Genomic DNA, 72089 nt, shown 5'->3' on the forward strand with positions numbered 1-72089 from the left:
GTATAAATTACTTCCTCGATGGCGTCCGCCTTCTTGAGTTTAAATCTCTTCCTCAATCACCTTCTGTCTCTCAAGACCATGATTTCTTCGTTTTTGTGCTATCGGGACCGCGTCCTTGGCGATATTAAGTTTATGAGTAATCACATCCGGACTAATCCCTGGGAGGATCTCATCCTTCCATGCAAAGACATCTTCCGAATCAAGGAGAACCTTTGTAATATCTTCCTTAATCTCATCTTTTAGCCCTCTAGCGATTCGTACCTGCTTTCCATTTGCCATAAGAAACATCTCTGTATCTCCCAGGGCCATTGTGACAAGTTCCTCCTCTTCATCATCCTTAGACCGAGGGCGAATCGTCAAGGATGTCGAATATGTCTCCTGAGCAACTCTTTGGTTCCCTTTGACCATTACTCCTCCCTTGGCAGTAGGGATATACATGGTTAAATGGCGAATGGATATGAGAGCCACCGCCTCTGAGATGAAAGGCCGTCCCAAGATGACATTATAAGCCAACTGACCATTTATAATGGAGAACTCCAGATCTCCCTTCCAGACTTGATCTTCATATGCCAACTCGCATTCCAACATTACCTGCCCTTTTGTCTGGATTGTGTGTCCTGTTACTCACAGGATGTCTACAATGGTGGTCTCCACCTTGATAGGATCGATCTTGAGCTTGGCGAATGCCCCTCTCGTAATGACGTTGCATGAACTGCCAGTGTCAATCATTACTCTTTTCATTTCCCATCCTTCCACCATCATGGTGATGACCAGAGCATCTGCGTGAGGGGGAACCTCTGGGCCTACATCCGCGAAAGGGCGGTTGAGTGAAGTCCTGTCAAGAGCAGTGGTTTTTGTCTTCTTTAGCGTATGTTGATACCCTGGTCCGCCCGCTATGACATTAATGACCCCTTTCGCCTTATTTTTCGGATCATATCTTGGTTTATCACCATCTCCTTTCCTGTTATCATTTTGGACGAACCTGTCCAACTTTCCCCTTTCGATAAGACTTTCTATCTCTCTGGCTAATTCCCAGCACACATCCATCTCATGACCATTCCTCCTGTGGTACTTGCAATAATTTTTGGGATTTTTCCCCGTGTTGGTGTACTCCCCCCTTTTTGGTTCCGGGTATGAAATGCTCCGCTTGTGCTGGTTGTTCTCTATCCACATTAGTACTTCACTTTTGGAGGCATTTAATGGTGTAAACGACGGCGTGTATGCTGATTTGTTCCTAGAGCCTCTTCGCCTACCTCGGGATGACGAATCAGGGAGCTTTTCCTTTTCCTTGTCCCGTCTACGAGATTCGCCTTTGTCTCTCTTGGGTGGGGATACAGATTCTCTACGGATGAAGTCAACCTCCATGAAATCCTTGCATCTTTCTATCAGCTCTGCCATATTTTTCGGTTTGTTTCTGATTAGATCTTCCTGTAAGCTTTTACATGTTGTGTTCTTCACTAGCGCTTCCACTGCCATAGAGACATCCACATCAACAATGCGGATACACAACTTGTTGAAATTGTCGACATACTCCCGAAGGGGTTCATTCTATTTCTGTTTCAACTCAAAGAGTTTTCGTGATTTAACGACTAGAGGAATGCATCCGGCAAATTTCGCACAAAATTCTCGACTTAACTGATCCCGACTGTCTATCGATCCTGGGGGAAGAGACTGGAACCAGTCGTAAGCAGGACCTTTTAGCGTAGTGATGAACATCCGACACAGCACTGCCTCACTCGCCCGATTAAGGCTAAGCAACATGTGATACTTCCTTGCATGGGCTTCAGGATTATCCTCACCTGAGTAGACTTGGATGTTGGGAATCTTAAAGTGCCTCTCAGTTTCCTCAGCATCGATCCACGCAGTGAAGGGCGAATCACGGTTGGCGAATGGATTATGCCTGACATTCTCTTTGTTCTGACGGCGTATCTCGGCTCTGATTTGCTCCACGATAGAACCTTACTTCTCCCTGGGATGCCTCCTACTTGGAGGTCTACTTTGAGAAGACGAAGAGCTGGAGTCGGATGACGGATTTGATGGTGACCTTCTACCACCTCCGCCACGTCCTCTTGGAGGAGCTCGCCTATTTTCTCCCTGGTTCGGTGGCAGCTATTGCCTAACCTGTCGAGGTGACCCAGCTTGCCGCTCACTTCTCCTTCGGTCAGATGATGGAGGAGATCTACCTCGCCGGGGTGATCAACGCCTGGGGTGGGAAGGGGATCGAGATCTCTCTCTTCCACGCGTCTTCTTACGCTTCTTATGCCTCCGACCCTCCTGTCCGCCGATGGTGATCCCAGGGTTTATGGTGCCCCTACGAAGAGTTTGATCATTCCTTTGACTCCCTTCCGGTATATCAGAAAATAGCCTTCGATTTAACGGTTGGCTACTGGCGAGCGCTGGATTAACAACTGTGGAGTCCGCAGGTTGAGAAAGAAAAAACGACGAGTCACGAGCATTGGGTCCTATAAGAGTATTTTGCCATTGTGATGGCGTAGGAACTGGTGGAGGACGACGGAGGTTGAATGGGGAAACTATCATGTAAGACCTCAGTCGACTCTCCATGGCGGGTCCATGCTCCCTTCCGACGGACCCCGCGCAAATTTCAATGAAAGAGTCAGGTGACATGCTCCCCTCTCCGTGTACGGTTGGTGCATCAGGATCAATGCGACCAGCGTTCGTAACAGGATTAGTTGATGGTGTTATAGGTGGTATTTCAGTTCCTGTTGAGGGATTGGACCCTCCACTTGCCATGTTTAAAACGTGAATGAAATCCTTATTGGGTTAGGATTCCACGATCACCACACCAATTGATAACTAGTGGTGAATTTTCGATCAGCTGCCTTCCCTGTGGAGGCGTCGTTGGGTTCGACGGGGGGAAGCTCTGATGCCAAAGTTGTTGAAACACCGTTCCACATGATTTTGATTTGACAAAATTATTTAAGTATATGATTAAAGAATATTCTAAACACACTAAGTTTAAATGCTTTGATTTATTACACTAATGTGTTTGTTCAATATTGAGTTAAATTGTTTATAAGACATAAAGACTAAAAGGCTAAAGGCCCAAAGGAAAGTCAAAGGCCCAAGACAACTCGGCCCGTGTAAACAAAACGCTGTCGTTATGAACAAAACGCAGCTCAGCATGAAGAAGGATCTGGAAGACTTTCTTTATCTACTTCGGAACGAAGCTGCTGAGTTGGACGACAAAGAGTACAAGACAGCAGCTGAGCAAGGAACAACTTCAAGACAAAGTATTTCTACTTTGGGTAAAGTTCAGAAGACACAGAAAGCTGTCTGGAAGACTTTGCCATAAAAGGCGAAACATTCTGTCCTTCTGTCTAAAAGCTGCTCAACACTGACCAAAGACAGAAGATACAATAATCTGATTGGCCAACGGCACTGAGCGTGTACTGAGTGACAACGACATCAAGCCGTTTCCCTCCAACGGTTATTTTGAAATTTGAAATAACCGATACCTCAAGTGTCACTATAAATAGGCCTTTCAGTTGCTTCATTCGATGAAGATCTTCACCAAGCCATTACGCTGACCAAATTTCTACTTGAAGAATCTATGTGAAAAGGCAAAGCAAATACTTACACCAATTTCCATATTACTGTGTAAAAGTCTAGAGTGATTATCCAATCATCTAAAGTGTCTTAGCAATTGTTGTTTAGGACAAACTTATTATCATTTCTAGAAATAGAAAGGAGAGGCTGAGTACTCGGTTATAGTACTCAACAATAGAATAGGGGTGAGTAGAGGTATAGAGGAAGGTACTCTTGTTATACTCATCTTCTTGTTGTAAAAGGTTTGATGCTCTACCGTTAAAGAGCTCAGTAGAGAATTCGAAAGCTCGGAACGTGTTCTGGGGATAGGACGTAGGCATAAAGGCCGAACCTGGATAAATCTGCTGAGTAACATCATTCTAACCTTAAACTCCTTTAATATATATATTGCTTGCTTAAACAAAACTGACCAAGTAAAGAGGTCAAACTGAGTTGTGTGCATTGAGTATCTGAGTTCAAGAATAGACTCAAGTGCTATCTCCTGACTCAAAGAAAGAAGCTGACTTAGTCACCAGTTGATTAAGCCAGTGTCTTACTTCACTCAGCGTGCTGTGTAATTCCTTTTCAAAATAAAAGAAGTTAGCCTTAACGTACTAAAATTTTAAATAGTTCCTATCCCCCCCTTGGAACTAACTTGTTACGTTATAAGGGACCAACAAGTGGTATTAGAGCTTAAAAGCTCACTGTGAAAGGTTTAACTACCTTGAGCTGATCCCCACTATGGCTGAAAATAGCACTCGGTTTCTCCCAGGAAACCAGACAACTCAGATCTTACCTGAGGGGCTGTCCATTACTCGGCCTCCCCTATTCTTCGGGTCTAACTACACCTTCTGGAAGAATAGGATGAAAAACTTTATTCAGGCAACAAATATGAGTGCATGGCTTTCAATAGTCCAAGGCCCATTTGTTCCTGTTGAAGTTGTGGCTAGCCAAACAGTTGTCAAAGCTGAGGCCAAATGGACAGAAGATGATCTCAAGAAGCTACAAAACCACGCTTCAGCTATAAACATGCTTCACTGTGCGCTTGATGCTGCAGAATATAACAAGATTTCAGGTTGTGAGTCAGCGCAAGAGATCTGGAAGAAGCTGGAGGTCACCTACGAAGGAACCAACAAAGTGAAGGAGTCCAAGGAGAACCAGCAGATGAGACTATACGAGCTGTTCGAAATGAACGATGATGAAGGAATCTCTGACATGAATGCAAGGTTTACAAACATCATCAACGAGCTCAAGAGACTTGGGAAGATCTTCACTGAGGAAGAACAAGTCAAGAAGATTCTTAGGAGTCTTCTTAAAAACTGGCAAGCAAAGAAGACCGTTGTTGAGGAAGCTCAAGACTTAACCACCTATAAGTATGATGAACTCATCGGCTCACTGCTGACCCATGAGATCTCGATGAAGAATTTCGAGGTGAAGGAAAAGTCTGAAGACAAGAAGCAAAAGTCTCTTGTCATGAAAGCTGACTCCACTGATGGAAGCTCAACAGACGATGAAGAGATGGCTATGTTTACCAGAAAGATGAAAAGGCTGTTCAAAAAGAATGACAGATATTCTAAGAAGCCTTATAAAAAGTTTGATAAGTACAAAGCTGACTCCAGCGACAGCAAGTACAAGAAGGACAGCTCAAAGCCCATTACTTGCTTTGAATGTCATCAAACTGGCCATATCAAGTCAAGCTGTCCCTCGCTAAGGAAAGAAAGAAAGAACGGCGAGAAGGCAATGGTGGCAACCTGGAGTGATAGTGATGATTCATCATCATCTGAAGCTGATGCCACTGAGTCAGCAAAAATTTGTTTCATGGTTGACGAACTTGCTGAGCCATGTGCTTCTGAGCATGCTGACCCCTCCATTGCATCTGATGATGAGGAACATTCAACTGAGGTAATATCACTACCCTTGCTCAGAAATGAAATGGTTAATGCCCTGAGTGATCTTTACACACTTGTCAAAAAGTGTAATAAAAAGGCTAGAGCACTCAGCAGGCGATGTGACGAGGTTGAGGAGGTCAAACTGAGTGACCTTTGATATCTTCTTCAGGACAACTCAGATTTGCATAGTAACATTGGAATTATGCAAAAGTTTATCTCTGAGGTCCAATCAGATTCTAAGAAACTGAGAAAGGACGTCACATCCATTCAGAACCAACTAAAGGTTCCAAACAAAAGAAATATTCATCTAAATACTCAGTACCGAAGTACTGGTCAACAGAGATGGAATCCTCAGCGGAATGTCCAGTGTGACTTCTGTGGGAAGAAAGGACACACCACAAAGGTGTGCTGGCACGCTCAGCACTGGGGTGCTGACCAGTCAGTGAGACATCCTAAACGGAAGGTCAGCTGTGACTTCTGTGGAAAGAATGGCCATACTGTCCAAGTATGCCGTCATAAAATAAAACATGATGCTTTACCTGTTGAACCTAACAAGCAAGGACCCAAAAAGAATTGGGTACCTAAAAGTAACTAGTCACATTGCAGGTAAGCCTGAGGTGTGCTGAGAAGTCAAAGATGTGGTATATTGACAGCGCATGCTCGAGGCATATGACTGGTGATGAAACTCAATTCATCACATTTGAGCGTAAACGAGGAGGAAGCGTAAGTTTTGGAGACAACAAAAAGGGTAAGATAGTAGGGTCAGGAACCATTGGAGGTAATCCTACTATTGAGTCTGTCTCCCTAGTCAGCGGATTCAAATATAACTTACTCAGCGTAGCTCAACTATGTGACAATAGGAGAAAAGTTATATTTGATGACACTGGATGTAAAATATTTGAGGGTAAAACTAATGAGTTAATTTTAATTGCCCCTCGCATTGATAATGTCTTCATGCTAAACTTAGAGAAAAGGTTTTAAAAAACTGTATGCTTAGTTTCAAAGGAAGAAAATTCCTGGCTATGGCATAGGAGACTTGGTCATGTAAGCATGGACCTCCTGGAGTCCTGGCCAAATTAGCAAGAAAGCAATTGGTTGAGGGACTGCTAGAACTTAAATTTGAAAAAGATCAACTATGTCACGCTTGCCAAGCTGGAAAACAAACCAAACAATCTTTTCATAGCAAAAATATTGTCTCAACTAAGCATCCGTTAGAGTTACTACACTTGGATCTCTTCGGTCCAGTCCAGCCGCTGAGTCTGGGTGGAAGAAGATTTTCCTTGGTCATTGTAGATGACTTTTCTCGGTACACTTGGATCATCTTACTGATTAGCAAGGATGAGACCTTTGAGACATTTTCAAATTTGGTTAGAAAACTTGAAAATGATAAAGACCTAAAGCTAGCTCACATCCGAAGTGATAATGGTGGAGAATTCAAGAACCAACAGTTTGTTGAATTCTGTGAAACCAACGGCATTGACCATAATTTTTCTGCTCCTAGAACGCCTCAACAAAATGGGGTTGTAGAAAGGAAGAACAGAACCTTGGTTGAAATAGCCAGGACAATGCTGAGTGAGCATAGGCTTCCGAAGTACTTTTGGGGAGAAGCTGTCAACACAGCGTGCTATATTCTTAATAGGGCTCTTGTTAGACCTATACTAAAGAAAACTCCCTACGAACTTTGGAAAGGATGAAAGCCCAATATTGGATACTTTCGTGCCTTTGGCTGTAAATGTTTTATTTTATATACCAAAGATAGCTTAGCTAAGTTTGACTCAAAAGCTGATGAAGCTATCTTTTTAGGCTACTCAACAAACAGCAAAGCATACAGAGTTTTCAATAAACGAACTCAAGTTTTAGAAGAGTCAGTACATGTTGAGTTCGACGAAACTAACCCTGCAGGAAGATATCAGCCGCTGACCGAGGATGATCCACACTCAGTACCCGCTGATCAAGATGCAGCCACTGAGTCATTCCCTCAAGGTCTGACCAAAGGTAAAAGTGAACCTCAAATTGTTTTCACTGACCAATCTACACCTGCAGAGATTGTTGAAACACAAACAGCACAAGACATCAATCTACCAAAGGAGATAAGGATACCAAGAGGACACTCAGAGAGTGCTATTCTTGATGCTGCTGAGAATACCCTGATGACAAGAAATCAGCTCAGGAGATACCTTAGCAACGTAGCCTTCGTCTCAGTTGAGGAACCAAAGAACTTCGCTGATGCTGAGCACGATGAATTCTGGATGAGCGCAATGCAAGAGGAACTTGATCAATTCAGAAGAAACGATGTATGGGAGTTAGTGCCACATCCAAGGAGTCAAAAGACCATTGGAACAAGATGGGTCTTCCGCAACAAGCTGGATGAACAAGGAAATGTAGTCAGGAACAAAGCAAGACTTGTAGCTTAGGGCTACAGTCAGCAAGAAGGTATTGACTACGGTGAGACCTTTGCCCCAGTGGCAAGGCAAGAGGCTATTAGAATCTTATGCGCTTATGCAAGTTATATGAACTTCAAACTGTTTCAAATGGATGTTAAGAGTGCATTCCTTAATGGAGTTATAAACAAGGAAGTTTATGCTAATCAGCCTCCAGGGTTTGAGGATCCTAAATTCCCAAACCACATTTATAAACTCAAAAAGGCTTTGTACGGCCTCAAGCAAGCACCACGTGCTTGGTATGAGAGGCTGACCAGTTTCCTGCTGACTAGAAATTATGTCAGAGGCAAAGCTGATACAACCTTATTCATTAAGAGAAAGGGTAAAGACACCCTGCTGGCTCAAATATATGTTGATGATATTATATTCGGTGCTACTAATGAGTCAATGTGCAAGGAATTTAGCAAGCAAATATAGACTGAGTTTGAAATGTCAATGATGGGAGAACTCAACTTCTTCCTTGGACTTCAAATCAAACAAGGGAAAAATGGCATCTTCATCAGTCAAGCCAAATATGCCAAGGAGATATTGAAGAAATATGATCTTGAAAATTGCAAGCCAATATCTACTCCTATGGGCACTGACACTGTCCTTTGTGCTGACGAGAATGGTAAGTCGGTAGACAGCAAATTGTATCGAGGTATGATAGGCTCTCTACTTTACTTAACATCGAGTAGACCGGACATTCAGTTCTCAGTATGCTACTGTGCTAGATATCAATCTAACCCTAAGGAATCTCATTACATAGCTGTAAAAAGAATCCTTAGATATTTGCAAAGCTCAGTGAACGCAGGTTTATGGTATCCCAACACTCATGATTTTACACTCGTTGGATACACTGACGCTGACTATGGACGAGACAAGCTTGAACGAAAAAGCACCTCTAGAGGATGCCACTTCCTAGGGAGCTGTCTTGTATCTTGGTTCAACAAGAAGCAGGCGTCAGTAGCCTTGTCTACCACTGAAGCTGAGTACATTGCTGCTGGACACTGTGTTGCTCAAGTCCTATGGATTAAGCAACAGCTTGAAGACTATGGTGTTCAAACAAAGACAATTGAGGTCAAATGTGACAACAAAAGTGCAATTGATCTATCAAAGAACCCAATTCAGCATAGCAGGATGAAGCATGTCAACATCAGACATCACTTCATTAGAGACCATGTACTCAAGGGTGAGATAAAGCTGACCTATGTCCCAACGGATGAGCAGCTTGCGGATATCTTCACAAAGCCACTGGCTCGTGAGCAGTTCAGCATATTGAGAGAAGCCATTGGTATGTTTAATCCTCTTCAGTAAATTCCAGTTCTAAATATAGATTCATGCTGAGTGAATTGACATGCTGAATGATCTATGCTATTATTTGCTGAGTGAATAGATGTATGCTGAGTGTTTAATGCTAAATGAATGAATATCACATACTGAGCAAATATGCGCACTGAGTAGTTATCTCAAACTGAGCAACCAATTACTTAAACCATCCGTTTGTATAAAACTGACTACTCAGAATATAGAACGTCTAGGATTCTCACACTGAGTAAATCGATCCGTTGCACTTAACGCTAAAGCACGCGAATAGCCACCTAGGATGACGTATGCGCCGAATGTGTCATAAATGCAAGTATCCTTGTCGGTTGACAATCCTAAGGACAAACTGACATATGGATACGATAAGATCCACCACTCACCTCTATAAATAATGGGCAAATCCCCATTTTTATCTCTTTACGCTTACAGAATTCTCTGGCATAAATATTTTCTCTCTCAAAATCTTTAAATCCTTCAAATCTTCTCTGCGAAAATGACAAATGACTCTGTAAACATCTCTGATGCTGGTCACCAAACTGCTGGAAACCCTAAGTCTCCTACCCAGCATGATCAAACCAAAGCTACCACACCGAGCAAGAAAACCCAAACTGAGCAAGGAAACTCTTCCAAGACGAAGCAACCTAAGCAATGAACCTACACTAAGGTCTATGAGAACGTCAGGGAGTACAAGATGGACTACTCAAGGTGGTTCTCGAAAGAGTTTGTGGAAACTGAAAAACCATTCTGTGAGTGGATCTCTAAGAATGGGTGGACCGAGCTGTTTTCGATCAGCTACAATACCTACCCTGACTTGGTAAGGGAATTCTACCACAACCTTCGTGTTGCTGATGATAACCAGGACTATTTAGCCACCAAGGTGAAGGACAAAACCATCTTCATAAATCCCAAATACTTAGCCAACCTTCTAAAACTCAAGAATGAAGGAGCCATTCTTAGGAAGTCTGGAGATCAGGACATCACTGGGTATTCCACTACGTTCTGTAAACCAACTGGACATGCTGGTGAAATTTCTAGCACTTCGATGGGGCAACACCAAAAGATGGCGCACTACTTGCTAACCAATTACATCTACCCTAAGATAAATTGCACCAGCTCAGCGATAAAGTTCGAGCAATGCTTCATATGGCATATGCTGACCTACAAGCCCAAGTCAGCTGAGAAAAGACCTAGGCAAGATGAGCCTGAGGCAGATGAAAGGGAAAACGTTGATGAAGAACCTCTGAGTAAGAAGCAGAAGAACTCTTCAGAGTTAAGTCCACTCGATGCCATTCCTGCTGGCTTCTTTGTTCCAGACGACTCTCACTATGCTCAGAGTCAAGATATTGCCGCTGAGCAACAGAACGATGAAGTTGAATTGGATGATCAGTTCATTGAACAGTTGGAAGAAGAAATAGATGAGGAAGATCGGGATGATGAGCAAGAAGAAGAAGGAGAAGAGAGTGGCCAGGATGACACTGAGGGGACAGCTAGTGAAGAAGATGCTGAGACAACTCACACTAAGTTGACTGCAGAAGAAGAAGCTGAGCAAACTGAACAGCAGGATGCTGATCAAGGAGTAAATTCTCCATCTCATTCAATTCAATCAATTCACGCTGATCCCACTCCTCCAAGGACCCAGGGAAAAAGAAGAAGACTTGTCAAGGCACACCCAACAACTGTGCTTGATGTCATGGATAACTTAACGCAGAAAAGATCATCCACCGATCCATCGACTATAAAGCTAAAATTCTTCAAGAAATCTTCTACTACTCTACCAGAGCACACTGAAAAGCAAGCCTATGTTTCTCTTCCACAGGAACAAGCCGACTTAGATGCTTCTGAGAACCCAACTCACACCGAGCCAATTCTCAATGCAGATGCTAAACCTAGCCCTCTGCCAGCTAAGGAAATTCTTGCTCTAGTCAGCACTGAACCTATCCAACCTTCAACAGAAAGTCAGCTTCAGCCTGACTCTGAACCTGCATCCGATGCTGCTGTACAATCACCTCTCCATTCTACAGAACAAGTGTAGGTTAATACACTAAGACCAGTCACTGACCCCACTGGCACTACAAATGATGCATTGAATCTCACTCCTCCACCAGTTGGTCAAAATAATGAAGACTCATTCAATCACCTCACTGCCACTGAGTCTGGTCGAAGGATAATTAACTCGGCTCAGGCCTTGATCCAAGACCTTCATCAAATTTCAGACACTGCTGCTGGGTCTGCCGATAATGAATCCACCCAGCTTCCACAAGTCACTCAACTTCTCAATGAGGTTCGAGGTCTAAAAGACTTGCTGGGTGTAATGATCAATACCCAAGCCCAACAACCAAAGTAGGCGTCCATAACAAAGTTGGTTGAACTCCAGCTGACTATGGTTCAACATATCAACTCCCTATAGGGACAATTTCAAGCCTTGTCAGCTGTGAACTCAGGGTATGCAACTTCTGCCGAAGTTCATCAGTTATTCACCCAGCTTCGAACTGAGCAAGAGAAGACAAACCATCAGCTTTCCTCCTACTCCCAATGCTCAGTAGAACAGATCGGCGAAGCTGTTCGTCTTCTGAATCTAAACAAGGCAGAGATGGACACTGACCAGATGAAGTAGAATGAGATTCTTCAGTATACCCATCAAATCTTTACCCATGTCCGTCATTCCAACATTCAGCGTCAGTTCTATGACTGATCTTTGCTCAAGATGTTCCATCAAGCTTATGCTGCACTGACTGATACACTCACTTGGATGGGTAAATCTCAAGCCTACGCACTAAGCATCCTTAGCGCTGCTGAAATTGGTGTGCCTCAAGAGGTATTCGACGATGGTGTTGCTATCTTTGATGGCATAAATGAAAGCACTTTCAAGCTTAAGGAATTATCAGCTCAAATATCTGAAGCTGCTCAAAACAGCACCTTCAGGCCTCCTCCTCCTCCCGATGCTACCAAAACGGGGGAAAAAGAACAAACAGAAAGAACTCAGCAAGAGGCTGCTGGAAGTAGTCAGCTTAAGGGAAAGGGCAAACTGAACTTTAAGAAGAAATAGCTTTAGTTAAGATAGCTAGTTTCTAAGTCTTAAGTATCCCTGTTTGTTTTATACAATGCTGACTACTTATTAATACTATGCTTGCATCAAATTGTTCAACTTGATTAAAATCTTATGTGATGCTGAGCTATTATGTTTTGCATACATCAACTGTGTTTATCATTCTTAATGACTTCTGATTGTATGCTGTTAACACTGTCTTGTATGATTAAAACATTGTCTTATAAAACTCATTGAACAACAAAATACTCAGCGCTCTCTGATAGCAAAATCTTCCGCTTAAAACTGAGTTAGTAGAATATGTTTCATGAGCTGACCTTATTTGAAAACTGACCTAGGACTTACTCGATTAAAACTTAAAATGTTTAGAGTAAAACTGTGTCAGTAGCTCAACCCTTATGGGGGAGTTTATTAAGTTATAAAAGGTCAACTATCATGGGGGAGCTCAAAACTGAGTTCTTCACTGAATAGTTTTGCCAACATCAAAATGGGGGAGTTTGTTGAAACACCGTTCCACATGATTTTGATTTGATAAAATTATTTAAGTATATGATTAAAGAATATTCTAAACACACTAAGTTTAAATGCTTTGATTTATTACACTAATGTGTTTGTTCAATGTTGAGTTAAATTGTTTATAAGACATAAAGACTAAAAGGCTAAAGGCCCAAAGGAAAGTCAAAGGCCCAAGACAACTCGGCCCGTGTAAACAAAACGATGTCGTTGTGAACAAAACGCAGCTCAGCATGAAGAAGGATCTGGAAGACTTTCTTTATCTACTTCGGAACGAAGCTACTGAGTTGGACGATAAAGAGTACAAGACAGCAGCTGAGCAAGGAACAACTTCAAGACAAAGTATTTCTACTTTGGGTAAAGTTCAGAAGACACAGAAAGCTGTCTGGAAGACTTTGCCATAAAAGGCGAAACATTCTGTCCTTCTGTCTAAAAGCTGCTCAGCACTGACCAAAGACAGAAGATACAATAATCTGATTGGCCAACGGCACTGAGCGTGTACTGAGTGACAACGACATCAAGCCGTTTCCCTCCAACGGTTATTTTGAAATTTGAAATAACCGATACCTCAAGTGTCACTATAAATAGGCCTTTCAGTTGCTTCATTCGATGAAGATCTTCACCAAGCCATTACGCTGACCAAATTTCTACTTGAAGAATCTGTGTGAAAAAGCAAAGCAAATACTTACACCAATTTCCATATTACTGTGTAAAAGTCTAGAGTGATTATCCAATCATCTAAAGTGTCTTAGCAATTGTTGTTTAGGACAAACTTATTATCATTTCTAGAAATAGAAAGGAGAGGCTGAGTACTCGGTTATAGTACTCAGCAATAGAATAGGAGTGAGTAGAGGTATAGAGGAAGGTACTTTTGTTATACTCAGCTTCTTATTGTAAAAGGTTTGATGCTCTACCGTTAAAGAGCTCAGTAGAGAATTCGAAAGCTCGGAACGTGTTCCGGGGACAGGACGTAGGCATAGAGGCCGAACCTGGATAAATCTGTTGAGTAACATCGTTATAACCTTAAACTCCTTTAATATATATTGCTTGCTTAAACAAAACTGACCAAGTAAAGAGGTCAAGCTGAGTTGTGTGCATTGAGTATCTGAGTTCAAGAATAGACTCAAGTGCTATCTCCTGACTCAAAGAAAGAAGCTGACTTAGTCACCAGTTGATTAAGCCAGTGTCTTACTTCACTCAGCGCGCTGTGTAATTCCTTTTCAAAATAAAAGAAGTCAGCCTTAACGTACTAAAATTTTAAATAGTTCATATCCCCCCCTTGGAACTAACTTGTTACGTTATAAGGGACCAACAAAAGTCAGTATGAAAATGGAGAATAAACTATATTGACAAGGTAGGGTCTGAGAGAGAGAAATGAGCGTGTACCTCGATAGCTTGGGATGCAAGCTATTTATAGTCGTGTGATCGTAACTCTCAGTAACCAGAAAGTCTCCATTAGCGCCTCATTAATGGCGATTACGGATCTCCTTTAAGCTTGGCCGTTTGCTCATTAAAGGACCATTAATTGCCTTTATTGGGAATCGGCTCAACCGTTCAGTGGGCGGATCGAGGCATGATGGCGGGTCTCCCATAGGGTTGACTACGGACCTCGCGTGGCGGAGTCCAGGTGATACGCCATTCGGATGACTTCCTTGATACGCCATCGCTTCTTAGACCGCCCCAATACACGGCCGTTTTGGCAAATATCCTCTTTGATCCCTTGGATAATATCTCGATGTTATCACTTTTGATATAATATTTATTTTATCTTATAATTGTAATTTATATATTATTAAGTTCTTATATACATATATAAATTAATAATTAATTCTTCACAAATAACTTGATTTTATTTAAGAGGTATCTCCAGAGCAAATGTTAGTTATTAAAAAGGGTATTGGTTGCTTCTTTCCATGTTATTATTTAGCTTTTCACTCCAAAATAGAGAGTTTTATGTGTTTGGTTAGTCATCTTCTCTTTACCTTTTACATCTGAAAAGTACCTTTTTACAAAAGTGATTTTTTTCCAACAGCAAACAGTAGATAAAACAAACGGATCCTAAGGTTTGATGCTTTTTGCAGGAGCTCGGGTCAAAGAGTAAATTTTACTAAATCTGCAATTTTCTTTAGTAAAAATTTGGATCTGGACCAAACTAAAGACATTAGTCTTCTCATTGACATTCCTATTACACTCGATCTTATGATGTATCTTGATATACCTGTTATTCATGGTTGGATGACTAAAGCTTCCTTCCAACATATCTTAGATAGGGTGAATAAGGCTCTGTTCTTTTTTACTGAAATTAAGTAAACTGAACTGAATGGTATTAAACTTATTGAATTCTACTGAAACTGAAATAATAATATAATCTTTTTAAAACAGCAATAATTAAAATAAAAAGCTTATAAAAATAATAATGGTTCTATTAATAATAATGATAATAAAAAAAACAATTATAATTATAATAAGTAATGATAAATTACTGAACTGGATGCTACTGAACTGAAATTACTGATATTGAAATTAAGTGACAAAGAACAGAGCATAAGTGTCGGGGTGGAAAGCTAAAACCTTAAACTTTACTGGGTGTTCCATTTTGGTGAAATCTGTCCTTACAAGTATTCATTTTTACTCTATGCAAACCTTGTCCATGCTAGAAGGTATCATCAGTGAGATTGAAAAAATATCTAGGATATTTTTATAGGGATTAATGGGGATTCTCCTAAGCAGAGCCTCCTTGATTGGAAAATAGTGATTAAGCCTGATCTCAAGGTAGTTTGGGGGTACTTGATCTTAGAAAGATGAATATAGCTTTTTTTGCCAAATTGGGTTGGAGATGTTTCAAAGAAACCGATCAATTATGGAGTAGAATTCTTCGTGTAAAGTATTTTCGTACTACATATTCCTTTAACTCTATCGAGAAAAAACATTTAACTTTAAACCTATAGAGATGAATTGTTAAAGCAAAGTCAGTAATGGTTGTTGATATGAGATATAAAATTGGTAACGACTAAGATATTTTGTTTTGGACAAATCCTTGGCTACTCGACTAACTTATCTTCTTTATTATCAATTTTTCCATCCCTTTGATGGAGAAATTCAATTCGGTGGCTATTGGAGTCTGACCGGTTGGCGATGAGATTTATTAGAAGGCTATTTAATAGAGGATATCACCAACAAACTCAACAACATTTTTATTAATGATAACATTGATAATCACGACAGTTTTTGCTGGGCTTAGTCTCCTAATGGCTCTTTCGCTATTAAGTCTACATATATTGTGCAATTGGGTGGTAATGAGAATCTGCAAAAATGTTAATTGGAAGAGCATTTGGCATATTCAAGTTCTATATAAAATCTGCACATTTTTGTGGATTGTGATTTATGGAAAAGTAATGGGGAACTATAAGCGTCTTCGATGAGGCTTTACCGAATCAGATGTTTGCTCCAATTGTAATTTATATTCGGTGACTACACTACACATTTTGAGGGATCGCCTAAAAGCAAAACAAATTTGAGATATTTTTATTCCATACAGTTTGCGGAAGTTTTGGAACTCGATGAACCTGCAATATTAGGTAATGTTTAATCTTATTATTTTTCTCATCCGGAGTTCGATAGAAATTGGAAATTTTTATTCTCTATCACTAATTGATGGGTCTGGAAATGGTAGGGTTGTAAATGAACAGAGTCGCTTATGAGCGGCTCGGTGATCGGCTCGATAAAAGCTCGGCTCGACTCGGCTCGATTTGTAAACGAGCCGCTCGTGAACACGATTTACGGGCTCGGTTCGTAAACGAGCCAAGCTTGAGCAGACCAAAGGTCGGCTCGAAAGCTCACGAGCAGGCTCGATTAGAACATTTATGAACAAATTTTAGTTTTGTAGAAAACTATATAGTTTTGTGTTAGTTCACAAATATCTAAACTTAATATTATTTCATTTGCTATTAGATGAGGCCGTTCACAAACATAATAAATGAGTAATAGACGAACTATTTGTAAGCATCTTGTTTATTTATTCACGAACTTTGCTTGTGAGCTTGTTTATGTACACAATTAAAGAGTTATTTGCGAGCAAACTTCACAAATATAATTAACAATTTACTCACAAACAATTCATGGTTAGATAATTTTCTTAATGAACCAAGTCCAACAAAGGATTTTAGGCTCGAAGCTCGACTCAAGCTCGTTGAGCAAGCCAAAACTCGGCTCGGGTTCGGCTCGTTAATTTTATAGCAAGCTCGGCTCGAGCTCGAGCTCGTTAATTTTATAGCGAGCCGAGCTTGAACAGGCCAAAGCTCGGCTCGGGTCGGCTCGATTACAGCCCTAGAAAATGGCATTGCATTAGAGTGTTTGAATGGAAGGATCAACAACTTCAGATGATGATCGACTTCTTTAGAACCAGTTTTGAAGTAAATGCAATTGCCTATAGGATGGACAGGGAGAGGAACATAAACACTAGTTTTAGACGAGAGATTTAGGTGCAATGGCATCCTTCGACTATTAACGTGTTCAAGCCGAATACCGATGCTTGTAGCAAAGGCAACCCCGGGCCAGCAAGGGGTGGGGGAGTTATCAAAAATCGATAAGGAAATCAGATTTTAGGTTTTGCGCTCAACATTGGTATTTGTTCAGCTATTCAAGCGGAGTTATGGGTTATCTATAAAGGATTGGAGCTTGCATAGAGTTTAGGTAATGCCATCTTATTATGGAGAGTGATTCTAATTTAGCAGTTTCTTGAATCAACAATAGAGATGGTAACTCGAGTACATGTAATTAACAACCTTATTTGTGCATGTTTTGAGCTCATAAATAGAAGTTGGGATGTCAGAATTCTTCATGTCTTTAGAGAAAGTAACAAAATGGCGGATAATCTGCCTTGCATTTTCTCTGACGAGCACGACCAAAGTCCCTCAGGGCAAAATCACCAGGAGCAATGGAAGCTAACTTCATTAATTGCTCCCGTGAAGAATCCCCAGACATACTAAAGCACACCCAAAGCACCCCGAAATACACAAACTCACAAAGACAAGCAGGAAAACCAGAAGATGACTCGGGATATAGAAGACTGACCTCGTCTTTGCAAGTGACGCTGAAAAAGTAACTCAAGCACGTAGCAAGCAAACTCCTCGTTTCCAAACGAAGACCGAAGCACAAACAACAATGGAGAGTGGAGAGAAAATGCTTTTCCCCAAGAAATTTCACAATATGAAGGAAGAAATTAGGAATGAAGAAAACCGATAAAAATACAACACAACGACTTTTTATAGCCCGTAGAAAAATCAAACGACGTCTCGAACAAGCACAACCATACCAAAACCGACATATGGCACTCACGCGCCGCAACTACAGTCATGCCTCATCAATGCTCTTGGCAGATTGAACCACTCGTGAAAGAATAAGCGTTTTCTCACCCATTGCGGTACACGGCTTCCACGAAGCGTGTGGCGTGAACTGCGCCACTAAGGTGCTATCCGATTAGCGTCATCGAGCACCTAACATCAGGGAAAAAAATCTGAATCAATAAACCGACCATACAAGTAAGACACTCACATGTAATGGTTCGACAGACGGTTCAGTTCGGGGGGCTACTTGATAAGGGATATGAGCCAGTCTAACCCAACTTAACCCCCTCTTTAGACTCATAGCCCACCAAGAAGGTGCCCCTCATCTATAAAAGGAGCTCTCAAGCGACCAATAAAAGATCTGATTACTTTCTCTCTCTTACTTAATACACTATCTCTCTATCTTTTGCAGAACTAACTTGGGCGTCGGAGTGCTCCTAGGGACCGCTCCCCACATAGAAAAGTCATTTGATCCTGAAGGTCAATTGATGTCCCACATCTACATTATATGTAGATCATTGGATCTAAGTGGTTGCAAAATAAATAACTTTGATTTCAAGGTTCAGAATGGTTCAGATGATGAAAATTGGATTACAGTTATTCCTCTTCGAATTTAGAATTACGAGAAATATATGTTCCATTCATTGTTTAGGTTAGTCATACCTTTAATGGTTTTTTCTGCTTTTCATAATCTTTTTTCTTACCTTAATAGATCCTGTAATAGATATAACTTATACGTATGCGAAGTTTTATTCTTAGTGCTTTCGTATCTTATTTGTGATTTTCTTATTTAATGGATTATTAGCATTTTTATAATAAAAAAACATAGTTTGAATCGAGTTCACACCAAATTGTTTAATCAGGTTGAATGCTCAATATGTGTAACTACGGTTCACTAATTTTTATTTTTATTTTAAGAAACGGTTCACTTGAATCAAGATAAATAATAAAAATAATGCTTCAAAATGCTTTAGTCCAAAAATCAGCACATTTGATTATTTTATTTCAATTGATCAAAATCCATCATAAATTGAACTATCATGTAGAAAACACTTCAATTAAATAAAAAAAACAAGAGTTCACGTTCAGTATCAGTTAAATAAAAGTAATTGTTTTCTTTTTGGTAGGAAAAAGTAGATGTTTTTTGAAAGGAAATAAAAATAAAATTTTAAAAACTCAATTAAATAAAAAAATACAACTTTAGGAAATTTATTTAACACAAATAACAGTACAAGGACTGAATAGAATAATTGTATGAAGTTTAGGGTTTAAATATGATTTTTGCTTACTCTCGCGTGTCCAGAACGAGGCTATAAAAGAGCTCACAAAAACCCTAATCTCCCTTCAACAAGCCGCCGGATTCAGCTACTCCACATTTCTAGAGGTAACTCTTCCCTCTTCGTCTTCAATTTTTCTTTCGGTGTTGATTATCTCTTTTTCTATGGAATCAAGCTTCTCCTTCATGTAATATATAATATCTCCTTCATGTAATATATAATATAGAAGTGAAATTTTATGTGTAAGCAGTCGTATATTTGGTCGATTGACTGAGACTATCTATTATGCCTGTAGTTTTATTAGCATAAAAGATTCGAAAAAACCAAAATCTGTTTCCAGATTTCTTTCTGTGCAATGCAGTTTTTGTTTCTATTGTTTAGTTTCATTTATCTGTTGCAATGGGAAATTTTTGTGTTCTTTTTCTTAAGTAATATAGACTCATCGGTTGTTGTTATGAGTTTCAGTCTGGATTGCTTATTTTTGTGTTGTGAATGTTCCTAGAAGGATAGGAGCTTCTTACATCAATTTTGTTTGTGTATATAGATATAGGGTTTTGGGCCATTATCTGCTTAGGTTATGTATTTTAAATGCTTCAGTAATCGCTTTTGGATTATCTGTAGCAGTAGACTCACTTGGAAGTTTACCGACTAATGAATGGGTTTAATAGTTAGTGTAAATAGTGCTGTTAATCTTCTGATAAATGATTCATTTTGAATGATTTGAATTACTGTAGGTGATGGCTCCCAAAACAGGCCTCTTGGTTGGACTGAACAAAGGTCATATTGTAACCAAGAAAGAATTAGCTCCACGACCTGCAGATCGCAAAGGAGTAAGTTGATCCTTTTTAGCAAATTTCAATAGTCTATTACTCTATTTTATATTTTTGTATATTTTCTCTAAAAATTTAATTCTAATTTTCATAGTGTATTTTACACTTTGCTATCTTGTTTGTTTAATAGTGATATATTTTAGATTGAACTTCAAGAGGTATACTAGCAAGAAATAAATTTGTATGTTATGTGCACATTGGAGATGCTACATGCAGTTGGATTTTGTGTTCTAGGAAATAAATTGCTGTCATTCATGGCATTTGCTTGGGGACTTGCTATCACACATTTTCTTTATCCTGCTATTTGTATGTTGGCGGTCTGCATAAAATTAGATGGGCTTTTTATGCTATTGCATAATGGACTGCTTATTTTGTAATGGTTGATGTGTGCAGAAAACCAGTAAAAGGGTGCACTTCGTGAAGAGTTTGATAAGGGAAGTTGCTGGATTTGCTCCATATGAAAAAAGAATCACTGAGCTTCTGAAAGTTGGCAAGGACAAGCGTGCTTTGAAGGTGGCCAAACGAAAATTGGGCACCCACAAGAGAGCTAAGAGGAAGAGAGAGGAGATGTCTAGTGTTCTCCGAAAGATGAGGTACTTTTCTAGGACATAATGTTTTTATATGAAATATTTTTCAAGTGCAATTTCCTTGTTTTGGGTAGTCTTAGAGGATGAATATAGTCTTAAAGGTTGAGTTTTGTTTTCTCTGTTACAGGGCCACTGGAGGTGGTGAGAAGAAGAAGTGAGGATGCTCTAATTCGATTGGGTTCCATCTTTGAGCTAAAAATGTCAACTAGAGTATTTTATTTTTGTTTAGAGACAGCGGATTCTATTCTGAAACTTCATTTTTGATTTGTAATGGAAATGATGTCTGTTTAATTTCCTAACTAGCTTATAATCTAAATTCCTTTTTTTGTGTGCCATTTACTGTTGGATATGAAATGGGTTTCAGGTTTACTTGCATCCTATTTAAATGAGTTGAATTTTCTTATTTTCTGGAAACCTGAGGTCTACTTTGATAACATCACAGCCTATGCCTGGAAAATCCTGTAAAGTGTTCACCTTCCTGTTTTCACATGTATTCATTGATAAATATCATTGTCAATGGGTTTATCCTATCATGATAAATATCTGTGTAGCTCTTTGAAGTCTTGCATAGTGTATGTTAAGGTCTTCATTCATTGCAATGTTTCTAGTCACAGCCAATTTCCTTTCATGGCATATGTTTTGCACTCCTATGGATGTCATGAATTTTATGTTGACATTCCCTGGTGAATATTATCGTTAAGTAGCAATCTCGTAAAATGGCAATGTAATCACTCTACTTATTCAATTTTATTTTGCAATGTCATCACTCTACTTATTCGATTTTATTTCGGGGGTCTCAAAAAACTTTGCAAGAGATGAATGGGAGCTTAGTTCTGCTCTGAAAATTTGCTTTATCTTTTGTTGAAGATCTCTGGGTTGGCTATGTATCATGTCGACGATGTCCCATTTGAATCCATTTCTTGAGCTTTACAGCGTATCACGTTTATTTCTACACCATTGTTGTTCCTTAAAGCTGGTTCTTGCTCTTAAGATCGGTTAATTACATAAATCATATATTAAAATAGCACGTTTGATTCTAAATCCTTGAGGTTGGTCCTTGCTCTTAAAGTAGTTGCATAAATTGTCCAAGCTTGTTGCTTTGAATTAATTGACTTTCCTTACAAGAATTGATGATTTAGCCTTTGATCGTGTAAAAATAAAATAAAATTAAAAATAAAATTAAAATCTGACACAATAAACTCCTAACTATTCAATTCGGCTTCTACTATGAGCTCAAAGAACAAATTCATGTGCCTGAAGTCTACAACCACAGATTCTTACATTCTGATTTGAAGCTCTAGGAATAAAGTTGCATTTTGCAGTTAATATTTCAAATCTCCAGGCAAGATTGGTTTTATCAAGATCTTTGACACAAAAGTCAAAATTGCAATTTTCTGTCTATATAAACTGTTACATCATATCATATGGATATTTCTTGAAAAAAAGAGGCGAGAAACAGAAAAAATAATACAAGGTATTTCAATCTTGTCAACAACAATTTGCTGGCAAACTTTATTGTTTTGTGCTATAAATAAGAACAAGAACAACATTCATGATTTGAACTTCTGAGTAAATTTCTCTACATTTTCCCTGCAATCTCCTGCAGCCCGCTTTGCGCCTTCCATCAAAGTTGAACTAAGTTCTGCAGTACTTTGTTGTACCCCTTGGATTGACTCTCTTGCTTTCTCCTTAACGGCCGAACTAAATTCCGATGAGTTTTGCCTCAACTCCTGCATTGATCCCTTTGCCTTCAAGATAGTAGCATCTTTAACTTCTTTGGCTTCTCTACTAGTCTTTGAGGCCCACTCCTTCAACATTGAGATTAAGGCCAGTATCTTCTCTATAACCTTGTGAATAACCTCCTTTGATTTACCTTTTACATTATCTGCCATTAGCTTTAGCTTATCCACCACATTTTCAGCCCTGCTAACTGTTGCTTCTGTTGAGAACTGCTTTCCAGCCGTAACCCATGTAACTCCAGCTGAGCTCTCCTCTCGGAGATCATTGTCTACTACAACCTTGATGCCATGCCTCTCCCAACGATCTCTAGCCTCTTCGATGACTCTTGCGTGCTCTCTTGCTCTTTTTGCTTCGTCTTCAGCCCAAGCCCTGAAGAATTACAAGGTATGAAATGCATAAAGTTGGGAAAATGGATGATATTAAAAAATTTGAGCACCAATACATATTAAATTAAGAGAGACTGAAATGAACATAATTTGTCAAATCCTAGGTACTTGGTTAACTAGGACACAATAAACTGTTATCTCCATTAATACTACTGTAGTAGGGAATATATGGTTCCCATATACAACATAATACACACTACACAATATAAGGGCATGGGATGAATCATAAAGAGGGTTGCTTATCCTTTAGGAGAAAAAAACTGCAACAAATTGAGACAGCCTTGAATAGGCCAAAAAAGTAGAAGGAAATAAAATAATATTTATTTCCAGCCCCTTCATTTCCACAGAACCAAAAGACTAGCTCCACTGTTTTCTCTAATCTCTAGATGCATGAGAGGTTTGCTGTTTCTCTTATATATATATATATAAATATATTCTCTTCAAGAACAAAATTGCGAATGTCCACTATATATGGTTTACATTGATAGATTTCCATAAAGAAATGGTCATTGTTCTAAAGAAGTCGTAGTCATTTTGAGGCTCAAAACAAAAGCTAAATCAGTATACGATGGTTTATATAGATGTATTGAAGCTTTGCATCCGCTAAGCCACAGACAAGAACTAAGCATAATATTTTCAAACCAATCATACTATCATCTTATATTTGTTTGTGAATTATGCAGATTTTTTTGGCAATGCTGGTTATAGCATAACTAGAAATGAAGATGAGAATATTATTGTTTCCTTTTTTACCTGGCCATGGACAAGGCCTTCCGTTCAACCTCTAGGTCATATTGTAACCGGGAAATCTGCTGCTTTTCATTTTCTGCTTCTTTCTGCAGTTTGCTAATTCTTTCTTTTTCATAAGATATCTCCACCTTGCTACTCAGAAGGCTTTGCAACTGCTCTTCCACTTCGCTTCTTAATCTAGAAAACATTTCCATTTCAGCTTCAATGGCAGCTCGCTCCTTCATCAGAGCAATATTATCTGCTTCCCTTTCAGTTCTCAACCTTTCTAATTCCAGTCTTGCCTCTTCAGCCATCTTCTCCACAGCATTGATCTTTTCCCTTTCTATGAAAAGCTCCTTCTCAAAACTTGCATTGATATCCTGCTCAACTTGGGCTACTAAAGCATTATGTGCAGACACTGCATTTTCTGCAATAGATTCTGCTACGATACGTGCAAGCTCCTCATTGACAATATCAGCACCCTCACCTGTTGCGAGAGCTATAGCAGCTTGGGCCTTTGTAACAGGTTTATCAGGCTGGAATAATCTTGTGCAACCTGAAAGGAAAATTGAGGCAAGAGTACACAATAATCAAAGTCCTAAAAATCAAACGAAATCCAGATAGCCCAGTGAAAAAATGACTCACCAAATGCAAGTGATATTATTCCCTGATCTGCTGCAGACAAATCAGCTATAAGTGCAGGCCAAGCATCTGGATTTATTTTATCAACATCTCTAAAACCAGAAAGTTGGTACAATATCTACACAGCCAAATAAGGAAAATAATGTGCACAATCAGTGACCTTCAACAGCATGAATTTAAGTAGCAAATAAAGAAGCTTTTAACTCAAGTGACCTTTCTATCGGCTTCTGGGAGTTGTCTTTTCTCAAGGGCCATCTTCCAGCTGACAAGATCCTGCCGGGATAAAGGACTGGATTGAAACACTAGATAAGTAAAATGTAAAAAGAAACAAATCATGGTAGAATAAAGTTAAAGTGCATTTCAGACCACACAATATTACATTACGCAACTCCACCATATTATATAATTAGAAAGGTATAATAGAACAATCAGAGGATGAGTCTGAGTCCATTATAGCAGGCCATTAATGCTCTAGGTCCTAGGCTATATGGGCATCTTTGATTATCATGTATGATGCATTTATATCAAAGAATGATAGTAAATAAAATGCTCAAGGTCATAAAGCCATTCAATTTTATATTCCAAACAGCTCGTGAAGAGTTAGAATCAGAAGATGAAAACTAACAAATAACAGAATGAGACAGTCAATATTGCAGTATCTCATCTGTTTACCTTTCAGGAGAGAAGTAAAATGGACCATGGCTTCCATCAGAGGAAGAAACCAAATCATAACTTGAAAGCTTGCTTGAGATAAGTCCTGCTTCAGCCAAACCTAAAAGTTCCATTTCAGGTGGTTATTAATAAGCAACAAAACATTGCTGTCTCTTGAATTATAAACAGCGAAAGATACCATCTTTACCTTGAATTGATGAAAAATCTGGGTCATCAGGTGTAATGTCATCAAATGCTAGTTCAGTAGCATTCTCTATATACATTGCAGGATAAACTTTTGACAAAGTGTTCCTTCAATCAATAAAAAAACCAGTCATAAGTGCAATCATATGCTTCTGTTATTCACTTTTGTGTTGCTGATTGGTTACCAACTATTTAGAATACAATTCTAGCAGTCACAGTCATACAAACAAGAAACACATATACCTTGAAAGAGCACTGCTCGCAGCAACCAACCAACGAGCATACTCTCGGCGTGTACAAAGATCACCAGGTTGGACATCAGCCTCAATAACCTGAATAGAGATCCATCAATAACTGCAAATCAACTTATCTATACAGTGATAAACACTAGTGCTCTACCAACACTCAAAAGGAAAGTGATACACATGAGGTTACACACACCTTTAAAACTTGCAGTGCAGATAATGCTTGTCCCTGTGCCTGGTCAACAACCGCAGGAACCAACACTTTTCCAGGAGAGATCTGCAGAGCTTCGAAAACTGCAGATGGAGCAGGTATACCGGCAGAAGAGAAGGAACCACTGAAAGGCTCAGACTCAAAAATTGCCCTGCTTCTGTTTGTATCATTATTAGCAACCATGTCCTGTTCATTTACAATTGGATAGGCTGGTTCTGTCATGGAAGTTGTTTCATAAGAATTACTTTCACTCGAGTAATTTACTTCCAGGAATGGATTATTTATTTCAGTAGATGCATTTGTTACTTCACTTCTGTCAAGGTTTTCTTTTGTTGGAGTCTCATTGTCATCTTTAAGTGCAACACCAGGTTCTGAAACAATCTCAGCCGCGTGCTCACTAGATATGTGAACAGGGTCATTAGAAGAATCAAGTAAAAGATTTTCTTTTGCATATGAGCCAGTGAATTCCTCCTGTAGATCAGTGGTATGGTCTTTTATATTTGACAAATCAGTAGGTTCACCATTGATCAGGTTTATCTCAGATTCTGGGATTGATTGAAGAAGACTAAAAGCTAGGCTATAATCAGCAATTTCAGAATCAGACAAGTTCATAGATTTGGGAGTCATTTCTGGAGTTTCTAACTTGGCATCAAAAGTGGATTTATATTGTAAATCTTCTTGAGCAGGAGCATCATCAGTGGCAATACTAGAAGTAATTGTGTAGTTTGCAATATCTACTGCTGAGGTTTGGTGACTATTATCAAGTTCATTCTCCCTAGGTGCTTCATTAAGTTCTGGAGTTGTAGAGAGATCTTGATGCAAAGATGCCTTATTATCCAAAGCACTATCATCTAGCTTCACACTGCTCTCTTCACTCTTATTATTCCCATCTTCAGCATCCTCACTAGTGGAGACCAATTCAACTTCTTGCTGAGCAGTCAAGGGCTCCATATATTGTTTTGGTCCTGTGTGTAGCAATGAATTTAAGCAATTGCGGAGCTAAATAGTAACAGAACATTAACAAATGCTTAATTATGAATAGTTGCAAGGACTGAAATCCAGAAAAGCTTCCTCCATCCTCAAATAACATCAAATCAGCACTACCTAGCACATTTTTTTTTTTATAGAAGTAAACCACTTACTTGAATTGCTTCGCTTGCTTAGAGATAATGCTGCAAAAGTAAGCCCAGCAACAAGAATCACTCCAGCTACTCCAGCTCCCACAATCCCTGAAAGCAAACTACTCCAAAAATGTTATTAGTCCATTAATTAGAACATAGAAGAAGACCAGAGATATCTCTTGTTAAAATGGAGCAACCTGCAAGTTTAATTAAACATTAAGTTGATAACTAGATAGACAAAGCAATCTCGCTGTATCTATCAAATCAAACTCGTCAAGAGAAGTAACAAGAACAAGCTCGTTATTCAATCTCAACATCGAGCAAATCATTCAAAACATGACCAACAATTCTTATTGAATAACTACATTTTCTAATTTCACTGCTACTTCAATTGTCTATGGAAAGTTTCGAATTTGCCCAATACACCAAATTTTAGAAACCAGTAGCCATACGAAGTCTAATTTTCATACCTTGTAGCCATTTCTTCTCATCGGATTCAACATTTTGATCACCATCTTCAGAATCAGTCCAGCCAGCAAAATTATCCGCGGCAGAGCAAGAAACAACCCATGGACTCCCAACACGACGTCGTTCCACTCCATTCCTACACTGAACCGCACAAATCGTATGGGCATAACGATCCAACTTGCTCAGCCGACCTCGTAGCAGAGCTGCCGGTGGTAATACCTTGTAATTCTTGGAATTCAGGGAAAATCGGAGCTGGAGAGAATTAGGAGAGAAAGTGGAAGCCATGGATGTCATGACAGGAATAAATTACGTGAGGAAAAACCTCAGTAATTAAAAAGAGGGAGAGGAAGTGGAAGGAGAATTCTAGGGTTGTGAATGTTTGTTTATTGGAGAGACAAAGAAAGATTGATGGTATTTTAAATTGATAATCCTTTCTTTCTCTATCTATCTATCTCTGGTTTTGTCTGTATTAGGAGAGAGAGAGTGATCTTACAGTGTTTGTTTTTTTGAGAAGATCTTACAGTGTTTGTTATGCAAAATGTTTCAATTCAACCAACTGTTAAATGGTCGCTGCTATTTCAATATCAGGCAGATAACCATTTTCTGACCGTAATTTTGCCATCCATACTGCTACGGCGTCGTATTGTTTGTGAGGATGGCTTCGTTTCCCCTGCGTGTTTTTATAGATTATTTCTTCTTTTTTAACTCAATAAATCATTTACACACCCAACTTGAACTTATCCAAAAAGTTTGATTGGCTCTCTGAACTTTTAAAGTATTTTGATAGCTTTCTAAACTTACATAAAATGTTCAGTTAGACCTCTAAACTTGCGTAAAATGTAATCAATTGATAACTCGATCGTAAAAAAGTAAGTTAAATGCGGAAGATATATTCCACACATCTTAAAATGTTATTACATAATTAAAAATAGATTAAAAATGAAGTTATTGCTTGCTCAACTACACAATTTGTCTTCTCTAATATTAGAATCGTATACTTCGATTTTAGTCGTTTTACTTTTTTTTAAGACTCGTGGAATACATCTTCCGCATTTAACTTACTTTTTTAAGACCGAGTGATTAATTGATTATATTTTACGCAAGTTCAATGGCTAACTGAACATTCTATGTACGTTCTGGGGGCTATCGGAACATTTTGAAAGTTAAGAGCAAATGATGTATTTATTTTTTTATAATATATTTTTATAGATTATTAGTGGTGGTATCGGAAACGTTAAACGTTGTTGTCGTGGGACCAAAAGGTCACACGTAGTGCGACTATTGAACTACAAACTTTTACACTATTGAATAAAATTTTGTATTCTTTTTATTGAATAAATATCGTGATATTACTCGATTGTGCGTGGCCTCTTGATGGATCTCAAGTTATTAGGCTTAAAGTATTATTTGTGGTCCTAACCTATTTAAAATGGGTCTTTTTCTTTTTCCTTTGAAGTATTTATTTGATTAGTTTCATGATCTATATTTTAATGAAATCTTTAGTTATTTCATAATCTACTATTTGTTTCTTCTAAATTATTAATAGTTCCGGTAAATAATTAAATTGTTAATGGTAAGTTAATAGTTATGTGTTAAAATTTTAGGGATCATGTTCGGTTAAGTAAGTTAAGTTTTTAACATTGATTAAAATTTCACCAATTTAGATAGATGATGAGGTAAATGTTACTAAATATTAGGTGAGAGGGTAAAGACCAAATATTAGATCAGAAGGTAAAAACCAATATTTTGAATAGATGAGAGGGCAAAAGATTAACATTTGAGATAGATAAAGGGATGAGTACTATTTTAAGCCTAAGTTAATATGGGATAATGTAAATTTAGTTCTATGGTTATTAGGAAAGAGATGCAATATTAAATTTAACATTTATCAGACGGTGCGATTTCAAACCACGTTAATAGAAAATTATTATTTTTCATTAATAGAAGATGTATAAATAGGAAGAACAGAAGATGAGTGCAACTAAATTGGAATAAATACAAGAATAACATATTACTTCACTTAAAATACGTATGTTTGAATTGTTTTTAGTGTAAATCTGTTAGGAAGTTATAAACCATTTTTGCTTATGTGACAGATGTAGTTGATATCATTTTGTATTCTATTAACAATATATATATAGAGAGATGTAGTTGTTGTAATAATCATCGATGCATTAATGGAAGTTTCTTGATTCTTTAATATATTATGGTATGAGAGACTTATTGAAGAATTTTTTCCTTTGATTTTATTTTCTTTTTATATAACATGTTTTTTATGATCTTTCTCTAATCAATTCTAAAATGAGGATAATGAATTATTTGGAGGCAAATCTTCAAACTGAAGAAGAAGCAAATGTAGAATTAGATGCAGAATCAGATGCATCTAGAGTGAATACTTCATCTAGTAGAAATCGGAATAGGAATCTGGGATCTCACGAGGAGAATCCCCATGAAGGAATTAAAACTACTTATTCAAACACAATTACAACAAGGACATGAGAATCCAAGCTTAATCCTTGTAAGTAATTTGTTGAATGGCAAGAATTATATTGTTCGGAAGAGGTTAATTGATACAGATCGGGTAACAAGCGATAGTTTTCAATCGTAAACTACCAAAGATATTCTCAAGCTAAACTTGAAGGAGCCGTGAAACCTCCAGATTTACAAGCTAAACTTGAAGGAATTAGAAATCCCCATTGTTAAGAGGGATGAACCCTAAAAACACTCTCAAAGAGAAGATATAATTTTGATTGATAAAAAGTTGTATATCCTTACAAAGATGGGGTTTAAATACCTCCCCTAAAGAAAACTAAAGACGTAATTACCCCTACTAGGGTTACAACTAAAGAAAGAAAATAAAGGATAAAATAGGTAAGTGTATATTCTTCCTTGTGAAGGAAAGAAAACTTAAATAGGCAGAATGTATATCCTTCCTTGTTTAAGGAAGGAAAGCTTGCAACTATCCTTCCTTAAACAAGGAAGGAAAGTTCACTCCTTGTAAAGGAAGTAATCTCTAGGACCCGCCTCAGTTATTCATCCGGTATACGCCATTAGGTGCACATGTTGTTCGTATTGCCCATATCTGAATATGATCTGCTAGGATTCAATGTAGAGTGAGATCCGCCAATCTGGGTCGAAGTAGATACAATAGGTAGATCCGTCGGAGTAGATATACATCAACAGAAATAAAATGAATAGATAGGCCAAGGTAGATCCACTCAGGTAGATAATGGAAGTAGATACGTCGATGAGTAGATGCGCCAATGTAGATATGTCGAAGTAGGTCCGCTCAACTAGATACCTGAAGGGGATACATCAACGTAGACACATCGAAGTAGATCCGCCCAAGTAGACACCTGGAGGAGATACATCAACGTAGACACATCGAAGTAGATCCGTCTAAGTAGATACCTAAAGAGATACATCAACGTAGACACATCGAAGTAGATCCATCCAAGTAGATACCTGAAGGAGATAGGTTGAAGTAGATCTGCCTAAGAAGATACTTGAGTAGATCCATCGAAGAGATCCGTAGAGTAGATCCGTCGAAGAGATCCGTCAAAGGAGATCCGTCAAAGGAGATCCATCGGAGAGATCCATCAAAGGAGATCCGTCGAAGAGATCCGTCGAAGAGATCCGTCGAAGAGATCCGTCGAAGAGATCCATCGAAGAGATCCTTCAAAGGAGACCCACCGAAGAGATCCATCAAAGGAGATCCGTCAAAGGAGATCCGTCAAAGGAGATCCGTCAATGTAGATCCATCGAAGAGATCCATCGAAGAGATCCTTCAAAGGAGGTCCGCCGAAGAGATCCGTCAAAGGAGATCCGTTAAAGGAGATCCGTCTAAGAGATCCGCCCAGGTAGATACACTTAAAAGAAAAAGATATACTAGAATTTTAAGTGTGTCTTCCTCCTCTTCTGAATCACTTTCCCCACATACCTGATGAAATTTGTTACCTTGCTACTTCCCTAACCTGGACTTGGAATTTGTTGAAAAGATGTCCGCATCATACTCTCTTTCTTAAAAAAAAAGAAATAGGATCACACTTGCCTTTAAACACCAGCAGACCATGTGCTCTTTATCACTCGAACTGCCCTTCCCATGCGTCAAGTGTTCCATGAAGCTTTTGGTCGTCGTCATCATATGTGTACTCATTTTGGCTCCCTCCAACATCCTCCAACTCATCATCACAGTAGAACCTATCTTCATTATCTTCATAATTAGGAGTTCCGCTTTGGTTCCACTCAATGTTCCTTGACTCATCTTCATAAAACCTACCTTCATCAGCTTCATAAGTATATTCATTTTGGTTCCACTCACCATCCTCCAACTCATCATCACAATGAAATTTGTTCTCCTCATCTTCATATGTGGCCTCACTTTGGTTCCACTCAGTGATTTGATGTTCATCTTCATCATAATAGGTTTCATCATCCTCATCATAATCAAGTTCATTCTCATGATGACGAAATATACCTTCATCATATTGAAGGAAATTAGGTTAAGGTATAACAACGGAAATATAAAATTTTTAGCCTACTTCCTTTTAACCATAGGATCCGTTAATCGTTATTTCATATAAAGAGGGATAAGAAGAAATACCTTTTGAAGAACAATCTACCGTTGTTAATGAAGTGCCCACAACTCTTCTCCGAGTTCCCAAGCACGAAGTAAAACACGGTGAGGTTAAGTTAGAATCAACCGTATGAGATGCAACCAAAATAGATTGCCTCTAATTAACCAACACAAGATCAAAGAAAAAGGAGATAGATGAAATTAATCGATCGATAGAAGCCGTAAGAATTCTTGTCCTCGAACTTGGGGGGGTCGAATTCTTTCTTTTTCTCTAAGGTAGGGATTTCGAAAATCACTTGTGCTAGTTAGAGAGGGTTAGTCGAAATTCGTGTATAGAGGGGGTATATATAATCACTTGTACCTAAACCCTAGTTAGATAGGAATAGGTTACTTAATAGGAATTCAATTCGGAATAGAATTCCCAATTATTATCTCATTATATATCTAATATATCTAGGATAATAATAAATAACCTAATTGGATAATAATAGGAGTATATTAATTTAATTAAAACTCCTAACTTAATTATCTCTTAATTAATTTAATTCATATTCCTAATCAAATTAGGATTAATAGAATTAAAATAATTCCTTATTTATTATATATAAATTTCGGCCCTCTCTAATTAAATGGGCCTTACTGGGCTCAATTGGGCTTCCATCAATTAATAACATCCATCTCTCTTTTGGTTCCAAGTCTTATGTGTGATCCATTAGGTTCTTACTACTTCTGGCCGTATGCAACTATTAAATTAATTTCTTCAAGAATTATATTTAATCTTTGCATAACGGAATGATGTACTGAGTATGTTATTGGCAAGTCTGTAATCATTCCCCCAGAGTCCGTTAAGAAGACAGGTTGATTCTGTCGTTAACCTTTCCGTATTAGTTACAGTATAATTCGATCCTTTATCAACTACATCCTTGAACTGAATCTTATGACTATGGGTGATGTCAAGTCACATATAGCGAGACGTTTGTTTTACTTGTACAGGCCGAGTCAACTCAAATAGATAGGTTAAGTGAAATCTGTATTTCTTACTCTTAAGCTATCACCTTGCAAGGATTTAGAGTCGAGTCTTCCATAAGCGATCCTTGGATGTATTTCCCATTAATCGGGAGTGATAAATGCTCAATCCAATGTATAACTACCCTGCCATTACCTCCTGTGACACCCAACCTTTGCCGTTCACACCCCAGAGTCATCTCTGTTAAGGATCGTGGGACATCAGGATCAAAGTCTCACATTCAGTAATTCAGGATGACCAATTAACATTCCTTTGAGTCTGAGGATTAGCTATACCTATTAATACCAATGAGATGAACAGGTGAAAAGGATGAATCTACCCATCCTGTTATCTCAAATCGGATCCCCAATCCTAATGAACAACGTTTCATCGGATCTATGTAACTGTCCAGATATCTGTATATATGAAGCTTGTGAGATCAGCTTTCTGTCGGACAGAAGACATTGTTACATACAAGTCTCAACAGTGATATATCAATCCTAAACATATCACTTGACTTGGGGTGGTTTTAAGTTTATTAGTTTATTATAAAGTTTTGTCTCACTTCATGCTTGTATGAACACTTTATAATCACTTTAAACAAACTTACGAATTTCCTTTTATTAGACTTTATTTAGTGCTTAAAAGGGATTGCCTTTATATAGTTATAAAACATATATCTCATTAAAACAAATGATATAAAGAACAATTCATTTACATTAAGTTTGTATCCTAGAACAATTGTCTATAGGACACCAAAACCCCAACACATATAACTTACCATCAAAGTCACTCTCTTCCCCTTCAATCCCATTCCTGGACCCATTATCATCATACTCAAGTTCATTGTTGCTATCCGGCTCATTTTCATAATGGTCCTCCTCTCTATCAATCTTCCACTCGAGTTCACCTCCTTCATGATTATTTTCAAATTCGTACAGCTCCTCTTCCTCCACCCAATCTTTCCCACGACCTCTCGCTTCCATCCGCTCCTTCTTATAGTTCAAGCCGACCACTCCATTTACCGAGTCGTCCGACTTAAACAACATTCTACATGTGAGCGTCGTTGATCCACCAACATCTCTCCCATCACCATAGCCATCATTCTCCACACATAAAATGAATTCATCATTCGCCTTAAAGGAATCCGCCAGCCCAAGGTCACCCTCCACTACTTTAACAATACGGCTACCACCTCCATTAAGCATACACGTGAAGTTTTGTCTAAGGGGCATTTCATCAAACACATAGTACGCACCCTTTTTTTACTTGAACTTCTTCAAAGTTCCTACATGCTAACCCCTCTTCCTCCTCATTCACAGATACATTTAAATTCTCATCCACAAATTCATTATCAACAACTCCACAATGAGAACTTAAATCACCAACAACATCACAAATAACCAAATCCTCACTAATAACAGGCATACCCATAACTTCCACAAGAATTGAAGGTTTTGGATTTACCTTTTCCTTAGGGAATAGAGGACAGATTTGGCATGAATCTTTAGGGGGTGAGATAGTGGTTTCTCCATCTTGTTTTTGTTGGGCTCGACGTTGTCGTCTCCGGCTATTTCGGCTGCTTCTGGTTCCTCTTTGCAGATTCTCCATCCTTTCTTGCTCCATGTTTTCTATTGTCTTTCTCCTTACTTCGGCAAGCTTGAAATCCATCTCTTCAAGCTCGGCTTGCCATTCTTCAAAACTCTTGTCAGTGGCTACCATCATCGAAAGAAGTTTCGGATCAGGAAACGATCGTCTCTGTTACCAACTGATACAGATCGGGTAACGAGCGATAGTTTTCAATCGTAAACTACCAAAGATATTCTCAAGCTAAACTTGAAGGAGCCGTGAAACCCCTAGATTTACAAGCTAAACTTGAAGGAATTAGAAATCCCGATTGTTAAGAGGGATGAACCCTAAAAACACTCTCAAAGAGAAGATATAATTTTGATTGATAAAAAGTTGTATATCCTTACAAAGATGGGGTTTAAATACCTCCCCTAAAGAAAACTAAAGACGTAATTACCCCTACTAGGGTTACAACTAAAGAAAGAAAATAAAGGGTAAAATAGGTAAGTGTATATTCTTCCTTGTGAAGGAAAGAAAACTTAAATAGGCAGAATGTATATCCTTCCTTGTTTAAGGAAGGAAAGCTTGCAACTATCCTTCCTTAAACAAGGAAGGAAAGTTCACTCCTTGTAAAGGAAGTAATCTCTAGGACCCGCCTCAGTTATTCATCCGGTATACGCCATTAGGTGCACATGTTGTTCGTATTGCCCATATCTGAATATGATCTGCTAGGATTCAATGTAGAGTGAGATCCGCCAATCTGGTTCGAAGTAGATACAATAGGTAGATCCGTCGGAGTAGATATACATCAACAGAAATACAATGAATAGATAGGCCAAGGTAGATCCACTCAGGTAGATAATGGAAGTAGATACGTCGATGAGTAGATACGCCAATGTAGATATGTCGAAGTAGGTCCGCTCAACTAGATACCTGAAGGGGATACATCAACGTAGACACATCGAAGTAGATCCACCCAAGTAGACACCTGGAGGAGATACATCAACGTAGACACATCGAAGTAGATCCGTCTAAGTAGATACCTAAAAGAGATACATCAACGTAGACACATCGAAGTAGATCCATCCAAGTAGATACCTGAAGGAGATAGGTTGAAGTAGATCTGCCTAAGAAGATACTTGAGTAGATCCATCAAAGAGATCCGTAGAGTAGATCCGTCGAAGAGATCCGCCGAGGGGGATCCGTCAAAGGAGATCCATCGGAGAGATCCATCATAGGAGATCCGTTGAAGAGATCCGTCGAAGAGATCCATCGAAGAGATCCTTCAAAGGAGACCCGTCGAAGAGATCCATCAAAGGAGATCCGTCAAAGGAGATCCATCAGAGAGATCCGTCAATGTAGATCCATCGAAGAGATCCATCGAAGAGATCCTTCAAAGGAGGTCCGCCCAAGAGATCCGTCAAAGGAGATCCGTTAAAGGAGATTCGTCTAAGAGATCCGCCCAGGTAGATACACTTAAAAGAAAAAGATATACTAGAATTTTAAGTGTGTCTTCCTCCTCTTCTGAATCACTTTCCCCACATACCTGATGAAATTTGTTACCTTGCTACTTCCCTAACCTGGACTTGGAATTTGTTGAAAAGATGTCCGCATCATTAATGTTAATGACACTGAATGCTAAAGAAAAGCTAATTTTATGCTTAAAAGTACTGAATTTGATGATATCGATTCTTAAAAATATGATAAGTGAAAGGAGACAAATAGTTTGGTATTCTCATGGATTATTGATGATAGAAAGAGAGAGAAATAATTGTTGGTCCCGTGTAATGTAATTTTTTCGCTTAATAAGGCTGACTTAATTTAATGTTTGATAATTTAACTCAGCTTTAGGTCAGCAAGGCTGAGTGAAGTGTGAGACAGCTTTAATCAGACACTAACTAGAGCTGTTTCAATTGTGAGTTGGGAGATAACACTTTAGGTCAGCTTCCAACTCAGCACTTTGATTACTCAGCGTCGGCTTATACAAATTATATACTGAGTAATTTAAGCAAGCAACACATACATATATATATCAAGAGAAAGGGTTAGAGATTACTCAGCAGACTTATCCTGGTTCGGCCTCACTGCCTACGTCCAGTCCCCAGAATCCTTCCGGGCTTTTTCAATCCACTACTGAGCTCTTTAAAGGTAGAGCACAAACCGTTTACAAAGCAATTGAGTATGCAAGAGTACCATCCTCTATTCGTCTACTCAATCCTACTGAGCGATATAACCGAACACTCAGATTTTCTCTACCGCTGAGTACTAAAACCGAGTACTCAACACCACTCTTCTAACCTTTACAATTGATACAAGATTGTTCTCTCTAAATGAAGAACACTTTAGATGAATGCAAATTCACTCTAGACTTTTACATAATGATTGGAATTGGGTGTAAGAAACTTGCTTTTTCTAATCAGACAATTTCTCTTTTGGATCTTTTAACTTAGTGAAGATCTTGCTTGTCTTTTCTCTTTTTGTAATTCGGCAAAGGATCCAAGTGATGAACTTGTCCTTTTATAGCAAATTCTGAAGCTTCAATGATTTGAATTCGGACATATCCATTGAATTCAAACGGTCTTCTTTCGTCATTCATTGGTCAGCATTCAGAATCGCCGGCCAATCCTGTCGTCTGAATTCAGCAGGCGTCAGGCTTGCCAGTTTCGTCTTCTTGCGCCAGATTCGTCTTCTAGTGCCAGGTTTGTCTTCTTGCCAAATGATAGGTGATCCATGCGTCTCAAAAAGGCCTCTTGGTGTAATTTCGAGGCTTCTGAATTGGTGCAGACCTTTGTCGGACTTTGTCTTCCAGTCATCGGATCATTGGCGCTGTCCTGACAAATACTCAGCTTGATTGTTTGGTCTTGCCTGTAAGATTTCTTTTGACGGAGCTGAGTTACGTTCTACTCAGCTTCTTCGGTCGGCTTCGCCTTCAAGCGTTATTCTGAAGACTACTTTTCTTTTAACAAGGATGAGTTACATTTTACTCAGCTTCTGCTGTGTGTCAATGCTCATGCTGACTTTGTTCTGTCTTTCTTATTGAACACTTAGTTCCTGTTCTCGTTAGTAAACTTTACTCAACATTGAACAAACTCATTAGTACAATTAAATCAAAGCACTTAAATTTAATTGTCCTAATCATGAGATTAACTTAAATAATTTTGTTAAATCAAAATCACGTGGAAAGGTGTTTCAACAAACTCCCCCATTTTGATGTTGGCAAAAATATTTAATTAAGGAAATCAGTGTTTGAGCATCCCTCATGATTGTTTACCTTACTTATACTTCTGAAATTACTCCCCCGTAAGGGTTGCATCTATTAGCTTAATTCAACTCTAAACCTTCTAAGATCTAATCGAGTAAAATTAAGGCATGCCTATGCTGACTTAGTTCAATTCTAGACCTTCCAAGATCTAATTCAGATGAGCCTAAGGTCAGTTTTCAGAAGAAGGTCAATGCTTGGAACATTTAATTATTACCCAGTTTCAAATATAGGTATCAGAGCTTATGCTGAGTATGATTTACTTGTATATTTCTTATGTTCACAAGATTTAATTTGTTGTTCAATGGATAATTATATAATTATATCAGACAGTTCAGCATATGAACACAGCAAGTAAGCATCGCATAAATATAGACAGTTAGGATAAAAGATGCTTATATATAAGAGTACTCAGCTTAACATGAACATGCCATAAAATGTAAGTTACAAGCAAAAGACTATAGACTATTACTAGTACTACTTCTTAATATTGGCTTGAACTTGATTTGACTTGGGTTTAGTTTGGGCAGTTCGGTGTTGTTGAGTGTGAGTGCTCGGGACAACAGGAGTTGAACCAGGCTTCTGCTGAGTTCCAGCAGCTGGCATTTTGGCTTTACCTTTCTCCCCTATTTTCTGCTGAGTTCCAGTAGCCTGAGTTCCAGCAGCTTGCTTCATTTGATCTTTCTCCCCCGTTTTTCCAGCATCATGAGTTGGAGGAGGATAGAAAGTCCCTTGATGAATAGCATGAGTCAGTATCGAGGAATACTGTTGCATTTGACTCGTACTCTCCCTTAGACCTTTAAAGACCTGCACGCCATCGGCCATACTTGAGGCGATAATTTTTATGTTGGCACTGAGCATACTGAGTAAATACTCTAAAGATTTCCCGATCCAAGTTATTGATTCAGTCATCCTTTCATAGGATTGATAGTACATCCTGAGCAGCGCAGTGTCAGATGACTGACGTTGAACATTTGTGTGCCGGACATGCGCAAGTGTGGATTGAGTGCATTGCAGAATCTCATTGGTCTTGACCTGGTCAGTGTCCATCTCTTCTTTGCTTAAGTTGAGCAGGCGAATGGCTTCACCAATCTGTTCTATGGAGCATTGAGAAGAGGAGGAGATAAGGTCACGAGCTCCGGTCAGCTCAGAGGACAGCTGGGAGAAAAGATGATTGACCTCAGCAGAGGTTGCAGATGTTGAGTTCGCAGCTGATAAGGCATTAAGTTGACCTTGGATGGAGTTCATGTGATTCACCATCATCAGCTGGAGTTCAGCCAGCTTCACTATTGACTCTTGCTTGGGCTGTTGAGATACGAAAGATGTCATGACACTCATCAATTCTTTGAGACCCTTAAGTTCGGTCAGAAGTTGAGTGACAGAGGATATTTGGGTTGGCTCAGCAGGAACAGACCCAGCAGCATCGGCGTGAGTCTGATGAATATCGTGAAGTAGAGCTTGAGATGAGTCAATGATTTTCCTTCCAGACTTAGAGGCATTCAGATAAATGTAGGATTCATCAGTGTGTTGCTTAGCAGCCATAGTGTTGTCAGCACCAGATGGAGGAGGAGTTTGGTGCTGCCCGGAAGTGGAGGTGCCAACTTGGTCAGCAGCTGCACTTTTATTCAGGTCAGCAGCAGGTGTTGACTGGTTTTTTTTCTGCTTGGTAGGAGTAGGAAGAGGTTGATCAGCAGAGTTATTAACCTGCTCAGTGTCAGTCTGAGGCTGAGTAGAATTTGGAGGTTGAGGCAACTCAGAGCTAGCTTGAGCAGGAGGAATTTCCTTTGCTAACTCGTGGGGTTGAGCAACATGGACTTCGAGCACTTGCTCAGTGGAAGGATGAGCAGAAGTGTCGACAGAAATTGGACCCTTAGAAGCTTTCGGGTCGGCTTGTTCCTCAGCTCGAGAAACAGAGGCTTGTTTTTCCTTCACTTGGTCAGGAGTAGGTTCAATGATGTCTGTGAAGAACTGGAATTGAAGCCCAGTGAGATCAGTGATTGGGTCCCTTAGCGGAGATTCATCCAATAAGTCTATGACTTTGGGTTTCAGAGCTTTGCGTTTGAACTGCTTTTCTGTGCTGTCCTTGTTGGTTTGAGGTGAAGGATCAGCAGCAATAGAGTCAAGGGACTCAGAAGAAGAGTTGAGTCCAAGGTCAGCATCAAGGCCTTCCACAACCTTGTCCTTCACTGGTGACTCAGCTTGGTTCTCAACAAGTTGCTCAGCAGCACCTGTGTTACTTGGCTCAGCAGAACCCATCTTATCAGCTTGAGGCTGACCCTCAGTATCACCCTATTCTTCCTCCTAATCATAAGGAGTCTTCTCCAGATCAATTTCTTGACTTCACACGAAGTGTGATTCCTTGGTAATCACAAAGTCAAGTGGGTTAGCATCGATCGGCTTCAACCCAGAGGTTTTCTTCCTCTTCAAAGGCTGATCAGGGGTTTCCTCACTCTCTTCCTCATGCTCAACTTGCCTTTTCTGTTTCTCAGCTGACTTAGGTTCCCATTGAGCTTGCTCAGCAAGAGCAGCTTTCTTTGCACTAGATATTATCCGAAGCTTCTTCAGAGCTGAGTTAATGTCTTTGGTTGAGGATTGGTCAGCTTTCCTCTTTTTATACTGCCTAGTGTGCTCAGCGAGTTCCTTTTCAACCACAACTTTCTTCCCTTTCTTAGTCAGCTCATCCTGTGCTCCTTCAACCATATTATCCCCTTCTAAATCTCCCTCAGTGGGTTCAATACCCCCTTTTCCTTTCTTGGGCTTGATAGGTTGGCTGTGAGCTAAGCCGAACAGTACTGCTGAGGTGATCTCAGTGCCCTCAATCTCAATTTCCTCTACTAGACTGACCTGGTGATCCTGAAGTATTCTGGTGATGAGAGAACCCATCCTGAGGATCCTGGTGCTTCTTTGAAATGCTCCGATGAGAAATACGGGCATGTTGAGCAGCTTGTAGTTCAACATGTACCAGATAAAACACTGCTAAAAGTTTGACGCTGAGGAGGAGGAGTTGACTTTGGGGAACAGGAAGTTGGTCAGGATATAGTGGGCTTGCTTTTGAGGCTGACCCATGCAAGTACTGGCGATCTCTCCTTTGTGATTTTTTTTTGGTTTACAGAACTCAACAGGGTAATCAATGCGCAGGTAGTCATTTCCGCACCTCAGTTCTGATCCTTTTGCCTTCAGCTTTAGCAGGTTAGCGAGATAAGACAGATTGATGATGATATCCTTATTTTTGACCTTGGTGATCATGTAGTCATTTTCATCATCGGCTACTCTGAAATTAGTGTAGAACTCCCTTACTAACTGCAGATAAGTGGTTCTAGGGAGAGAGAAAAGCTCGGTCCAGCCATTCTTGGAAATCCACTCGCAAAAGGGTTTCTCAGCTTCTACGAATCCTTTTAAGAACCAGCGGGAACGGAAGACTTTAAGATTCTTGACTTTTTTGAAAACTTGGGAGAATGTCCTTTCCTTAGGTTTTTCGTTCTTTTCTTTCTTCTTTCTTGACGGAGTTGCTTGGTCAGCTTTAGGGTTTTTACGAGGCATGCTGACCTCGGGAGCAGATTGGTCATGCTGACCATGGGTTTCTCCCTGAGACTCTATGGAGGTCTCAGGATATTCCTGCTCAGCAGGAGACGGAGGGTTCAGATCGGAGCGATTGTCGTTGTATTCTTGGCCGGAGTTGTTCTGGGAATCGCTAGACATGGTGTTCTTTAGGATTTGAGAAATGCAAAGGATTTTGGGAAATGAGAGAGAAATCGAATGCCAAAGATTTCAAGTGTAAAGAGAAGTTAGTGGGAAATTGTCCACTATTTATAGTCATTTTGAGTTGATCTGATAGGTCGGAATGACGGTTTCACCTCGAGTTGATCAATCGACAGTTATCTCTGGCATTAATGACACATTTGGCGCATGGTTTTCTAATTATTACGCTTACATCATCCTAGGTGGCTACTTAAATGCGCGTGCTAGCATTAATTGTGCAAGTGGCTCTACTCAGTATCTAGAATACTAAACGTTTGAAGTTTTGAGTGCTCAGTTTTATGTAGAAGGGATTTTAGCATGCTTAGTAACTCAGCACATAGTAATCACTCAACATGTATGTCTACTCAGCATAAGGTGATTTTATGTCATTCATATTAGCTCAGCATACGATAGTTAATCATTTAGCAATAATCACTCGGCATATTATAATCACTCAACATTCATTTAGTGCAGAAAACTTATTGAAGAGGATTAGACATACCGATAGCTTCCCTTAGTATGTTAAACTGCTCATGAGCCAGGGGCTTCGTGAAGATATGCGCAAGCTGTTCATCTGTTGGAACATAGGTCAGCTTGATCTCACCCTTGAGTACATGGTCTCTGATGAAGTGATGCCTAATGCTGACATGCTTCATCCTGCTGTGTTGAATTGGATTTTTGGATAAGTCAATGGCACTCTTGTTGTCGCATTTAACTTCGATTGTTTTTGTTTGTACTCCATAATCCTCCAGCTATTGCTTAATCCATAGGAATTGTGCCACACAGCTTCCAGCAGTAATATACTCAGCTTCAGTGGTTGACAGGGCAACTGACGATTGCTTCTTGCTGAACCAAGACACTAGACAGCTTCCAAGGAAGTGACATCCTCCTGAAGTGCTTTTACGCTCTAGCTTGTCTCGTCCATAGTCAGCGTCAGTGTATCCAATGAGCGTGAAGTCATTTGTGTTTGGATACCATAAACCTGCATTTACTAAGCTCTGCAAATATCTGAAAATTCTTTTCACAGCTATATAGTGAGATTCCCTGGGGTCAGCTTGATATCTCGCACAGTAACATACTGAGTACTGAATGTCTGGCCTACTAGCAGTTAGATAGAGTAGAGAGCCAATCATACCTCGATATAACTTGTTGTCTACTGACTTACCTTTCTCATCAGCGCAAAGCACAGTGTCAGTACCCACTGGGGTAGATATGGGCTTACATTCTTCCATATCAAATTTCTTCAATATTTCTTTAGCATACTTGGTCTGACTAATGAAGATGCCATTCTTACCTTGTTTGATTTGAAGTCCAAGGAAGAAGTTGAGTTCTCCCATCATTCACATCTCAAACTCAGTTTGCATCTGTTTGCTAAACTCCTTGCACATAGATTCGTTAGTAGCACCAAAGATAATATCATCTACGTATATTTGTGCCAACATGGTATCTTTACCCTTTTTCTTAATGAATAAGGTTGTGTCAGCTTTACCTCTGACATAGTTCCTGGTCAGTAGGAAACTAGTCAGGGGCGGATCTAGGGGGGTAAGGGAGGGTCTCCCGACCCTCCGACCCTCAGGAACACCCTTGACGAATAATGGTTCAGTCCCGAGAAGCCCCCCCAAAATAGTTAAAATTAATACTTATAATGTAGAATGTAATTATATAACATGAAACTAAGTTTGCATAGTTGGTTGTAGTGATAATTAAAGGCATTTCTATATTCAAGTGGTCTTGTGTTCAAATCTCCCTCTCTTCACTTTTTATCTCATTTTAATTTTTTCCCTTAAACCTCATTCTCCTTTATTATTTTTAATTATATTTTTTAGTTACAAAATTCATTACCGAGAAAATAATTTGATGAATAATTTCTCCAATTGACCAAACTTGTCAACGTTAGGGATAAAATTGCTCTTGGCTCCCAATATTAAGGGTAAAATTGCACCATTTTATACGTTAGAGGTAAAATTATTCTTAGGTGTAAACATTAGAGTATTTTTGCACCTTATCCTTACTTCATATTGAATCTCAGTTGTTTTGTACCTTAATTTTTCCAATTATGATCAAATTTACCCTTATATTATCAAAAATTTGAAAATTTTGATTTGACTACTATGAATCAAAGCCTTAAGTCGTTATTAAAAAAAAATCTTCATGCAATTGAGCCCCTCCGGACCTTGAGCTCTGGCTCCGCCACTGAAACTAGTCAACCTTTCGTACCAAGCACGCGGTGCTTGTTTCAGGCCGTACAGGGCCTTTTTGAGTTTATAAACATGGTTTGGAAATTTTGGATCTTCAAACCCTGGAGGCTGACTAACATAAACCTCTTCGTTTATAACTCCATTAAGAAATGCACTTTTAACATCCATTTGGAACAACTTAAAGTTCATAAAGCTAGCATATGCACATAATATTCTTATTGCCTCTAATCTAGCTACGGGTGCAAAGGTCTCACCATAGTCAATACATTCCTGCTGACTGTAACCTTGAGCTACAAGTCTGGCTTTGTTCATGACTACGTTTCCCTGTTCATCTAGCTTATTTCGGAATACCCACTTTGTTCCTATGGTCTTTTGATTCCTAGGTTTTGGCACTAAATCCCATACCTCATTTCTCTTGAATTGATCAAGTTCTTCCTGCATCGCATTGATCCAGAATTCGTCGTGCTCAGCTTCAGTGAAGTTCTTTGGTTCATGAACTGAGACGAACGCAACATTACTGAGATATTTCCTGAGTTGATTTCTAGTCATCAGAGTGTTCTCAGCAACATCAAGAATGGACTTTTCTGAGTGTCCTCTTGGAATCTTGATCTCTTTGGGCAGTGTTGAGTTTTCAGGAGCAGGTGTTTCAACAATCTCTGCAGTTTTAGATTGGTCAGCAAAGGTAATTTCAGGTTCGTTTTTACCTTTGGTCAACCCTTATGGTAATGACTCAGCGGCTCCATTTTGGTCAGCGGAAGCTGAGCATGGGTCATCTTCGGTAGGTTGACTTATCTTCCCTGCAGGGTCAGTTTCATCGAACTCAACATGTACAGACTCTTCTACGATCTGAGTTCGTTTATTAAACACCCTATATACTTTGCTGTTTGTTGAGTACCCTAAGAAGATAGCTTCGTCAGCTTTGGAATCAAATTTAGCAAGGTTGTCTTTCGTATTAAGAATAAAACATTTACAACCAAAGGCACGAAAATATCCGATGTTGGGTTTTCGTCCTTTCCAAAGTTCATAGGGGGTTTTCTTAAGTATAGGTCTAACTAAAGCCCTATTGAGTATATAGCAAGCTGTGTTGACAACTTCAATCCAGAAATACTTTGGAAGCCTATTCTCACTCAGCATTGTCCTAGCTATTTCGAATAAGGTTATGTTCTTCCTCTTAACTACCCCATTTTGTTGAGGAGTTCTAGGAGCAGAAAAATTATGGTCAATGCCACTGACTTCACAGATCCATCAAACTGTTGGTTTTTGAATTCTCCGCCATTATCACTTCGGATGTGAGCTAGTTTTAGGTCTTTGTCATTTTCAAGTTTTCTAATCAGTGTTGAGAACATCTCAAAAGCTTCATCCTTGCTACTCAGCAAGATGACCCAAGTATACCGAGAGAAATCATCTACAATGACCAAGGAAAATCTCTTACCACCCAAGCTCAACGGCTGGGCTTGTCCGAAAAGATCCAAGTGTAGTAATTCCAATGGATGCTTGGTTGAGACTACATTTTTACTTTGAAAAGACTTTTTGGTTTGTTTACCTTGCTGACAAGCATTGCATAATTGATCCTTCTCAAATCTAAGTTTGGGCGAACCCTCAACTAATTGCTTTCTTGCTAATTTGGCAAGGAGGTCCATGCTTACATGACCAAGTCTCCTATGCCATAGCCAGGAATTATCTTCCTTTGACACTAAGCATATATTTTTTGAAAACTTCTTTTCTAAACTCAGCATGAAGACATTGTCAACACGAGTGTTGGGGTTTAGTGTCCTATAGACAATTGTTCTAGAATATAAACCAGCTGTAAATGAATTGTTCTTTATGTCATTTGTTTTAATAAGATATGGTTTTATAACCGTATAAAGGCAACCTCTTTTAAAGAACTAAATAAGTCTAATAAAAGGAAATCCCTAAGTTTATTTAAAGTGATTATAAAGTGTTCATACAAGCATGAAGTGAGACGAAACATTATAATAAACTAATAAACTTAAAACCACCCCAAGTCAAGTGATATGTTTTGAATAGGGATTGACATAACACTGTTGAGACTTACATGTAACAATGTTTTCTGTCGAGACAGAGAGCTGATCTCACAAGCTTCAGATATGCAAATATCTGGACAGTTACATGGATCCAATGAAAGGGGTTCATTAGGATTGGGGACCTGACTTGAGATAACAGGATGGGTAGATTTATCCTTGTCACCTGTTCATCTCATTGGTATTAATAGGTATAAGTAATCCTAAGACTCAAAGGAATGTTAATTAGTGATTCTAGATTATGGAATGTGATGCTTTGATCCTGTTGTAACACGGTCCATAACAGGGATGACTCTGGGGTGTGTACGGCAGACGTTGGGTATCACAAGAAGTAATTACAGGATAGTTATACATTGGATTGAGCATTTGTCACTCCTGATAAATGGGAGATACGTCCAAGGATCGCTTGTGGAAGACTTAACTCTAAATCCTTGCAAGGTGATAGCTTAAGACTTGAAATGCAGATTTCACTTAACCTATCTAATTGGAGTTAACTCGGCCTGTACAAGTAAAACGAACGTCTCGCTATATGTGACTTGACATTGCCCATAGTCATAAGATTCTGTTCAAGGATGTAGTTGACAGAGGATCGAATTATACTGTAACTAATACGGAAAGGTCAACGATAGAATCAACCTGTCTTCTTATAGCTCCGGGGGAATATTTCGGATCTGCCAATCACAGTTCGCGTACTCATTACATTATACAAAGACTAAATATAATTCTGAGAAAATTAATTTAATAGTTGTATACGGCTAGAAGCAATAAGAACCTAATGGGTCACACATAAGACTTGGAACCCAAAAGAGAAACAAATTTTAGTTAATTGACGGAAGCCCAACTGAGTCCACTAAGGCCCAATAGTATAAGGGTGCGAATTTATGTATTAAATACACAAAGGAATTGATTTAATTTAAACAATTATAATTAGATTATGACTATGAATTAAATTAATTATAGGATAAATAAGTTAGGAGGTTTAATGAGATTAAATTGCTTCTATTATTATCCTATCAATAAGTTATTATTATCTTTATATTTAGATATAATTACAGATAATAACAATAAGACTTTTATTCTGAATTAAATTCTTATTCAGTAACCTAATTCTATCTAACTAGGGTTTAGATGGAAGAGGCTATATATACCCCCTTAACTGTGAATTTCGGCCAACCCTAGTCTCTCCCGCAGACTGAGAATTTCGACCCCTACAGTAGAGGACGGAATTCCACCGATTGCTTCCAAATCAATTGATTTCATCTCTTTCTTTTTCTCTTTGATCTTGTGTTGATTAATTAGAGGCAATCTATCTTGATTGCTATTACTTGGTTGAGTTCTAATCGTTTACTTATATGTTTTGTTATGTTCATGAATGTAGAAAAGACATACAAAAGGAGAAATTCGTTTTGCTTCTCCTACATCAGGTCAGTTCATGATTTTGTGGATTCCCGGAGATTGAACTGTCGGATCGTCGCGATTTTTGGACAGGAGCTTCTAGACATATTCTTCCACGTTTCCACCATTGGGATTGTCGTTCGGAGGTCTGGAAGGTCTGTTCGGGCAGGGGCAGATTGGTAGACAGTTTCCATCTCTTTTGAAGTTGTGGGCACTTCGTTTGCAATGGTAGATTGATCGTCATAAAGATATTTATGTTCAATCCCTCCTTATATGAAATAATGATTAACGGATCTTGGGAAAACGAAATAGGTAAAAATTTTATATTTCCACTGCCAAACGTTTGCCTATTATCCTTCAGTGGTATCAGAGCCTGCGTTAAATCCGTTATTTCATATATGAAAATAAAAGGGTTTTCAATCAGATTGAATAGATTTATTGTTAGGTTAATTAATCAATTTGATTTGGTTAATTAATCTAAAGATAAATGGTTAAAATGAGATTAAGATATACGTGTTTTGTGGATTAAGGGTTTAACCGCTTAAATCGTTAAAAGAATTAATTCGATTAATCTTTGAAAGATTTGATTTTATTAACGATTTAAACGAAACGGTTAGAATCGATTAATTAGATATATATTTGAAAAGGGTTATATAAATATAAATTGAGTTATATATATATATATATATATATATATATATATATATATTCGAAATTAAAATTTAAGGTTTTAGTTGAAAGAGTTTTGATTTAAGACAGAGTTTTAATTTAAATAAAATTTTATTTAATTAAAAGTTTTAATTTTAAAATAATAATAAAAAAAGGTTTTGTAACACAGTAGCATTTTGCTACTGTGTTCATGCAAACCTATTCCCTTTTAAAAGGGAATAGGTTGGGCGGCACTGCTGTCCATTTTGGGCAGCAATGCCTACCGTGGATACGATCCGCGGCAGGGACGAACCCGGATTTCGTCCCGTCACGTTTTATTCGGCAATTTTATTTTTTCCTGAATATTTTAGTTTTTCAGAAAACTAAAAAATAAAATATATATAGAATTAATTGATCCACATGATTTAATCGTTGTCTATTTTAAATTGTATAGATCGAATTTAGTTATCTAATTAAGATGTTTTGATACGGTTAATTAGATAAACTATTTCATTGATACAAAATTAAAATTTAGAAACAACGAATCAGCCCATATAAATTTATTAATCGTTATAATTAATAAAAGGATATGGTAATGGTATGTGTTTTAATTTGATTTTGCAAACCGTTTTGTGCTTAATAAATATACTTGATACATTAATTAATCACTTTAAACGGTTTTGGTAAAATGATTAAACACAATGATGTATAATCTCTCGTCTTAAAAGTTTTGTGTTCTGGAATTGATTTTACAAAGTTTAATTATTTGTATGTGATACGGTTGAATTAAACACGTTAAATAATTTTGGTAAAATAATTGAACACAAATAATTAATATTTTGTATAGTTGTATTTTGAAGTGTCCAATTAAGTTTATATTTGATATGCTTTAATTAAGATAAAATATAGATGATACAAAATTAATTAAAGGTTAATTATGTTGAAACACCTTTCCACATGATTTTGATTTGATAAAATTATTTAAGTTAATCCATGATTAAGGAACAATTAAATTTAAGTGCTTTGATTTAATTGTACTAATATGTTTGTTCAATGTTGAGTATAAATATAAATACAAATGGAAATAAAAAAGTAAGACAGGACAAAGTCAGCATGAGAATACAGCACAAGCTGAGTGGAGTGTAACTCGGCATGATAGAAGATCTTCAGAATAAAAGCCTAAAGATCAAAAAAATCAACGAAGCTGAGTGGAACGCAACTCAGAATCAAAAGTAGAAAAGTCTTCTTGAGAACTGTCTTGCAGAACGAAGCTTGTTGGTCCCTTATTCAGTTGCAAGTATAGTTCCAAGGGGGGGGGGGGGGGGGGTTAGGAACTATTTAAACTTTTTCGCAATTTAGGCAGACTTCTTTTACTAAAGAAAAGGTTTGAACAGCGGCGCTGAGTAAACAGCAAGATACTGGCTTAGTCAACAGGTGACTAGGTCAGTTTCTTAGCTTGAGTCATGAGATAGCACTTAGAGTCTATTCCTGAGCTCTTACGTTTTAATGTGCACAACTCAACTTGACCTCTTGACTTGGTCAGTTTTGATTGTTTAAGCAAGCAATATAAATAAGGAGTCAAAGGTTTAGAAATACTTCACTCAGCAGATTTATCCAGGTTCGGCTTCTTCTAAGCCTACGTCCTGTCCCCGGAACACGTCCGAGATTTCGAATCCTCTACTGAGCTCTTTAAAGGTAGAGCCTCAAACCTTTTACAATATCAGCAATTGAGTATGACAAGAGTACCTTCCTCTATACTTCTACTCAATCCTAATCTCTCCGCTGAGTACTTAAAACCGAGTACTCAGTCTCTCCTTTCTATCTCTAGAAATGATAAGTGTTTTTGTCCTAATACAAAGATGTGCTAAGACACTTTAGACGATTTACAATCACTCTAGACTTTTACACAGATATGAAAATGTAGTGTAAGAATTTTGCTTTGCTTCTTGCTTGCAGAACTTGTAGAGATTTGGTCAGCGTAATGGCTTGATAAAGTTCTGTATTTTGTGAAGCTTGTGATGGCACTATTTATAGAGACGTCTGGTCATTCGGTCATTTCGAATTTCAAAATAACCGTTGGAGGGAAACGGCTATGTGTCGTTGTCATCCTGACTTGCACAGAGCTCTCGGCCAATCACAATCGTGTATCTTCTGTCCTCGGTCAGCACAGCAGATGGTCTCTCCTTTTATGGTAAAGTCAACTGGACAGCATACTGTGTCGTCTGAACTTTGCTAAAAGAGGAAACACTTTGTCTGGAAGTTTTCCTTTGCCAGCTGCTGTCTTGTACGCTTTGTCGAGACTACTCAGCAGCTTCATTGTGAAGTTGTTCCCGAAGGTCTTCTAGATCCTTCCGTTTGCTGAGTTGCGTTTTTGTCCAAAACGGCAACGTCTTGACATACGCAGGCCGAGTGTACTGAGTTGTTTGACTTGGGGCTTCCGTATTGGGCTTGGGCCTTCCAATCCTTATGACTTATAACATTTATACTCAACATTGAACAAACACATTAGTAGAATAAATCAAAGCATTTAAACTTAGTGTGTTTAGAATATGTATTCTAATTTGTACTTAAACAATTTTGGCAAATCAAAATTATGTGGAAAGGTGTTTCAACAAACTCCCCCATTTTGATGTTGGCAAAACTATTCAGCAAGGAACTCAGTGTGAGCTCCCCCATGATAGTTGACCTAATATACTTTAGCAAACTCCCCCGTAAGGGTTGAGCTACTGACTTAGTTTTACTTAAAAGGATTTAAATAAGTAAGTCTAAGGTCAGTTTTTAGGTATAGGTCAGCTATATCACATATTCTATTTACTCAGTGGTAAGTGGAAGGTTTAAACATATAGAGCGCGTGCTGAGTAATTTGTTCAATGAGTTTTTATCAGAATATTTCATAAGTATATGGGTTCATGTCAAACATGTTATCAGCATATAATTTAGTTGATATTACAAGTTTTAAACATAGCTGATTTAATTGAAGATACATAAGGACTCAGTACATAAAAGCATATATCATAACTCAAGATTTGAATAAGAGAAGTAAGTATGATATATTGATAGAAGTCAGCAGTTACACAGCAAAAGAAATAAACATAGCACATATTACAAAAGTTAAGACCTAGCCTATCTATTTCTTTTTCTTGCCCTGTGACTGACTTCTCTCGTACTGACGTTGCTCATGCTGAGCTCTAGCAGCTTGCGCTTTCTCCCCCATTTTGTCAACTTCAGGGAGCTTAAACGCATCGGTTAAGACAGCTCGAGTCAGTTCTTGTGATAGCTCTTTTAGTTTGTCAGCACTTTCATTGACTCCATAAAAAATGGCAACTCCATCAGCTGATACTTCGACTGGTATATGAAGATCAGCAGCACTGAGCATATTTACACTGAAGGCTTGTGCTTTGGCTTGCCGAATGAGAGCTTCAGTGAGGCCAGCAAAGACTTGGTGGAAGGTTTTCAAGAGTGCTGAGTCATAATGATGACGCTGGATATTGTTATGACGGATGTGATTGAAGGATTGCTGTGCAAGAGATAGCAACTCATTTTGCTTCATCACGTCAGTATCCATCTCTTGCTTGTTGAGGTTAAGTAGCCGTATGGCCTCACCAATTTGCTCGACTGAGCACTGACTGTAGGATACCATTTGCTCATTTGTCTTAAGTTGCTCAGTATGAAGCTGAGCAAAGAGCATCTTGAGTTCTGAGGAAGTGGCGTAGTCAGTGTTCACAGCAGACAACTTCTGAACTTGCTGATGGAGTGAGTTCAGATGTTGAATTGTTGACAGCTGTATCTCTGCCAACTTGGCAATTGAATCCTGCTTAGCTTGCTGGGCTTGTAATGACAGGACGACATTCAGTAGATCCTTGAGTCCCTTAACTTCGTTGAGAAGTAGAGTGACTTGAGAGAGCTGAGTTGCATCAGGAATTGAAGATCCAGCAGCAGGCGAAGCGGAATGGTGAAGATCATGGATGAGTGCTTGCACTGACTCAAGGAGCTTTTTGCCGGACTCAGTGGCATCCCGATGTACATCAGTATGACCAGAAGAAAGTAGGGTGAAAGGAGTACCCTGGTCAGTGACTGGATGACTTGGCTCAATCTGCACTTGAGTTGGAGGTAAGGTTGATTGATCAGCAGAGAGGTTGTTGATGGAAGTCCTAACCCGAACACTGTCTGTGCTGACGGCAGAAGGATGAGGAGTCAGCACCATGCTTGAGGAAACAGCATGGACAGTGCTTGGTTCAACCTGACTTGTTGAAGTGGTGGAAGTGGTATGCTCGGCATGTTCCTGTTGAGAAGATACAGAGGCTTGGTTTTCCAACGGTGCTGAAGTAGAGGAAGTTGATGGCCGTTTGAAAAATTTTAGTTGAACAGTAAAGGGGTCCTTAGTTGTTTTTGAAAGAACAAGGTCAGGAAGAGTCGGTAGTTGCACATGAGGTTCACTGACGAGCTTCTCACTGGCTTTAACCAACTTTCGCCTTCTACGTGGTGGAGTGAAAGTAGGAGCAACTTCTTCTTTTGAATGAGTAGGAGAGGATTCCTGTTGCTCAGTATGAATCTGGTCAGCTTGCTCTTCAACTTGTTCAACTCCCGCAGCCAACTCAGTGTCAGTCTGCACAGCTCCACCTGCTAACCCAGTGTTGGCATTTTCAACCTCGATTTCGCTGTCATATTGTTCAGACTCCTCAGCGTCATCCTGACCGCTGGTTTCATCGTCTTCTTCTTCCTCCTCAGTATTATCTCCATCAAGTTCTTCCTCAACTTGGGAGATGAAGTGGTCATCTAACTGGACCTCAGGTTCCTCAGCATCAGTACCTTGGCATTGAGTGAAATCAGAATCACCTGGTACAATAAAATCTGTTGGCATGACATCGAGAGGTGCCAGTGTTGAAGACTTCTGCTTCTTCTGAGGTAGCTCAGCAGCTTCCTCAGTGTCAGGCTCATCTTGCCTGCTTCTCTTCTCAGCTGACTTTCCAGCTGACCTCTGCCTCTTTGCTGGAGACACAACATTAGGTGTCTCAGCAGATTTTCTCTTGCGAGAAGCTGGGGCCTTAGTTCTTCGCCCTTTCTTAGGCTCAGCAATAGTCTCCTCAGTCTAATCAGCTTGGCCAGCGGCAGCAGCAGCAGCTTTTCCTTTCTTCAAAGGCTGCCCATATTTCAGTGCCCTCAGCGAGGCAGCTGTGATTTCGGTTCCTCTGAAAGATTCCTCACCTTCGAGGTCAATCTTGTGGTCGATGAGGATCCTGGTGATGATTGATCCCGACCTCATTGTACCCGTGCTGCGTAGGAACCCAGCAACTAGGAAGACCGACATGTTGATGGGGGTGTACGTCAGCATGTGCCATATGAAGCACTGTTCAAAGTTGGTTGCTGATGTAGTACAGTTGATTTTTGGGTAAATGAAATAGCTCAGCAGGTAGTGAGCCATCTTCTGGTGCTGTCCCATTGAAGATGCTGAGATCTCGCCTGAGTGACCCTCAGGTTTGCAGAAGGTATGGACGTAGTTGGTTTTGTCCTGATCTCCTGACTTCCTCAGCCTTACTCCCTCAGTTTTGAGCTGGAGGAGATTTCCTATGTACAGAGGGTTGATGAAGATGGTTTTCCCTTTTACTTCAGTACTTAGGTAGTCGGCGGAGTCACTGGCAACTTTGAGGTTGTGGTAAAATTCCCTCACTAGGTCAGGATATGTCTCATCCCTGACCGAGAACAGCCCAATCCATTCGTTCTTGGAAATCCACTCAGCAAATGGCTGTTCGTTCTGTACAAAGTGCTCCGAAACCCATTTGGAGGGTTCTACCTTCCATTCACGTACATTGTCGAAGACCTTGGAGTAGGTCCTGATCTTAACAGCTTTCCCTTGGCCAGAAGTTTGGCCAGTTTTACCCTTGCTCGGTGTAGAAGGGTTTTGTGAAGGTTCATCGGAGCTGGACTTTTGGTTGCCGGCACCGGAGACTTTGAAAGATAACTTAATCATTCTTCGAAGATGGAGGAATTAGAGGAATTTGAGAGAAAAGAAGTTCTAAGTGATTTCTTTGCCTTAAGAATTGATTAAGCGTAAAGAATAAAAGATGGGGAAATACCCATAATTTATAGACGAATTGAACGGTGTGGATCTTAATCGAATCCATGTGTCAGTTTTGCCTTAGGATCATGTACCGACAATGATCCTGGCATTTATGACACATTACGGCGAATACGTCATCCTAGGCTATACGCGTGCTTTGCATTTATGCTAACGGATTAATCACTCAGTATTTGGAATGTCAAGCGTTTGATATTCTGAGTGGTCAGTGCAGTATTTAAGGATGATTTTAAGTTCAAGTTCTAAACTAATTTACTCAGTATGCAAGTTTTACTCAGTTATTGTATATTCAGACAGTTCCGATGAGTAACTCAGCAAACAATAAATCATTCAGCATGTAATTCACTCAACATTCATATTCATTTAGCACAGGAATTCACTGAAGAGGATTAAACATACCAATTGCTTCTCTCAGTATGCTGAACTGCTCACGAGCCAGTGGCTTCGTGAAGATATCCGCAAGCTGTTCGTCCGTTGGGACAAAGGTCAGCTTGATCTCACCCTTGAGTACATGGTCTCTAATGAAGTGATGTCTGATGCTGACATGCTTCATTCTGCTGTGTTGAATTGGGTTCTTGGACAGATTAATTGCACTTTTGTTGTCACATTTGACCTCAATTGTTTCCGTTTGAACACCATAATCTTCAAGTTGTTGCTTGATCCATAGGACTTGAGCAACACAATGACCAGCAGCAATGTACTTAGCTTCAGTGGTGGACAAGGCTACTGACGCCTGCTTTTTGCTGAACCAGGATACAAGACAGCTTCCTAAGAAGTGGCATCCTCCAGAGGTGCTTTTACGTTCCAGCTTATCTCGTCCATAGTCAGCGTCAGTGTATCCGATAAGTGTAAAATCATGAGTATTTGGATACCACAAACATGCGTTCACTGAGCTTTGCAAATATCTAAGGATTCTTTTTACAGCAATGTAATGAGATTCCTTAGGGTTAGATTGATATCTAGCACAGTAGCATACTGAAAACTGAATGCCCGGTCTACTGGCTGTTAAGTAAAGTAGAGAGCCTATCATACCTCGATATAACTTGCTGTCTACTGACTTACCATTCTCATCAGTGCAGAGGACAGTGTCAGTGCCCATAGGAGTGGATATTGACTTGCAATTTTCCAAGTCATATTTCTTTAAGATATCCTTGGCATATTTGGCTTGACTGATGAAGATGCCATTCTTTCCTTGTTTAATTTGAAGACCGAGGAAGAAGTTGAGTTCTCCCATCATAGACATTTCAAACTCAGTCTGCATTTGTTTGCTAAACTCCTTGCACATTGATTCGTTAGTTGCACCAAATATTATATCATCAACATAAATTTGGGCCAGCAGGGTATCTTTACCCTTTTTCTTAATGAATAAGGTTGTATCAGCTTTGCCCCTGACGTAATTTCTAGTCAGCAGGAAACTGGTCAGCCTCTCGTACCAAGCACGTGGTGCCTGCTTGAGGCCGTACAGAGCCTTTTTGAGTTTGTAAACATGATTTGGGAACTTAGGGTCCTCAAAACCTAGAGGTTGATTTACATAAACCTCCTCGTTTATAACTCCATTAAGAAATGCACTTTTGACATCCATTTGGAATAATTTAAAATTCATGTAAGATGCATATGCACATAATATTCTAATTGCCTCTAGCCTTGCCACTGGGGCAAAGGTCTCACCGTAGTCTATACCTTCTTGCTGACTGTAGCCCTGAGCTACAAGCCTTGCTTTGTTCCTGACTATGTTTCCTTGTTCGTCCATCTTGTTCCTGAAGACCCATCTTGTTCCGATGGTCTTTTGACTCTTTGGATGAGGCACTAACTCCCATACATCATTTCTTCGAAATTGATCGAGCTCCTCTTGCATTGCGTTCATCCAGAATTCATCGTACTCAGCTTCAGCGAAATTCTTCGGTTCTTGCACTGAGACAAAAGCAACATTGCTGAGGTACTTCCTGAGTTGATTCCTCGTCATCAGGGTATTCCCAGCAGAATCAAGGATTGCACTTTCGGAGTGCCCTCTTGGAATCCTTATTTCTTTGGGTAGATTCATGTCTTGTGCTGTTCCTGTTTCAACAATCTCTGCAGAAGTAGATGGGTCAGTAAAAGTAATCTTAGGTTCACTCTTACTCTTGGTCAGCCTTTTCGTGAATGACTCAGTAGCTGGTTCTGAGTCAGCGATGGTTACTGAGTTTGGATCATCTTCGGTCAGCGGCTGGTATCTACCTGCAGGGCCAGTTTCATCGAACTCTACATGTATTGACTCTTCTAAAACTTGAGTTCGCTTATTAAAAACTCTGTATGCTTTGCTGTTTGTTGAGTAGCCCAGAAAGATAGCTTCATCAGCTTTTGAATCAAACTTTGCTAAGCTATCTTTGGTATTTAAAATAAAACATCTACAACCAAAAGCACGAAAGTATCCAATATTGGGCTTTCGTCCTTTCCAAAGTTCATAGGGGGTTTTCTTGAGTACAGGTCTAACTAGAGCCCTATTAAGAATGTAGCATGCTGTGTTAACAGCCTCTCCCCAAAAATACTTTGGAAGCCTATGCTCATCCAGCATTGTCCTGGCTATTTCAACCAGAGTTCTGTTCTTCCTTTCTACAACCCCATTTTGCTGAGGTGTTCTAGGAGCAGAAAAATTGTGGTCAATGCCGCTGGCTTCACAGAATTCAACAAACTTTTGGTTTTTGAATTCTCCACCGTTATCACTACGGATATGAGCTAATTTTAGGTCTTTTTCATTTTCAATTTTTCTAACCAATTTTGAAAATGTCTCAAAGGTCTCATCCTTGCTGGTCAGCAAGATAACCCACGTATACCGAGAGAAATCATCTACAATGACCAAGGAAAATCTTCTTCCACCCAGACTCAGCGGCTGGACTGGACCAAAGAGATCCAAGTGTAGTAATTCTAACGGACGTTTAGTTAAGACAATGTTTTTACTGTGAAAAGATTGTTTTGTTTATTTTCCAGCTTGGCAAGCGTGGCATAATTGATCTTTTTGAAATTTAAGTTCAGGCAGTCCCTCAACCAATTGCTTTCTTGCTAGTTTGGCCAGGAGGTCCATGCTTACATGACCAAGTCTCCTGTGCCATAGCCAGGAATTTTCTTCCTTTGTTACTAAGCACACAGTTTTTGAAAACTTTTTCTCTAAGTTTAGCATAAAGACATTATCTATCCGAGGGGCAGTTAAAATTAACTCATTAGTTTTACCCTCGTATATTTTACATCCAGTAGCATCAAATATAACTTTTCTCCCATTGTCACATAGCTGAGCTACGCTGAGTAAGTTATATTTGAGTCCGCTGACTAGGGAGACAGATTCAATAGTAGGATTACCTCCGATGGTTCCTGAGCCTACTATCTTACCCTTCTTGTTGTCTCCAAAACTTACACTCCCTCCTCATTTATGTTCAAACGTGATGAACTGAGTTTCATCACCCGTCATATGCCTTGAGCATGCGCTGTCAATATACCACATCTTTGAATTCTCGGCACATCTCAGGCTTACCTGCATTGTAACTAGTTACTTTTAGGTACCCAATTCTTTTTGGGTCCTGACTTGTTAGGTGCAATAGGTATAGCATCATATTTTATTTTATGGCGACATACATGGACAGTATGGCCATTCTTTCCACAGAAGTCACAACTGACCTTCTGTTTAGGATTTTTTACTGACTTGTCAGCACCCCAGTGCTGAGCGTGCCAACACACTTTAGTAGTGTGTCCTAACTTCCCACAAAAGTCACACTGGACTTTTCGCTGGGGATTCCATCTCTGCTGTGTACCTTGGTACTGAGTTCTCAGAGGAATGTTATTTTTCTTAGGAACCTTTAGTTGGTTCTGGATGGTTGTGACGTCCTTCCTCAGTTTATTTGAAACTGACTGGACTTCAGACACATACTCATGCATGATCTTCATGTTATCATGCAGAGTCGAATTGTCCTGAAGAAGGTATCTGAGGTCACTCAGTTTGACCTCTTCCACTTCGTCACAGCGCCTGCTGAGTGCTCTAACCTTTTTATTACACTTCTTAACAAGTGTATAGAGATCACTCAGGGCATTAACCATATCGTTTCTGAGCTGGGGAAGAGAAATTACCTCATTTGATTACTCTTCATCTGATGCGACGGATGGGTCAGCATGCTCAGAGACGCATGGCTCAGCAAGTTCGTCAGCCATAAAGCATATCTTCGCTGACTCGGTGGCCTCAGTTTCTGTTGATGAAGATTCATCACTGTCACTCCAAGTAGCCACTATTGCCTTCTTCCCACTCTTCTTGTCTTTCCTCAGCGTGGGGCAGTTTGACTTAATATGGCCAGCTTGATGGCACTCAAAGCATGTAATAGGCTTTGAGCTGTCCTTTCTGTATTTGCTGTCGCTTGAGTCAGCCTTATACTTATCAAACTTTTTGTAAGGCTTTTTAGAATATTTGTCGTTCTTCCTGAACAGCCTCTTCATCTTTCTTGTGAACATGGCCATCTCCTCATCATCAGTTGAACTCCCGTCAGTGGAGTCAGCCTTCATGACAAGTGACTTCTGCTTCTTGTCATCAGATTTTTCCTTCACCTCAAAGTTTTTCATGGATATCTCATGGGTCAGCAATGAACCGATGAGTTCGTCATATTTATAGGTGGTTAAATCCTGAGCTTCCTCAACTGCTGTCTTCTTTGCTTGCCAGTCTTTTGGAAGACTCCTGAGTATCTTTTTGACTTGTTCTTCCTCAGTGAAGATTTTCCCAAGTCTCTTGAGCTCATTAATGATGTTGGTGAACCTTGCGTTCATGTCTGAAATGCCCTCATCATTGTTCATCTCGAACAGCTCGTACAGTCTCATCTGCTGATTCACCTTGGATTCTTTTACTTTGTTTGTTCCCTCGTAGGTGACTTCCAGCTTCTTCCAGATCTCTTGTGCCGACTCACAACCTGAGATTTTGTTATATTCTACAGCATCGAGTGCACAATGAAGCATATTGATAGCCGAAGCATGGTTTTGAAGCTTCTTAAGATCATCCTCTGTCCATTTGGCCTCAGCTTTTATAACTGTTTGGCCAGCCACAACCTCAACAGGTACAAATGACCCTTGGACTATAGATAGCCAGGCACTCATGTTTGTAGCCTGAATGAAGTTTTTCATCCTATTCTTCCAGAAGGTATAGTTTGACCTGAAGAATAGGGGAGGCCTAGTAACGGACAGCCCCTCAAGCAGTATTTGAGTTGTTTGGTTTCTAGGGAGAAACCGAGTGCTGTTTTCGCCCATGGTAGGGATCAGCTCAAGGTTGTTAGACCTTTTATAGTGAGCTTTTAAGCTCTGATACCACTTGTTGGTCCCTTATTCAGTTGCAAGTATAGTTTCAAGGGGGGGGGGTTAGGAACTATTTAAACTTTTTCGCAATTTAGGCAGACTTCTTTTACTAAAGAAAAGGTTTGAACAGCGGCGCTGAGTAAACAGCAAGATACTGGCTTAGTCAATAGGTGACTAGGTCAGTTTCTTAGCTTGAGTCAGGAGATATCACTTAGAGTCTATTCCTGAGCTCTTACGTTTTAATGCGCACAACTCAACTTGACCTCTTGACTTGGTCAGTTTTGATTGTTTAAGCAAGCAATATAAATAAGGAGTCAAAGGTTTAGAAATACTTCACTCAGCAGATTTATCCAGGTTCGGCTTCTTCTAAGCCTACGTCCTGTCCCCGGAACACGTCCGAGATTTCGAATCCTCTACTGAGCTCTTTAAAGGTAGAGCCTCAAACCTTTTACAATATCAGCAATTGAGTATGACAAGAGTACCTTCCTCTATACTTCTACTCAATCCTAATCTCTCCGCTGAGTACTTAAAACCGAGTACTCAGCCTCTCCCTTCTATCTCTAGAAATGATAAGTGTTTTTGTCCTAATACAAAGATGTGCTAAGACACTTTAGACGATTCACAATCACTCTAGACTTTTACACAGATATGAAAATGTAGTGTAAGAATTTTGCTTTGCTTCTTGCTTGCAGAACTTGTAGAGATTTGGTCAGCGTAATGGCTTGATAAAGTTCTGTATTTTGTGAAGCTTGTGATGGCACTATTTATAGAGACGTCTGGTCATTCGGTCATTTCGAATTTCAAAATAACCGTTGGAGGGAAACGGCTATGTGTCGTTGTCATCCTGACTTGCACAGAGCTCTCGGCCAATCACAATCGTGTATCTTCTGTCCTCGGTCAGCACAGCAGATGGTCTCTCCTTTTATGGTAAAGTCAACTGGACAGCATACTGTGTCGTCTGAACTTTGCTAAAAGAGGAAACACTTTGTCTGGAAGTTTTCCTTTGCCAGCTGCTGTCTTGTACGCTTTGTCGAGACTACTCAGCAACTTCATTGTGAAGTTGTTCCCGAAGGTCTTCTAGATCCTTCCGTTTGCTGAGTTGCGTTTTTGTCCAAAACGGCAACGTCTTGACATACGCGGGCCGAGTGTACTGAGTTGTTTGACTTGGGCCTTGGCTTCCGTATTGGGCTTGGGCCTTCCAATCATTATGACTTATAACATTTATACTCAACATTGAACAAACGCATTAGTAGAATAAATCAAAGCATTTAAACTTAGTGTGTTTAGAATATGTATTCTAATTTATACTTAAACAATTTTGTCAAATCAAAATTATGTGGAAAGGTGTTTCAACAAAGCTGACCATGGAAGCTGAGTAAAAGAGAACTTAGTATTTGTATTAGCAACAATCGAAGACATCAGTTATCAAAGTCAAGCTGAGTGATCTTCAGGACAGCACGAATAATCCGTTTGCTAAAAGACAAGATCCGACAACTGTCTGCACCAATAATAGAAACCTTGGAATTATGCAAAAGCCAATTTCAAGATGCATGGGTCAACTGTTCTTTTGCTAAAAGACAAACTGGCACAAAAAGATGAAACCTGCGAGAAGAAGACAAACCTGACGACTGCTGAATTCAGCCGACAGGATTGGCCTGCAAAACTGAAGCTGACCAGAACTTGTCTTAAAAAGGAGCCGTTTGGATCAACGAACAAATCCAAGATACAAATCATTTCTGCTTCAGACCTCAACTTTAAAAGGACATGATCATTCTTGGATCATCAGCCGAATACAACAAGAAAAAAAAAGCATACATACAAAGCACACAAAAACCAAAAGAGATCTTACACCAAATTTCTATTATTGTGTAAAAGCTAGATTGATATTCTGTAATCATCTAAAGTGTTTTTCATCCGAAAAGAGCAATTTATATCAATTGTAAAATTGAGAGTGTTGTGCTGAGTACTTGGTGTTAAGTGCTCAGTGGTAGAGAAATCTAGGTGTTCGATTATAGCACTTAGTAGGAGTTGAGTAGACGAATAGAGGACGGTACTCTTGCATATTCAACTGCCTTGTAAACAGTTTGTGCTCCACCTTTAAAGAGCTCAGTATTGGATTTAAAAAGCCCGGAGGGATTCTGGGGACTGGACGTAGGTGGAGAGGCCGAACCAGGATAAGTCGTACTGAGTAATCTCTAACTCTCTCCCAATATATATATATATATATATATATATATATATATATATATATATATGTATGTGTTGCTTGTCATATTTACTCGACATATAAATTGTTTAAACTGACACTGAGTAAATAAGAGTGCTGAGTTGGAAGCTGACCACAAAAGTGTCAATTCCCAACTCATATGTAAAATAGCTCTAGTCAACTTCTGACTAAAGCTCTCTTACGCTACAATCGGCCGTGCTGACCAAAGTTGAGTTAACAAACTCAAGAAACTATATCAAGCCAGCTCAATTAAAAAGAAAAAGTTATATTAGTTCCTAACCCCCCTAGAACTAATCACACGGGACCAACAAGTGGTATCAGAGCCTAATAGCTCACTACTCAAAGATACAACTATCTTGAGCTGATCCCGATAAATGGCTGAGAACAGCACTCATTTCCTTCCAGGGAACCAAACAACACAGATACTCCCCGAGGGATTATCAATTAGTCGGCCTCCCCTATTCTTTGGATCTAATTATACGTTCTGGAAGAATAGGATGAAGAACTTTATTCAAGCCACAAACATGAGTGCATGGCTTGCAATAGTTCAAGGCCCATATGTGCCTTATAAAACTGTTGACAATGAGAAAATTGTCAAGAATGAAACTGAGTGGTCAGAAGATGACCTTAAGAAACTATAAAATAATGCTTCAGCTATCAATATGCTTCACTGTGCGCTAGATGCTGCAGAATACAATAAGATTTCAGGTTGTGAGTCAGCACAGGAGATTTGGAAAAAGCTTGAGGTAACATATAAAGGTACAAGCAAGGTCAAGGAATCAAAGGTGAACCAACATATGAGATTATACGAGCTGTTCGAGATGAACGACAATGAGGACATCTCCGGAATGAATGCTAGATTCACCAACATCATAAATGAGCTAAAGAGACTCGGCAAGAACTTCACTGAAGAAGAGCAGGTGAAGAAAATCTTGAGAAGCTTACCAAAGAGCTGGCAAGCTAAGAAAACAGCCGTGGAGGAAGCTCAAGACTTGACAACATATAAATATGACGAGCTGATCGGATCTCTGCTGACTCATGAGATCTCTATGAAAAATTTTGAAGCAAAAGAAAAGTCAGAAGACAAGAAACAAAAATCACTTGTCATGAAAGATGACTCAACCGAAGCTGACTCATCGGATGATGAGGAAATGGCCATGTTCACAAGGAAGATGAAGAAGCTATTCAGAAAGAATGAAAAAAACAGTAAGAGGCCATTCAGAAGAGGCGACAGGTACAAAGCTGAGTCTAGTGACAAATATAAAAAGGACAGCTCCAAGTCTGTCACATGCTTTGAGTGCCATCAAACTAGGCACATTAAGTCAAGCTGCCCTAATCTGAAGAAAGAAAAGAAGGGAAGAAAAAAGGCAATGGTGGCCACATGGAGTGACAGCGACGAGTCAACATCATCTGAAGCTGATGCCACCGAGTCAGCAAACATATGCTTCATGGCCGATGACACTGCTGACCACACTCGATCTGAGCAAGCTGACCTCTCTGAAGAATCTGAACAAGAGAAGTACTCAAATGAGGTAACATCCTTACACTTGCTTAGAAATGAAATGATTAACGCCTTGAGTGATTTATATACACTGACTAAAAAGTGTAACAAGAAAATAAAGGCACTCAGTAGGCAATGTGACGAGATTGAAGAGGTCAAACTCAGTGACCTTCGATATCTTCTCCAAGACAACTCAACTTTGCATAGCAACATGGAAATTATGCACAAGGTTGTATCGGAAGTCCAATCAGATTCAAAGAAACTGAGAAAGGATGTCACAAACCTACAGAACCAAATAAAAGGTTCAACCAAATCCCATGCTGAGTACTCAGGTACTGGTCAGTGTAGACAGTTCACTCAGTGTGACTGTTGTGGGAAAAAGGGACACACAACAGATGTGTGTTGGTATAACAAGCGGATTGTCCAATGTGACTTCTGCGGAAAGAAAGGACATACCACTAAGGTATGTTGGAATGCTCAGCACAATGGTGCTGACCAAAAACAAAGTCACCCTAAAAGGGTAACTCATTGTGACTTCTGTGGTAAACAAGGCCACACCATAAAAGTATGCATTCCCCACTTATTAAAACATGACTTTGCACCTGTCTATACTAACAAACGAGGACCCAAAAAGAATTGGGTACCTAAAGATGAATGATTCAAAATGCAGGTGAGCCTGAGGTGCGTGGAGAAGTCAAAACTCTAGTATATTGACAGCGCATGCTCGAGGCATATGACTGGTGATGAAACTCAGTTCATCAAACTTGAGCTTAAATGAGGTGGAAACGTAAGCTTTGGAGACAATAAGAAGGGTAAGATAGTAGGATCAGGTACTATCGGAGGTAACCCCACCATTGAGTCAGTCTCCTTAGTTAAGGGTCTCAAATATAACCTATTGAGCGTAGCTCAGCTTTGTGATAGCGGTAGACAGGTTATATTTGATGCTACTCAGTGTCGAATACTCGAGGGAAAAACAAATAATTTGATTTTAACTGCCCCTTGTGATAGTTTTAATTTTAAAATAATAATAAAAAAGGTTTTGCAACACAGTAGCATTTTGCTACTGTGTTCATGCGAACCTATTCCCTTTTAAAAGGGAATAGGTTGGGCGGCACTGCTGTCCATTTTGGGCAGCAATGCTGCCTACCGTGGATACGATCCGCGACGGGGACGAACACGGATTTCGTCCCCGTCACGTTTTATTCGGCAATTTCATTTTTTCCTGAATATTTTAGTTTTTCAAAAAACTAAAAAATAAAATATATATAGAATTAATTGATCCACGTGATTTAATCGTTGTCTATGTTAAATTGTATAGATCGAATTTAGTTGTCTAATTAAGATGTTTTGATACGGTTAATTAGATAAACTATTTCATTGATACAAAATTAAAATTTAGAAACAACGAATCAACCCATATAAATTTATTAATCGTTATAATTAATAAAAGGATATGGTAATGGTATGTGTTTTAATTTGATTTTGCAAACCGTTTTGTGCTTAATAAATATACTTGATATATTAATTAATCACTTTAAATGGTTTTGGTAAAATGATTAAACACAATGATGTATAATCTCTCGTCTTAAAAGTTTTGTGTTCTGGAATTGATTTTACAAAGTTTAATTATTTGTATGTGATACGGTTGAATTAAACACGTTAAATAATTTTGGTAAAATAATTGAACACAAATAATTAATATTTTATATAGTTGTATTTTGAAGTGTCTAATTAAGTTTATATTTGATATGCTTTAATTAAGATAAAATATAGATGATACAAAATTAATTAAAGGTTAATTATGTTGAAACACCTTTCCACATGATTTTGATTTGACAAAATTATTTAAGTTAATCCATGATTAAGGAACAATTAAATTTAAGTGCTTTGATTTAATTGTACTAATATGTTTGTTCAATGTTGAGTATAAATATAAATAAAAATGGAAATAAAAAAGTAAGACAGGACGAAGTCAGCATGAGAATACAGCACAAGCTGAGTGGAGTGTAACTCGGCATGATAGAAGATCTTCAGAATAAAAGCCTAAAGATCAAACAAATCAACGAAGCTGAGTGGAACGCAACTCAGAATCAAAAGTAGAAAAGTCTTCTTGAGCACTGTCTTGCAGAACGAAGCTGACCATGGAAGCTGAGTAAAAGAGAACTTAGTATTTGTATTAGCAACAATCGAAGACAACGGTTATCAAAGTCAAGCTGAGTGATCTTCAGGACAGCACGAATAATCCGTTTGCTAAAAGACAAGATCCGACAACTGTCTGCACCAATAATAGAAACCTTGGAATTATGCAAAAGCCAATTTCAAGATGCATGGGTCAACTGTTCTTTTGCTAAAAGACAAACTGGCACAAAAAGACCAAACCTGCGAGAAGAAGACAAACCTGACGACTGCTGAATTCAGCCGACAGGATTGGCCTGCAAAACTGAAGCTGACCAGAACTTGTCTTAAAAAGGAGCCGTTTGGATCAATGAACAAATCCAAGATACAAATCATTTCTGCTTCAGACCTCAACTTTAAAAGGACATGATCATTCTTGGATCATCAGCCGAATACAACAAGAAAAAAAGAGCATACATACAAAGCACACAAAAACCAAAAGAGATCTTACGCCAAATTTCTATTATTGTGTAAAAGCTAGATTGATTTTCTGTAATCATCTAAAGTGTTCTTCATCCGAAAAGAGCAATTTATATCAATTGTAAAATTGAGAGTGTTGTGCTGAGTACTTGGTGTTAAGTGCTCAGTGGTAGAGAAATCTAGGTGTTCGGTTATAGCACTTAGTAGGAGTTGAGTAGACGAATAGAGGATGGTACTCTTGCATATTCAACTGCCTTGTAAACGGTTTGTGCTCTACCTTTAAAGAGCTCAGTATTGGATTTAAAAAGCCCAGAGGGATTCTGGGGACTGGACGTAGGCGGAGAGGCTGAACCAGGATAAGTCGTACTGAGTAATCTCTAACTCTCTCTCAATATATATATATGTATGTGTTGCTTGTCATATTTACTCGACATATAAATTGTTTAAACTGACACTGAGTAAATAAGAGTGCTGAGTTGGAAGCTGACCACAAAAGTGTCAATTCCCAATTCATATGTAAAATAGCTCTAGTCAACATCTGACTAAAGCTGTCTTACGCTACAATCGGCCGTGCTGACCAAAGTTGAGTTAACAAACTCAAGAAACTATTTTGAGCCAGCTCAATTAAAAAGAAAAAGTTGTATTAGTTCCTAACCCCCCCTTGGAACTAATCACACGGGACCAACAAGTGGTATCAGAGCCTAATAGCTCACTACTCAAAGATACAACTATCTTGAGCTGATCCCGATAAATGGCTGAGAACAGCACTGGTTCCCTTCTAGGGAACCAAACAACACAGATACTCCCCGAGGGATTATCAATTAGTCGGCCTCCCCTATTCTTTGGATCTAATTATACGTTCTGGAAGAATAGGATGAAGAACTTTATTCAAGCCACAAACATGAGTGCATGGCTTGCAATAGTTCAAGGCCCATATGTGCCTTATAAAACTGTTGACAATGAGAAAATTGTCAAGAATGAATCTGAATGGTCAGAAGATGACCTTAAGAAACTACAAAATAATGCTTCGGCTATCAATATGCTTCACTGTGCGCTAGATGCTGCAGAATACAATAAGATTTCAGGTTGTGAGTCAGCACAGGAGATTTGGAAAAAGCTTGAGGTAACATATAAAGGTACAAGCAAGGTCAAAGAATCAAAGGTGAACCAACATATGAGATTATACGAGTTGTTCGAGATGAACGACAATGAGGACATCTACGTAAAACTGACTACTCAAAATTTCAAACGTTTAAAATTCTTAATGCTGAGTAAAAGATCCGTTGCACAATTAATGCTAGCACGCATATTAAATAGCTACTTAGGATAACGTAATCATAATAATTAGAAGACACATGCGCCGATTGTGTCATAAATGCCAGAATCTTTGTCGGTTGATTATCTCGAGGTCAAACCGCCATTCCTACGATTCAGATCAATTCGACATCCCTATAAATAGTGAATGAATTCCCACTTCTACCTCTTTACACTTGAAATTTTTTCGAAATCCTTGGCATTCAAATCTCTCGCTCTCTAAACTCCAAAACCTCTCGAAAATCTCTGAGAAAATCATGTCGAACTCTCAGAATATCTTCGGTGGTGATTGCGACAGAAATCACTCCGATGAAAATCCTCCATCTCCTGCTCAACAGGAGTACGTCGAGACTCCCACCAAGTCTCAAGGATAAAGTCAGCATAACCAAACTCCAAGCAAGAGCCCTCAAGCTGACCTCACAACCTTTTCGAAAAAGAAGAAGAAAAAGAAGGACAAGCAGCCCAAGGAAAAGATATTCCTTAAAGTCTATAAAAGTGTTAAGAACCATGAGATACTTCGCTGTCGGTGGTTCTCTCCAAGCTTCGTAACGGCTGAGCAACCGTTCTGTGAGTGGATCTCGAAAAATGGATGGGCTGGACTCTTCTCCCTTCCTGGTAAAACCTACCCTAGGTTGGTAAGGGAATTCTACTCCAACCTTTATGTTGACGAAGAAGATACCGACCATCTGGTAACCCATGTCAAAAGCCAAAAAATAATGATTACCCCATCTTATCTAGCAACCTTGCTAAAACTGCCAGCCAAAGGGAAAGAATTCAGGACTACAAAGGAGAAACTTGACCACACCGTGACGTTCTGTAAGCCGGAGGACCACAAAGGGGAAATAGCTAGTACATGTATGGGTCAGAATCAAAAGATGGCTCACTACATCCTGACTAACTTTATCTTCCCTAAAATCAACTCATCATCATCAGCTTCTGTCACACCCGACCCTAGACAACCCCAATCGGCATCGGGCGTGAAATAGAAAGATCACAATCAACACCTAAAAGTCTCTAAAATATCCAAATATCATAAATTTCAAACTTTTCAATTATTCCTCTTAGATATATATATTCTAAATAAATCAATATCCTTACCACATTAGTCATTCAAGAACCTCAACATATATTTATCAACTCCATTATATTACAATTGAACTACCAAAGTCCTAATGATAATTCTAACAATAAGCAACCCACTTCCAAATCTCGCCTAATCAGTCGGTAACCTTCTCTACCTGTACTTTCTCACCTAAAAACATTAAAACATTTGAAAAGGGTGAGACAAAAATCTCAGTAAGTAATTATCAACTACATAAAGTACTTATACTCAAAATAGCTATATATATATAGTTTAATTTTCAAAATGCATCATATAAAATTCATATTCTTAAAAATGAACACTTTATGGATTAAACTATAATAAAATACTCAAAATAATACTTTTAACCAAATATGCACTTTAAAATATCATAAGCTTGTTATAAGCATTATTTCTCAAATATCACACATTGTAAAACTTTATTAACACACTTAGTATAAAACTCATGTTCAAAATAGCTATATATAAAATCTCAACTATACAAAATAAATATAGGTTTGCAATTAACCATTTACTCAAATCAACTGTAAATCAATAAATACTTCCTAAGTTGTATATTGATAAATACTTCATAAGCCGTATATAAATAAATACTTCGCAAACCGTATATCAATAAATATTTCGCAAATCGTATCCATCCGAGAAATAATCCCCGTATGTATCAATCCCCACAATATAATAGAATTGAGATATCTCATAATTTTGCCTAACCCTGCATGGTCTTACTCAACACTTCTTTGCCATGCCCTATTAGGTCTTAACTGTGTACACAGGCCGTATTTCTCACTAAATACGGACTTTAATAAAAACCACCTATCCGGATTACTCTTGATGAATACTAAAAATATTATATCATAAAATTATAACATGTTCAAATCTCCTTTCATAATCAAATTTTATAATTATTTCATAACCATAAACTATAAATCATAAACCATTTGGCTTCCGCAAAAGAACCACAATTATTCAAATATTCACTAAAAATTGCTCAAAATACCAAATCATTTAAAATCTAATACTCCTTTAATATAACTAAAATCAGAAATATATATATATATATATATATATATATATATATATATATATATATATATATATAACTCATAAATCAACATCATAGAGTTTTCTCAATACCTCTACTCAATCAATTTCCAAAATATTAAATCATACTTCATTATTGAACTAAAATCACCAATAAATACTTAAAAAAATATATTTATCAATACTAACTTCAATTTCTTAAAACCAAAGACATAAATCATCATATTTATATTTTATTTCATTAAATCGTAATTTCATCAAAATTACTATTTTGACAAATCTTTAATTAAAACTAAAATTTATCTTGAGAAATAAATTCATAGAAATCACTTAATATATATACCTTTATCACAAACCAATTATCAATAAAGTTTCTCAATACACTTTCCTTTGAATTCTACTCTTCAAAATATCAAATCTTATACAACTATTAATCAAATGTACTAAGTTCATCAAAACCAAACCCAAAATCATGTATACATAAACATATATTATAGGTTGAAATTGACATGCAAATATATATATAATTACTTGAGCTTAACTTTAAGCTCATGTTAAAAACTAAATCATAAAAACTCTAATTAATCAAATGCATGTCAAAAATCACCACCAAAAATTCAATCTCTGGGAAATATAGAGTTATATATACATATATATACATAAAAACTCAAAAGGGTAGTTGATAATTACTTACCTTAACACTAATTGAGAGAAAAACACTAAAAACACCACTTCTTCACTATGATTCTGCCTAGGTCAAACCCTATGTAGGCATCTCCAAATCAAAATCACACCGACTACAATGTGTATTAGTATGTCTAGAAGCTACTGTAAAAAAATCAGCTCGATCCAACGGTTCAATCTCTAGATATCAAGATATGATCAAACCTTGGTATTTTGGATGCTTAAAGAAAAGAATGAAAGAAGAAGATCATGGAGAAGATGAAGTTGCATGTATGGGGAAGTCAACACCTTGATGCACGAATTCAATGTTTTGAATTCTGAAATTTTGATTCCCAATAAGGGAAAATTTCACTTTTGGTCCCTCTAAAGTTTAACTTATTTTAAAACTTACCCTAAACTTTTAATTTTACACTTAAAATATGAAATTGGCTCCCAAACTATATCCATAATATTCAATTAACTCTCCAATCAATAAATAACTATAATATAACCCAATATTATGGTATAATAACTAAAATTAAGGACACGGATGTGACAGCTTCAAATTTCGAGCAGTGCTTCATATGGCACATGCTGACCTATCAACCACTCAACATGCCGGTGTTTCTTATCGGTGCACTTCAATGAAGTACTGGGAAACTCAGGATGGGGTCCCTCATTACAAGAATCCTTGAAGATCATCAAATAGACATGATTAATGAAACTAAGACTTGGGGAACTAAAATCACAGCGGCTCTGCTGTTTGGGTTAGTATACAACCAACCCCTCAAGTCTAAGAAGGGAAAAGGGGTCATTGAGGAAAATGAGGAAGAAGTCGATGCTGTACAGGATGTGCAACCCAAGGAAGGGAAGATCTCCATGGCTAAACCTGCTGACCAAGCTAAGCTAGAGAAAAAGAGGAAAGCTGACCAGGCAGCTAGGAACATTAACACAACTCCGAAGAAGCTGAAAATTATGTCAAGAGGAAAGAAACTTGATGCTGAGCCAAATCAAGATGAACCTAAGTCAGCAGAAAACCTCAAAAGGCAAGCTGAGCCTGAGGAAGAAGAAAAAGAGGATACTCCCGAGCAGCCTCTGAGAAAGAAGAAGAAGATCTCTTCTGGGATGAGTCCTATTGATGCACCCCCATTTGACGTTGTCATCTCTGAAGACTCACATTTTATGAGAAGTCAAGGCATTGATCTTGAGAAAACCCCCACTGACCAAGATGAAGAAGAGTTGGGTAATCTCGGAGGTCAGTTTGATGCTGAGGAGACAACAGCTGGTGAGCAACATGAGACAGTTAACACTGAGCAGGTTGAAGAACAAACTGAGCCAACCGCAAAGGATCATGCTGACCTAGGGGTAAATTCACCTTCTGAATCTCTTGATTCTATTCAATCTGACCCCTCTCCTCCAAAGGCTAAGAAATTAAGGCGACTTAAGAAAAAGGCTCATAAATCTCCAGTTATTGACATTCTGGATGATTCTCCTCTACGGGATCCCATTACTGATCTCTCTGACATGCAATTCAAATTCTTCTCCAATCCCACTGAGCCTTCTCCAAGGGAAATCCAGAAAAATCAAGCCTCTGTTTCTCAAGCTGAGGAATAAGCCGATCCCAAGACTCCAGAAAATCCAATCCTTACCAAGCAAGTGCTTGAAGTTCCTGCTGATCAAACCTCTAAGTCAGCGCAGGAAAAATCTGCTCGAGTCAGTCTTGAAGTTCCTCATTCTCCAACTCCAATTTCAGCTGACACTAAGCCAGTGAATAACTCTGCAGAACAACCTCTTCCAAATCCATTAACACAGAACATAAACCAGTCAGCTCCTAATCTGAATAAAAGTCCAGCCACTGACCTCGCTGGCACATCTGCTTCTGGACAGCACCAAACACCGCCTCCATCTGGTACTACTCATATTCCGGCATCTGGGCCACACATTGATGAATCCTTCACATACTTGCATGCTACTAAGTCTAGACGCCGAATCATCGACTCAGCTCAAGCCTTACTTCAGGATATTCATCAATCCAATGCCGAAGCCGCTGGGTCTGCACATGTTGAGCCAACTCAACTTTCTTCTGTCACTCAGCTTCTAACTGAAATTAAAGGGCTTAAGGATCTTCTGAGTGTTATGACACTCTTCAATCTCAACAGCCCAAGTAGGAATCTATAGTAAAGCTGGCTGAACTCCAGCTGACAATGGTAAACCATATGAACTCTCTCCAGGGTCAACTCAACAACTTATCAGCTGTAAACTCAATGTATGCAACCTCCACTGAGGTTCATCAACTTTTCGCCCAGCTCAACACTGAGCAAACAAAAACTCATGAGTTAATCTCCTCTTCGTCCCAGTGTTCCATTGAGCAAATCAGTGAGGCAGTCCGCCTACTCAACTTGAGTAAGGAAGAAATGGAAACTGACCAACTCAAGACGAACGAACTGTTGCAATACTCCCGAGCCACCTATAAACATGTGCGCCACACGAATGCTCAACGTTAGTTCTATGATTCGGCTTTGCTTAAGATGTACCATCAAGCTTATGCTATGCTGACTGACACTATCACTTGGGTAGGCAAATCCCAAGAATATATTTTGAGTATGCTCAGTGCCTCCATCAAAATTCCCGGTTCTACTTTGGACGATGGTGTTCCAATTTTTGATGG

At 38.9% G+C, this 72089-nt stretch overlaps 2 protein-coding genes across 3 annotated transcripts; one reads left to right on the plus strand and one right to left on the minus strand.

Moving 5' to 3' along the window:
- Window positions 1-19357: 19357 nt before the first annotated feature.
- On the plus strand, window positions 19358-21114 carry LOC136225370 (large ribosomal subunit protein eL36y-like). The gene is made up of 4 exons (XM_066013428.1): window positions 19358-19469; window positions 20097-20192; window positions 20586-20785; window positions 20907-21114. Exons 2-4 carry the CDS (start codon window positions 20100-20102, stop codon window positions 20935-20937), a joined length of 324 nt encoding a protein of 107 aa, XP_065869500.1. The 5' UTR covers window positions 19358-19469; window positions 20097-20099; the 3' UTR covers window positions 20938-21114.
- Window positions 21115-22142: 1028 nt separating this feature from the next.
- Window positions 22143-27717, minus strand: LOC136225344 (uncharacterized). 2 transcript variants are annotated; one of them, XM_066013426.1, is made up of 10 exons: window positions 27179-27717; window positions 26730-26816; window positions 25573-26552; window positions 25375-25463; window positions 25136-25239; window positions 24949-25048; window positions 24490-24565; window positions 24280-24394; window positions 23659-24190; window positions 22143-22888 (listed from the first exon to the last, which is right to left on the minus strand). In XM_066013426.1, exons 1-10 carry the CDS (start codon window positions 27468-27470, stop codon window positions 22330-22332), a joined length of 2934 nt encoding a protein of 977 aa, XP_065869498.1. In that variant the 5' UTR covers window positions 27471-27717; the 3' UTR covers window positions 22143-22329. The 2 variants fall into 2 exon arrangements, with proteins under 2 accessions (XP_065869498.1, XP_065869499.1); XM_066013427.1 differs by having other exon boundaries at window positions 26730-26827; window positions 27179-27321.
- Between the last annotated feature and the right edge of the window lie 44372 nt (window positions 27718-72089).

Source organism: Euphorbia lathyris, chromosome 1 (assembly GCF_963576675.1).
Source record: "Euphorbia lathyris chromosome 1, ddEupLath1.1, whole genome shotgun sequence".
Lineage (NCBI taxonomy): Eukaryota > Viridiplantae > Streptophyta > Magnoliopsida > Malpighiales > Euphorbiaceae > Euphorbia > Euphorbia lathyris.

Excerpts from the sequence above, each read along its gene's own strand:
- LOC136225370 (XM_066013428.1), top strand. The coding sequence starts at position 20,100 with ATGGCTCCCAAAACAGGCCTCTTGGTTGGACTGAACAAAGGTCATATT. Across the intron at positions 20,193-20,585 it reads GACCTGCAGATCGCAAAGGA|AAAACCAGTAAAAGGGTGCA; the intron begins GTAAGTTGATCC and ends TGATGTGTGCAG. Across the intron at positions 20,786-20,906 it reads AGTGTTCTCCGAAAGATGAG|GGCCACTGGAGGTGGTGAGA; the intron begins GTACTTTTCTAG and ends TCTCTGTTACAG.
- LOC136225344 (XM_066013426.1), bottom strand. The coding sequence starts at position 27,470 with ATGACATCCATGGCTTCCACTTTCTCTCCTAATTCTCTCCAGCTCCGA. Across the intron at positions 26,817-27,178 it reads TGAGAAGAAATGGCTACAAG|GGATTGTGGGAGCTGGAGTA; the intron begins GTATGAAAATTA and ends GTTTGCTTTCAG. Across the intron at positions 25,049-25,135 it reads AGATTTTTCATCAATTCAAG|GTTTGGCTGAAGCAGGACTT; the intron begins GTAAAGATGGTA and ends TGGAACTTTTAG.